The following is a 72089-nucleotide window of genomic DNA, read 5'->3' as shown; positions in this document are numbered from 1 at the left end:
GCAGTGTGCATCAAGAAGGTATTTTTCCTAAAAAGAAACCACCAGAAACTCATCCCACTCTGTAATTCATTACCCACATTTGTATTTCTCTCACATTTCCCCTTGATGGGAAAGAAAGATTCTGGGATTGAAGCCACTCAAGTATGTTCAACAGATACCTAAGCTATTTGGTATTTGGGAAATTCCCATACACAATTCATAGAGAGAAAATGAATCAGAGAGCCAGGAGCCCTATGGGGCTGGACAAGTTTTGCAGAGACAATGAAGCCAGATCAGAGGCAGTGGCAAAAACAAACCAGGCATGCAGATACTTGAATGCAATCTCAGTTACACACATAGAAACTTTTTCTTTAAAAAAGGGAAGAGGAAACATCATTCGAACGTTCACGTATGACTAATGAGAAATTAAATTGGTCTATGCTGTAGTTTTATTTTCCTTTGTTATGATAGAATACATAACAAAAACAACTTTAAGAGAAAAAAAGACATTTTATTCAGCCTACAGCAATTCAAAGTTACAGGCCATTAGTGTAGGGAAATCAAGGCAGCAGCTGGTCACACGTATAGAAAAGAGAAAATAAATGAATGTATGCTACCACTCAGCTCTCCTTCTACACCCTCAGATAGTCGAGAATCCCCTGCCTATCTAAAAAACAGTGGCAGCCACCATGGACAGGTCTCCTACCTTAATTAATGTAAACAATAATAGTCCCGCTAATGACACAGCTGCAGCCAATTTGATCCAGACATTGTCCTATTGAGACTCTCTTCCCAGGTGATTCTAGATAGTATAAAGTTGGCATGAAAGAATATAGTGCAGATTTACCTCATGAAGGACACATGGTAGACACCACAGATATAGTTACAAACACAGGATTTCTGCTGTCATGACATCTATAATTTACATAGGAGGACAAAAGAAAAATTTACACTACATTTAGTACTTGGATGGGCCAGTTTATGCCTACGTGAAACAAACTAGAATCATTTGGGAAGAAGGAGATCCTATTGAAACATTATCTATAAAATTGATCAATCGGCAATCTGTCAGGCATTTTCTTGACTAATGATGGATGGGAGAGGGCCTAGCCCACTGTGCATGGTGCAAACCTTGGAAGATGATCTTGCAGTATATAAGAAAACAAACTGAGAAAATCAAGAGTGCAAGGACATAAGCAGCATTCCCACTGTTCCCACTGTCAAGTTCCTGAGAAAGATGAACTATAAACAAGCTGTAAGAGGAAATAAACCCTTTCCTCTTGGAATTGCCTTTGCTCATGATTTCTATAAAAGTAATAGAAAAGTATCTAAGACAGTACTGATAATTACTACAGGTAGCTACAAAAGAGAGCTAGAGAGACAAAAGAGAGAGAGGAGAGACATGGAGAAAGGAAAGAAGAGAGAGGACTACTAAGTTGAGGGGCTAGGGAATAAAAAGACATGAAAAAAGTACTCTGGGAAATTAGGGTGAGTTTACTTTTTTTTACTTTTGTATTTTATTTTATTATTATTTTTTAATTTTTTATTATTAATTTATTCTTGTTACATCTCAATGGTTATCCCATCCCTTGTATCCTCCCATTCCTCCCCCCCCCATTTTCCCATTATTCCCCTCCCCTATGACTGTTCCTGAGGGGGATTACCTCCCCCTGTATATTCTCATAGGGTATCAAGTCTCTTCTTGGTAACCTGCTGTCCTTCCTCTGAGTGCCACCAGGTCTCCCCCTCCAGGGGACATGGTCAAATGTGAGGCACCAGAGTACGTGAGAAAGTCATATCCCACTCTCCACTCAGCTGTGGAGAATGTTCTGACCAGGGTGAGTTTAAATGAGATAATTTTAAGTAGAGGAAATAACTGGAAAGAAAATGGTGCTTCCTGGGAGACAGGCATGACTGGAAAAGAGTAAAGGAATTGAGAGTAGTAGAAAGGGTATCAGAGTCATATCAGAATTGAAGGGTTATGGCCATACTACCCTTGCAAATGATAACAAGCTTTTAAGCAGGCTACCAAGATGAGACTTGATAGCCTATAACCATATAGTTGGGGAGGACTATAGAAGAAGAGGTAGGTAAAGGATTTAAACAAGGGTTTTAAAAGAAGTAGCTGCCTGCCCATGGCTGATGGCCACCCTTAGCCTATTATGAACGTGTAGCTGTTATTTAATAACTGAGCTAATTATTTCTCAAAATTATACTGGGGATTACTGAGTTTCATAAAATATACCTATTATGTGGAATCTGTTGACAATATAGTTGACAAAAGAAGAAGAACAGGATCTCAGAAGATGACAATTATTCCAACAATTGGTTTTTATTTTTGCTATTTAAATTGTGACACTATGAACAGATCATTTGTTCATTGCCTTTGTTGTTCAAGTTGTACTTTAAAATTTAGACAGTACCAACAGTTATATTCTCAGAAGACTACATTAATCTTCAGAGTCAGAAATGCTGCAAATTTTAAGCAGAAAATAATATTTTATTGCTTTTATGCTTAACTGGGTATCTGTGTAATGCATTGCCTCTTTATATTTTAATATGTTTTTTCATGTTACCATAAAACCACATGCTAAAACACTATCTCATTTTAAAAACATTTTATTACATTTATTTACTTAGTGTACATACATGTGTCTACATGTGGGCAGAACAGTATCAGAGTATGTATGTCTGGAGGTCAAATAACTTGTGGAAGTCAGTTTCTCTCATTGAGTCATATAGGTTCTGGGAGAAAATTCAAGTTATCGAGACTAGTATCAGGTGTGTTTAGCTGCATGGACATCTCAATGCTCTGGAATTATATCTTTCCTTGAGATCATGATAAAGAAATTTTAATCTGTCTTCTAGGATACCTAGCTAAATAATTTTGTCCTTGGGAATTTACAAAGATTTCTTTGTAAATTTAATCACAAAACATTTTAAATTCCAGAATAATATATTAACAGCCAGCATGGGCTTCACTGTGGTTGATTTTTTCCCCACTCAGTTCAATTTACAGCTTTCTTTTATTAATGTATTATTTCCTGTCACATTTAAATTTTGTCAGAAATTGTAATCTGTTCTTAATAATATAAAAAAAATTGATCTGAAATTCAGAGCTACCCAAGAGCATCCAAGATGCCTGTCTGAATCATCTCTCCCTTGCAGTGAGCTACACTAACAAATTGCTTTTCCTCTACATATTTTGAACTATTAACAAGCATGTAGGCATTTCATCACTATTTATACTGTTTCTTGCAGCTCTGTTTGTTGCATTGGTGTCAATTTTATACATCATGTGATCTTAAACTGCTAGATTTCGTCAAGACAAAATGTGTTGGGCATGTCAATACATGATCCATATGCATAAAACATGAGAAATCACAAAACAGATGTGCTCGGAGATGGATGCTGCAAGTCTCCTTCCTCCAAACAGTAATTCTAATAAGTCCCACTGTGCATGGTTCTCCTTAGGAAAAAAAAAAGAAGGTGCATGCATACTTGTATTTGATGCTTATAATAGTATATGCCTGATAAGAAAGGTCTTGAAGCAAACCAAGCCCATTTCTTGAAATTTTTTATATATGACAGCAGGAAGAATCTTCCACAGAACAGTTCTTCTTTTGTTTTGTGTGTGTGTGTGTGTGTGTGTGTGTGTGTGTGTGTGTGTGTGTGTGTGTGTTAAGCCTTAGGAAGAGGTTGATGTAGATACCTCATTTGGGATAAGACATTCCATAGTCACTTATTATCTGTACTCTAGCTAGCTGGGAGTCTCTTTATTGATTGCTATCCACTGCAAAAAAGACACCTCTCTGATGAGAGATGTAACATGCACTAGTCTATGTGTAAAAAGCTAAGTACTGAGAATGCAGATTGTCACAATGCCTATTTAACAAAATGGTACTACCAGGTTCACTCTTAGGGCATAATACTTCCGCAGTCGTGGGTTCTTGGCCATGTTTATAGTGCCAGACATGAGTTCTCTATTCAGAGCAGGCCTTAAGTTCATTCAGAAAATTCTTTGTTGCACCCAGATCATTCATGGCAGTATTGTACAAATGGGCACATCTATCCACATTAGTTTTTTTGTTGCTCATGGAGTGCATAACTTGGTAATATTGTTGATGACTTTTCTTCCAGAAGCCTTCATAGTATAATAAAGTACCATGATGGACATTGGGGAGAATGACATCAGTTTAGTACAATATTGATTTTGCTACGTCTGTGACCAAAGTATACGGTGTCTTCAGCAATCCTAGTGACTAGACAAGATCTGTGGCAATTAACCTGTACTGTTTTGTAGGTGTCTGGGACTACCCTGATCAACAGCTTTAAGGGAGGTATCTCAAATGTTGACATTTCTGTTGTTTTTTGTTTTGTCTTTTTTGTTATCTTATGGATTCTGGGAAGCATACTTTCCCTCTATGTAGTATATAGGGAGATTATTATAAGCTATCATGTTAATATATAACTTTTACACACATTAGGTTTTCTTTTTCCAAGACAGGGTTTCTTAGTATATCCTTGGCCTTCCTGGAATTGGCTCAGTACACCAGCCTGGCCTTGAATGTACAGAGTCTCACCTGCTCTGCCTCCAAAATGCTGGGATTAAAGGTACACACCACCACTGCCTGGCTCTACAAACATTCTTAATGTTAGCGATTCCTCTTCATACTTCTTCCTCTCACCTATGCCTTCATCTTTCTCACCACCTAATCCTCCCTCCTCCATTACTTCTCTCTTACCTTTCCTATCACCAATCCGGTCATCATGGCCTCTTTCTAGTTCCCTGGCTTCCAGAAGTACCCCAAGTTAAACTTTAAAGACTTGAGGTTTGGTTCTACAAAGAACAAATGCAGAGTCTGTCTTTCTTTGTCTAGGTTACCTCACTAGGCAATTTGTTCTAGTTTCCTGGACATTTCTTTAATTTATATGTCTAATGTTGACATTTTCCTCAAGCTGACATTTTGTGTATTTATGACTGCTTTAGAAAATATCTGTTGCAGCACCTGCCACACTGAATCTCAAACTTCTTGAAGACCCATACCACAACTTTCCTTAATCTCATCTCTTTCCATTCGTTTTTATTTTGTCTGTAAAAATACCTATAAGATAGATATATTTTCTATATTTTTCAAAAATAGATATAATATACTCAAGAAATTTTGCTACTATACGTTGTTATTAAGTCCATTCACATTGCCTAGTAAAATATTATATGTTATAGTGATGCTCAATAGAACCAATGGAATGAATTCATGCTAATTTGGGTGTTCTTTAAAAGTATAAATGACCAGCACGGTTGGCAGACCTAGACCCAGAGGGACTTGCACAAACTGCTGTGTCAACCAAGGTGAATGCATGCACTAAACCTGCATTCCCTGTTCAGATCTAGCCAATGGACAGCTCATTCTCCACAGTTGTGGGGAAAGTGGGCACTGCCTCTGACATGAAATCTGGTGCCCCAGATTTGATCACTTCCCCTTGGTGGAGAGGCCTGGTTACACTCAGAGAAAGGAAAGCAGGATATCCTGATGAGACCTGATAGGCTGTTGTCATATGGTGGGGGAGGGGGTCCTCTTCTGTCAGAGGTCTGGGGGAGGGGAATAGGGCAAAAGACGGAGGGAGGGGAGAATGGAAAGATACCAGTAAGGGCATAACAATTGGGATGTAATATGAATAAATTGTTTTAAAAAATAAATAAAATACTTCATCCAGAAAACAATAAAAATAAAAGTATAAATGAATAAATATAATTTTAACAGGCCTTAAAATTATGTTCATTTAGTGTCTATACTATCTTTTGTGGAAGAAATTTCATATAAACTATATCAATTTGCTTCTTCACAAGTAATTCAGGATTTTCTTGATAGAAATGTCTGTCTATTGATCCTATTCTGACGTTAAAGCTGTGCAGACATCTTTATGTATAGTTGGACTTTTGTCTTCATTGCAAACTCTAAGGGGGCTCAACCCCTGGATCTGGTGCAACATTTATGATTTTGTAATTAAATTTTGACTTCAAGTAAATTGAAAGAAAGTTGTTTTACTATGCATCAGATTATCTTTTCTGAATAAAAAGATTACTTCTCATGCTTACAAATGTTTTTCTATGGGATCCATAATAATGAAAAACAAAGGTACTACATGTTATTTATTTGTACCTTAGGAGTTGCTGTTATCTGTCAAAGCATCATGAGTTAAGAGTGCCCAGGTCAGAGAAGGGACTTTTGGGAATGTGTGCAGTTCTGTTGTGGTCTCTTGACCTACTCTATGTCTAGTTGCCAGCTTTCACTTATTCTTTGTAGCATCAGAAAAGCTTAGATGAAATCTCCTGTTACAAAACTTCACTAATTGCTTATAAACATAAAGATCTGTCACCATGCACATAATTTTAGTACTTATCATTTTCACTCAATTCACCACTTGGATGGAGCAGGATTTTATATTAAACACCTGGCCTGAAGCACTCAGTAGGAAGATCAAAGAAACAAATCCCCCTTTCTCTAAATATCTCTTTCCTTCAACTTTATCCCTTGAAGTAAAAATCTTGTAGTGGGTTCTGCCATATTATGAGATTCTAAACATGCTGAGAGTTGACTAGAATGGTGAGTGAGGGAAAGACAGGTCTCCAGGTACAGATTGAATGCATATTGCCTATGAAACATTTTTTTTTTTTTTATTGAGAGCAAGAGCTTTCAAGTTGGGCAAACTTTAATTCTAAATTTTTGTTGTGTAGCTATAATAAAGTAGTAGAGTACTTAGCAACTAAAGGAACCTCTTTGAGAATTAGTTTATTACCCAGAAAATCAGAATTAACACCTACTAGCATAGCTTGCAAATGTACTAAATTTAATAGAAAGTTTCAGTTAAATATTGTATATCCATTTTGAGGGAGGAACAACAGGCAGATGACATAATTATCTTATAAACTTAAATTAGTAAAACTATTGTTTAAAATGGTTATTGTTTAATTTTATAAAATTGTAGCCAACTGATGAAATTACTTCTGAATTGTCAGACAATTAATTAATCATGATATTGGGTGGCACCAAAACTGGTTATTTTTGAACTGCACTGCTATGACTTTCTGACCTTCTAGACTGAAAGTGACTGTTCCTGCTTCAGAGACTTGTTATGGGTATTTCTAGCTTCAGAGCTGTTGACATTTTAGTTCTACAGTATGAAAGGCAATTGTGTTTTGGGGAACATGTTGCTGTGTCTCTGACCTCCACTTTCCAGACTTCAATAACTATCTCATCCTTTCTTTCTCTGATTTTATTTCAATTTATTTCAACTTTAGTGGTGTCAGAGATCAAGCCCCAGGTGTCACTTACAACAAGCATGTGAAATTTTCCTCTGAGCTATATATACCTCCTGTCTTCACAACTGAAATGAATCCTGTGAATAGTAAAGTAACATTTCCCTTTGTTAAGAACCACTGACTTAATGAAAACATTCACTGTAACAACATGGCTGACATATAACCAGTATATAATATTAGATTTACATCATATAATGAACATTAAAAAATAATTTATACCATTTATATTCTTACATAATAAAGTTCAACAAAGAAATTTAAATACTAAATAATTTTCATCTCTAAAAATAATTATAAGTAATTAATAGTAATATAAGTAATTAATTATAAGTAATATTAGTAATTAAATGTAATTATAAATTTCTCTTTGAATTTGAGAAAATTAAAGCTAATCATTCTTTTGAGATAAGTATTATACTAAATTCAATTATCACGTTGAAGCCAAAATATTAGTACCTGATAAAGTAATTAGCACAGAAACAATATATTTAAAAATTATATGAAATATTTTAGTAGATATATCAGTTTTCTATTTCCTGCCAACCTTAGAAAGTCCATGTGACAATGTGTCACATGACCTTAAGTTTAATTATATAACAGATAGTTATTATAATGAGCTACCTGTACCACCATTCAGTTCAAAGACAAGATATTCCTGAGGATCAAGTGTGCACACGGCTTAACATGTGTACTTAACATCTGAGTACTTATTCACAGACCATACTTAGATAGTGGGGGTTCTGATCTCATGCTTTCTTAGGCCCTGGCCCAAGCCTTAATTCTTTTACCCAAATTAAAGATGCTCCTACAGGTGACCATGGTTTCAGAGCTTGTTAGAGGACGAGTGGATGAACAAATTCTTTTGGGGTAATTTCATCAACGTTCAGTTTCTCTTTCTCTCATTCCTTTGTAATGTGCTTCTGAGAATTCCTTTAAAAAGGAAAGGAAAAAAAGTAAAGCCGACACATCTGTCCCAGAATTGTATTCCTGGAAACTCAATCTACTTTGTGTTAGTAACTGAAAAGATGACTCAGAACTTGTATTTTGAAGACGGAAGAGGACTTGGAAGTGAACTACCCAACAGATAGCATCTAGGGTGCTGACAGCTCCTAGCATGCTTTGAGCGTGAGATTATTAAGACTTTTACTCATAACAATCTTGGAACAGGAGCAGAAAAGATCATCCTCTGCGCTCCCACAAAACTCCTCAAGGGGAAAAAAGTCTGTGGCTCACCTGAAGTCTCCTTACTAGAGCTGCACTGCTAGATGGGGGAAGAAAGAGTGAAAGAGCTCAGTGAAGTATAGCTGGTAGAAGGTTTTTATGCAATAACCAGCTATGTGTTGTGGAAGTAATTGTAGAATACATCTTCCATTAATGCATTGAGAGGTATTAGTGAGAGGAATTCTTTCACTACTGAGTAACACTCCTGATAGCTGCAAATATGATGATTTGTATAGAGTTTGGAAGAAGAAGAAGAAGAAGAAGAAGAAGAAGAAGAAGAAGAAGAAGAAGAAGAAGAAGAAGAAGAAGAAAAGGAGGAGGAGGAGGAAGAAGAAGAAGAAAAAGAAGAAGAAGAAAAGAAGAAGAACAACAAGAAGAACAAGAAGAAGAACAAGAAGAAGAACAAGAAGAAGGACAAGAAGAAGGACAAGAGAAACAAGAACAAGAAGAAAAAGAAGAACAGCAACAAGAAGAGCAAGAAGAACAAGAACAAGAGAAACTTTTTCTCTGTAAATGTGAAAGAAGCCTCACCCAAAGAAACATTGTAAAACAGTACAGAACTGTATCTAGACACAAAATACATAAAAACATCTTACAAATGTGGAGCTTGATATATCAGTAACAAGTAATGTTTGGAGAAGCCTGGAGGAATTGCTTAACAGGTGAACTCTGGCCAAGCCAGACATCCTGAGTTCTGTTCTTGGGATCAAAATGGTGAAAGGAGATAAAGTTGTCCTCTGACCTTCACACGTGTGTTGGGGAACAGAGACTTTACTCACTCACACTAACAAATAAAATGCACACATTTCTTTTAAAATAGAGTTTGTGGGATGAGTTGGAAGGATGAACGGAGAAGTGGAAGTGATGTAAATATGTTTTACTTAAAATATATACATATACATCATACACATATGTGAATGCAATAACAATCAATGAAAAAGAACCCACAAATTTTAATTTTTGTAAGGAGGAATTATGGCAGGGTTTGAAGGGATAGAAGTTAAGGTGAAAATATAATATATTCTAATTTCAATATTAAAGGAAATTAAAAGAAAACATAATCCAAGTAAATGGGCAGAAAAAGATGGGCAATTATTCAAACAAAAAGTCCAAATCATTTACCAGCTTCTGAATTTGTGCATGGGGTCTTATGATGGAACCACTTATTAATGAATCTGTGTATAACTTTAAAAAATGCTTCTGAAAGTTGAGACCTAATGGATTCCTTCATAGAAAACTGTGTCACATGACCACAGGTGCACTTTACCTCTTCCCTGACACTGGTAATTCATTGAACATTTTCCTGTCTCCACTGCACAGCCGAGATAATCAACATGGTAAAGGCAGGCTTGTAGTTTTATTCCTATCTTACAGGAAACTGTCCACTCTTCACTAAGTCTGACGTTGCTTGTGGTATTTCCACAGATGGCATTTCTGCAGCTGATGAGGTTTTCCTCTATTCCTATTTTACCAATGATATAACAGCAAAACAAAGCATGAACAGATGATAAATACTCTACCTAGGAAAAAGAAAAGACCCATATGCTGTATGTTCAAAAATTGTATTCAAAATACATGATAGGCTTAATTATAAGCCTGAACTATGTCATTCTAGAAAGAAGGATTTGGGATCTGCTCAGCAATGTTCAATGAATCTTCTGTGCTAATTCTTTTTTTCCCCCTCTGGCACATTTTCAGCAGTTCATTTTTATATTTTATTGTAGATATACAAATAAACTATTTAAATGTCAAATAAATTTTGGTAAACAACAAAATTCCATTCAAAATACTAAATATAAACACTAATTCAATTTTATTCCATGCCAACATAAAAAATGTCTTTAGAAGCCAGGCAGTGGTGCTGCAGGCCTTTAATCCCAGCACACAGGAGACAGGTGCAGGTGGATCTCTTTTCCCCCATTTTTATTATGTTTTTTTTAAAGATATACATTTATATTAATGCACATGAATAAAATAAAATAAACTACATGCAGCAGGAAGAACCACAACACAATCAGGAGTTATATAAATGTTACATTCATAGTAACTTGGCTATTTGTATTTGGCAAACTTGAAGTAAACATCTTTCCTATCTTTTGGTTCTAAATTTCTGAATGAAAATCAATATCTATAATTAATATAAGTAAGCAAGTCTTCAATAGTTCCTGACTCACAAATATGTCTGTCAGATATATTGGGTTAAAAAACTGATGAGGCTCCAACATTATAGAAAGTGTTGGGTGACTGTTCAAGCAGTGAACTGTCTCTATCATATTTTCATTTTGGAAGCTGCTAACCGGCACTTCGGGTTCACTCAGGTATTTAAGTTTTATTCCTTCTCAAGTCTCTGATGGCGTTTAGGAGCAGATAGTTTAGTCTTACAATCAAGTTTAGTTGGTTAGGGGTTAAGATGTTTTTAGATCAAGATAGATTTTTTTTAAGTTAATACAGATATGATATATATTGATTTTCATTCAGAAATTTAAGTGCTAATTCTTTTTTTTTCCCTTTGGCTAATTCTTATTAGCTTAGTTAGCACTTAATACTTGCACTTATTTATTTAGGTATTAGACAGGTGATATCTAGCTAAGGAATTTTTTGCCTCTTTTTATGTGTTTGTGGCAATCAGTTTGTTTCTCTTTTGTTCATCTGCACTACTTCTCTAATATGAATCATAATTAAATAAATATTTGCCTGTGTAATTTTAAATTTTGTCTGTATTTAATTTGTATAATAAACCTTATATTATACCTCCAGTTTCTGGAGGACTTTTGATGCCAGAAAAATTAATCTTGAAAAACAATAAAGGAAAACAGTGTGTTGATTGTCTGTGGCATGCCTGACATAGAGTTGTGTGGTTTGCAGTTCATGTGAGTTATTGCTTTATTTCTCAATAAAGTAGCAAAGACTAAGGTTCCCGTTAGTTTATAGGTGAGGAGATCGGAGCTCACAAAGTGTAATAGTTTTATCAATTATGTACAGTCATAAAAAGTGAAATAGAAATTCAGGCCAGTTCTTTTTGACCTGAAGAGCATGTACCTTCGATTATTGCAGTATTCAGTAAGAAATAAGGAACGTCATAGACTTTTGAGTGCAAAAGAGATATGATGGAAATTGTATTGTTAGAAAAATCGATGTAACTGCTGCTGACACAAAGAAGAGAAATGAGATCCTGGAGGCTGTTGAAAGAGCTGAAGTGAAGCCAGTGAAAGTGATAGCTGGAAATTTAAGAAGAAACAGGGGACAGTGAACTGAAAAAGCAGTATAGCCGCCTGATTGCTGAGGAACGTGGGTAGACGGGTGAAAGATCATTAGGGACGTTCTGACAGTTCTGTACAGTCGGACACAGAGAGTAGTTCTCTGTAGCGAATGAAGTTTACCTGAGGAAGATTGTTAGCTGAGCTTTAGAGACTCTGAAGTGTCATATATAGAGGGAGTACCCTCTATGGCAATTTAACATGTCAGCATCCTGAGATGACGATAAAGGGCTCGGCACTGAGTAGAGATGAAGGATCATCTGTTGTAACTTAATAGAATCTATTTGCTTGCCAGGATGAAAGTTGTAAAAAAAAATATGAACAGATATTGAAAAACCATTTACATTTTGGTCATGAGACATAAAAATATGTAGGAATATAAAAGATTAGGAAAAATACAAAGGGAAGTTGAGCTTTTGTTAAACCAACATATTTTTTTATTTTTTATTATTTATTTATTTTTTTATTAATTTATTCTTGTTACATCTCAATGTTTATCCCATCCCTTGTATCCTCCCATTCCTCCCCCCCCCCCATTTTCCCATTGTTCCCCTCCCCTATGACTGTTCCTGAGGGGGATTACCTCCCCCTGTATATTCTCATAGGGTATCAAGTCTCTTCTTGGCAACCTGCTGTCCTTCCTCTGAGTGCCACCAGGTCTCCCCCTCCAGGGGACATGGTCAAATGTGAGGCACTAGAGTACAAGAGAAAGTCATATCACACTCTCCACTCAACTGTGGAGAATATTCTGACAATTGGCTAGATCTGGGAAGGGGTTTAAAGTTTACCTCCTGTATTGCCCTTGGCTGGTGCCTTAGTTTGAGCGGGACCCCGGGGCCCAAATCTGCCTATCATATTGTTCTACTTGTAGGTTTCTAGGACCCTCTGGATCCTTTTATTTTGCTATTCTCCCATGCGTCTTTCATTTAGAGTCCCAATAGGATGCCCTCCCCTCTGTCCCAGTTTCCTGGTAAGTGAAGGCTTTTGTGGGACATGCCCCTTGGGCTAGTATGCAGATATAAGTGAGTATATACCATTTGATTCTTTCTGCTTCTGGGTTAACTCACTCATTATGATCATTTCTAGCTCAATCCATTTATCCACAAATTTCGGGAATTCCTTGTTTTTAATAGCTGAGTAGTATTCCATAGTGTATATGTACCATAGTTTCTTTATCCACTCTTCTAACGAGGGACACTTAGGCTGTTTTCATGTTCTGGCTATTATGAATAAGGCTGCTATGAACATGGTTGAGCAAATTTTATTCAATCTTTTAAAGCAACAAGTGACATGAGTTGTCAGTGCTCTGTGCACATCTCCTCCCAGATTAGTTCATGGCTCCAAAATTCTAACATTCTACATCACTTGGCCTGAAAAATATTCCTCAATGATTCCTCAATGGTATCTTTCCTCAATGCTATCTTTGCTAGCTCACACCATAGGCTAGTTTTGTCAAAATTCCTTTTCAACTCAGCCCAACAATTAGCTGGTGCAAACTGGTATCTAAATATTTCAACTCACTTGTGCTTTGGACTGGATATGTCTCTTAGAGTGATGCCAGGTGCCTGTAATTTTTTGTTACTTTCAGGGGTGCTTAACTGAAAAAAAAGCTTTGATGCCTAACTCCTCCTCTTGCATTTCCTACTGTTGTTACCTTGGTGTAAACATGGGCTGTGACCATTAAAACTGCTTCAGAGTTTGTTATCAGAAAAAGTCAAATGAAAACAAAACTTACAGAATGGCAGACATTATTGGGACTAGAGAAACCACTATGAATTTTAAGGGTAGTCCATGGAAGTCAGGGGAAGATTAAGTTGGGATACAAATACTTAAAAGAAGAACGCTCAGAAAGACCAGGTAATGAGAGGTTATGGATAAAGAGAAAATTATTCTGATTGATTCTCGTGGTGAAGGAAGTAACTCCACTCCCTCAGAAAGTTGAGGAAGGAGAATTTAAGATTTGAATAGCATGTTAGACAGTGGAGGGAGCTCAGGGCCTACATGGGCAACTTTATGAGGTATTATCCTAAACTCAACAACAACAAAAAAAGATTGAAGACATTGTGCAATATTTACCTATAATGTGAGTCACTAGAATTAACCTCTATCAATCAATAAGACAAAGAAGGATGGATGCATGGAAGGAAGGAAGGAAAGAAAGGAAGGGAGGGTGGGAAGGGGGAAGGGAGGAAAGAATCTACCAACCATAAACTGAAGAGGATTTGGAGATATTGAGAAGAGCAAATGACGTTAGTGAAGGTATTGTGAAAATAATGATTAGTCAGCCAGGCTGAGAACAAATCTAGTACCTAAAAAATGAAACAAACAAAGAAAAAAAAAAAAAAGATGGGAGAGCGTTTTTCAGTTAGACAGAACTGTATAGAATTTATGATTTCATTCCATTAATTGTGTGACCAGGAGCATTGCTATTAATATCTCTGGCTTCATTTTGTTTCTACGGCTCAAACTAGGGATAGTAAGACCTATCAATCAAGGATCATAGATAAAGTGTATCTGCACATAGGACATATGATAAGTAGTAAATATGGGCTATTGCTCTCTGTGGGGACCCAATTGAAATGTGATCAGAGATACACAATGGGGACACTCCGTGTGGTATGGTGTGTAATGAACATGTCCGCATACTCTTCTACATTACAGAAACAGTGAGATAAGAAGCAGCTAATTGCGCTGAGTTTTTCTTTTCCCATGAACCCTAAAATACTTTCAGGTCATATTTTTGATAACTTAATACATTTGTCTGGGCATGTACTTTAAAAGTTCACACAAATAAAAGGTATTCACCTTCAGTTTTGAAGCTGTTTTACAGGGGTGTTATTTTTCAAACAAGAAATGATATCTGATTATTCTGGGGAAAATGAGACTCTGTTTCTTACTTAACAGATTAAAACAATGTTCCAAATAACAAGTCGAGATTTTCTTTTCAGCACTCTACACTGTTATACTTTCAAAATAAGTTATAACCTCAGGTGACCTTTCTTGCTCTTAGCACATAATCCAACTGATATTAACAGGGTTTTCTCCACATATTAGGCCATTTTAAATTAGTGTTTATTAAGAGCGGTGTTTCACATCAGGTTTTATAGGTTGTCAATGGTCATATAAACATCCATGCACATGTATCATGCACCCACACACATCACATACCATATATTTTCACACACACACACACACACACACACACACACACAAGAGGGAGGAGGGAAAGAGAGGCAGAGAGAGAAAGTTGGGGAGAGAGAGAGAAAGAGAGGGAGAGAGAAAGAGAGAGAGAGAGAGAGAGAGAGAGAGAGAGAGAGAGAGAGAGAGAGAGAGAGAGAGAGAGAGAGGAGAGGAGAGAGGGAGATTTATAAAAAAAGGACAGTGTTCAGAAAAAATTCTTCACTGTTCTTTCTATAGCTAACAACAAAGCAAACAACAACAATAAAAAAACTCATACTTTAAATAGTACAGAAGAGAAATGTTGATTATCAATTCATTCAAAGTTCATTGGAGCCAATTAGAAAAGAGTAAGGTTGAAAATATTGTTGATTCTAGTATTGAAAATGGTTACTTTAGTATTCTGGTCTCTTATGGCAAGTTTTCTGACTCTACAAATCCTTATTAAAGTAAATTCTAATGTAAAATAGAAGTAAAAGGTTATCAGAAAGCATTTCAACTACTTGAATTGCATGGGAAATTATAAGAAAAATTATTGCAGTGACGGCTCCTGTATTGGTAATCATAACAAAATCTGTGCATTCAGGCACTTATGTTCATTTTAAATAATTCATCACCAATTTTGAAACTTAATAATACACATTTTCTGTGTTAGGCCAAAAGACAGAAATTAATAACTCCTTATGCCTTCCCTCAGGGACCCTATCATTCAAGAAAACATTTAAAAGCTCTCTTCCCTGTTAGACATACCAATAATAAAAGTGGGTTTTCTCAGTAAGAAGTTTTTTAAGAATGTGGGGTTTCTTCTTTGATTTTCCCACATTCACACAATTACTCACAATGATGGCAGTTTTTCTTTATCTTCAACTTGTCATGGTTTATTCACTATGGAAAAACATCTAGGTATTTCTCTTTATTGTTTCCAGAAAGGTTTAACCAAAGAGGGAAACCCAGCATGATTTGGGTAGCACAGTTTCGTGCACTCAGATTCTGGTTTGAGTATATAGGACCAAGATAATTTAGCATCCTTCCGTTTGGTCCCAGGGCTTAGTATGGACACAATATGATTGGTTGCCTCACATCCTTGTTGCCACATCTTCACAGAGGTGTGCAATGAAATCCCAACTTGGTTGTTTTCAACTTCTGATGGTAAAGAATTTTGAATGTTTTCTACCATAAATGTACTAGCCATTGTACTTGTTCATTTGAAAAGTGTCTTCCCAGTGGTCCTATGAAATGGCTCAGACAGAAGGGGACCTTACTGCCAAGCCTGCTGACACAAGTTTGATATTTCCAATAGACAAGTTGTAAGAAGAGAACTGATTCCCAACATGTTGTCTTTTGACATCTATGAATGAGCTATGGCCCGCACATGTGCATGCACACACATAAACATTTTAAACACAAATATAATAACTAAATAGATGAAATATAAAGGAAAAAGTTTCTATTAACTTCCCTTGTCAACTTACTAACTGGAGTTTTCACTGTTTTTGTTTTCCCCCATTCTTTATATATTCTAGAATTTAATCCTCTGTCACATGAACATTTGGCAAAGAAAAATTTTTATTTTGTAGACTGTATGTCCACTCTGTTGATTGTTTATCATGGCGGGCTACTCTTTTAAATTTGGTACAATACAATTAGCCAATTCCTGGTCTTATTTTCTGAGATTTTGGGGTCCTTTTCAGAAAGTCTTTTCCTGGGAGTGATTTTTCTACTGTTTTTCTGTTTTTTTTTCTAAAGCTTCAATGTTCTCCTAGACCTTACATTAAGTTCTTAGACCCATTTTGAGTTAATATTTTTTTGTACGTTCCAGGCAGGCATCGAGTTACAGTCTATTTATTTCACTCTAAGGCACTATCTTGTTGCATGTCAATTTGAAAGAGTCTGCAATTTCTTACAGTACAAATCTAGTCATGAAAAAAGATTGTATTTGATAATGTGGGAATATATTTTAAAGATAATTTGACCAATATAAAATTCCTAGCTCATTACCTTTATCTTTCAACCCTTCATCTACTCATTCAAGTGCTGTCTCGATTCTTGTTTCTGATGAGAAGACAGGGTAAGCAAGTCCTCAATAGTTCCTGCTTTACAAATATGTCTGTCAGATATATTGGGCTACAAGGCTAAAGGTTGATGCTCCAACAATATAGACAGTGTTTGGGTGACTGTTCAGGCCGTTAACTGTCGTCGTCAATGTTTATTCTGAAAGCTGCTAACCCACACTCCAGGTGACTCAGGTATTTAAGTTTTATCCCTTCTCAAGTGTCTGATGGGTTTGAAGACCAGATAGTTTAGTCTTTTAATTAAGCTTAATAGGGTTAGGGTTAAGAGGTTTTAGATCAAGATAGATATTTTAAGTTAGTAGATATGAGATATGATAGATTCTACTCTCCATTCAGGAAATGTAGACTCAACAAGATAGCAGAGATTGTTTACTTCATGTTGCCAAATACCAATGGCCAAATCACTAGGAATGTAACATTTATATAATTTCTTATGGTCTCATGGTTCTTTCTGCTGTATGTAGTTTATTTTACTCATGGTAACAATATAAATGGGTATGTTAAAAATAAGCACATAAAAATTTTCAAGAAAAAAGATTGATTTGGAGAATCTTACTTAGGATGTCCCCTAATCATACTAGCTTTGGATCAGTGATAAAGAAATTATGTATAAATCCAGAGCTTTTCCCCTCTTCTTACTTTTAAATGAAAAAAACTATGCAATGGTTTGGTCAATTGTAAGTGATTACTACAAGAATCCAAGAAGCTTCAGACCCTTTCACTTGGAACATTTTATATGATATTCATGCAATAACAAAACGCAATGGAAATGAACTACGATAAATAACTAAGTAGGTGGTATTATGTGCAGCATTTTACTTGGGTAAAAACTATAAATATTGGTACTAAAAACATAAGCTGTAGAGAAAACAAATCTAGATTTAAGTCATGCTCTTCACACAAGAGTTCTGTGACATTAAATGATTTAGTCTTTTGAAAGCCCAATTTTCCCACTTACTTCAGCTGGCTGGTGGCGGTGCACACATGTAATCCCTGTACTCACGAGGCAGAGGATGGTAGATCTCTGTGAGTTCAAGGCCAGCCTGGTCTACAGAGCAAGTTCCAGGACAGCCAGGGCAACACAGAGGGACACTGCATCTAAAAACAAACAAACAAAAACAACAACAAAAAATTTTCCCCTTGCAAAACGGAGACAGTGTTGAAAAAAATGCTACATTTGTGTGCGAAGCTCCCAAGTCACTACCTACAGGTGCCACACAATAAGTGCTAACTACACAGTGTTATATTAGCATGGGTATCAGCACTGGTTGCTATTAAATGCTTGTGTTTATACACACACAGGGGTTAGTTCGCCAAAGTCAGAGTTTAAAATCAGATAATTTCTGGGATAGAGAACCCCGGAAGAATCAACTGAGGAAAGCCAATATGAACGCATAGAGAACGAAGTAGCAAGCACAGGGCCTACAGAGGTCTACACCAGGTTCTCTGTGTATATATGACAGATTACATTTTGTGGGACTTTTCAGCTTAGTATATTTAATAGGGACTCCTGAGTATGGATGAACGGCTCTCTGATTTTCATGGAGATTTTTTTCTTCGTTTGTTTGTCCTGTCTAACTTCTATGTGGTAGTTTTTGTTTTATTCTGATTATGTTTTATTGTGTATCTTTGTTGCTATCTTTTAGAAGCCTGTTCTTTTGTAATGAGAGACAGAAAACAGGGGAGATCTAGATGGAAGGGAGGTGGGGAGGATGGGATGAGCAGAGGGAAAGAAACTGTAATCAGAGTATATTACATGAGAAATAATCTATTTTTAAAAAAAAGGGAAAATCAGACCATTTCAAATACAATCACACCCATGCAAGCGAGGAACCATATGAAATGTGTACAGTGCCTTACGTACATAACAGGTGTCTATGAGCTAACTAACTAGTGAGTATTACACAGAGCAGCTCTGTCACTGCTTCTTCCTTGCATTTTTGGAAAAGCAATGTAGACTTAGCATAAGAGACTGAATAACTTTCCTCATTATCTTCTTATTTTATTACTGTTACTTCATGCCATTTTATTAACTCCAAATTGTTTGTCTAATAGCAAATAAAAGCGTGTTTGATTTTGCTGGCTCTTGGATCATATTTAACACTATGAAAGAGTCTTGCCTTCATTCAACATTGTTTTCCTCAAGGCTGCCAAATACGAATAGCCAAAATGCTATGAATATAACATTTATATAATTCTTGATTTTTAGTTTTACAATGTTGCCTTTATTTATTGTTGGGATTAATGCATGCACTATCAAATGAAGATGTGAGTCACATGAGCTAAATAAATGGGGTCTCTAACAAGATATAACCACTTGTATGATAGTGGCACAAACATGAAGGGGGTGCCAATTATTTTCTGATTAGATTGGAATCTTGATCCAAGAATATGAAATCCATAGCTATTACCATTTTCGGGCCACAAATCTATGGACATACATATCATAGACCTTAGGAGAGAGCATACTACAATTATTTTGTTTTATGGGCATAGTATTAAATTAACCCCTCATGATCCATTATCATGCTCGGAAATCAAAGCATTTCCTACCTCACATCTGAGAAGTTTTTATTTATAATAGACAATAATTAATATAGAGACTCATGACTGGCAAAGGTGTAGCGAATAAGGCACTGCAGAATATTTAGCCTTAAATGGAACATGTGCATTGCACCCTGTTCTCAAGGCTCAGAGATAACTGTGTAGAAAGAGGCAAAACTGTAAGGACATGTAAATGACTACAGTGAAACTGTTTTGGGGACACAGTGGCCAGGCGTGGTGGCACCCGCTTTTAATCCTTTAATCCCAGCACTCAAGAGGTAGAGACAGGTGTATCTCTGTGAGTTCGAGGTCAGCCTGGTCTACAAAGTGAGTCCTGGACATCTAAGGTTAATACAGAGAGACCCTGTCTCAAAAAATCAAAATTAAGGAAAGAAAGAAAGAAAGAAAGAAAGAAAGAGAACTAAAATCACAGTAATTGTGATAACATACAGAAAGCTGTGCAAGGCAAATAAGATAAATGTCTAACAGAAAGGTGGGTAGGGCATGAAATCTCACCCCTAATATAGAGCTATTGGCAATTGTTAGCTGCTGTGGGAAGAAGAAGAGCTTTCTCTAAGAGTGTAGGCCCTGGTAAGCTAAATTTACTCAAGTAGAAGGTTATATATTAGGACTATTTGTGTGGCACAAATTGGATTTGATAGGTTAAAAAAGACACAATTTGGGATTAGCAAGGAAGGGAAGATAACCTGAAAAGAGTTAGGGTGAAAAGGATCAAAGCAAGTTATACAGAACTCTCAGAAAACTAATTTTAAAAATTACAAATAGATTTACACTAGATAAATTACTTCCTGCCCATAATCCCAGAATTAATGATCCCAGATTATGAATTTGAGGGCAGTTTGTCCTACACTGTGTTTTACCAACAACATAAGAAATAGTGACGACACTATAGCTATAAAAAGATAAGATTGAAAATGTGATCTGCACATTTCAACCAAGTTAAAGGTTAATAATCAAAACAACTTGGTCGGAAGTAATTAACATATTTACTTGTATTTGGAATCAAGTCTGGCTACAAATATCGATTCACTTTTGAGTAAGCTAGCCTTGAAGACTAACTAGAAATCTCAACCTAAGTACTTAACATGTAGCTAGGTCTACATAAGAGGCACATTTAACAGACTTAATCCATGATTAGTTAATTGGCAGCTGTCTGTGCATGCATGCATTTTATAGTCACGTGCACACATATATGCTTATAAGTGTATTTATAGAAGTGTATGCTTCAATATTTTCTATAAAATCAGGCTTTTAACAAGTAGAGTTATTAATATATAATCTTTTCTAAGACAGTACTATGGATTTTTAAAATTTGGAAAACATAAGTAACAGTGGAAAAAAGTGTCATCTATCATGTGATTGCTAATTGTAAAATGACAATGTATTCTTAGCACATATTACTAGAGTAATAGTTATGGTTCACAGACCATGACTTTGTGACAGCTGTATAATTTTAGTGAAATTATAAAGAAGAACAAAGCATTGTGATGTTAAAAATGCTTCAAAATTAGTCTTTGCACTTAAAGACCTTATGTAATAACACAGCTACAGGAAAACATTTTTGAGTTTCACTTCAGAAATAGAAGAAGGTAACATGCATTTTCTTTTATATTAACTTCCAAATTTTTATGCTAACAGAAGTAATCAAACTGTGTTTCCAAATTTTTCTTGTAATAATTCACTTAAATTTTATTTACTTATTTATTTATTCATTTGTGTTTACATTATATAATTATGTACACATGCAGATGACAACCTTGGGTGTAATTACACAACTCCATTCACTCTTCCTCTTGAGATCATGTCGTTTTTTTTCTTTTTTTTTTCTTTTTTTTTTTTTTTTTTTTTGAGATCATGTCTCTTATTGTCCTCAATTCACCAAGGAAGCTAACTTGGTTAACCAGTAAGCACCAGGGATCTACCTGTCCTGACTTCTCGACACTGGAACTACACACCACCCCACTCTGCTTTTTTGGCATGAAATCTTGGGATCAAATTCAGGTCTTGGGACTTGGAAAATGAACACTTGACTTAGTGATCCATTTCCTATTCTTTCTCTCTCTCTCTCTGTCTCTCTGTCTCTCTCTCTCTCTCTCTCTCTCTCTCTCTCTCTCTCTCTCTCTCTCTCTCTCTCTCTCTCTCTCTGTCTCTCTCTCTGTATTTCTCTGTCTCTGTCTCTGTTTCTGTCTCTGTCTGTCTGTCTGTCTGTCTGTCTGTCTGTCTCTCTCTCTCTGTGTGTGTGTGTGTGTGTGCATGTTTGTGTGTGTTTGTGTATACATGTGTGAAGGGGTTAAATGAAATTATAGATGCTGTTACATGATACAAAACCAATCTTTTTCACCAATTCAACAATTGCTTATAAAAGTTTTAAATTATTGCTTTCATTTAATGAATTTGAACAATAACAATGATATATCGGTCATCCTAAGGATGCTGAATTGGCTTATAGCAAGAAACACATGATATAGTTTTAAATCACTTTAAGTGTAAGACAATTTGGAAATTTCAATATATATTGAATATACATTCCATTAGTTAATGTACGCTTATATAGTATTAATTAACGCTATGAAATATAATATATAATAAAATTGTTGTGGTTATAAGATAGCTAGAAAGACAATAAGTGAATAACACTCAGAGAAACTTTTTAAATTTGAATTTTAAATCTGTGTTCCTGTGAGGTTATCTGGGAGATTTCATTCTTCCCTTGCTCCTTAATAAAATATAGACTAAAGAGACAAAGAGCAACTTATGTGGACTTTCAGCTATGGATGTCAAAAGGCTGCAATCAAATTGTCAACAGAAATGGCTTCTATTATGGTTAGAAGGTTGAAGAATCTACTGAAACTATATTCTGCTGAATTGAAGTCTGTAGAATTCATTTTCTTGCAGCGGGATGGCTGAGGGATCTTGGTTTTGACTGCCTTTGAGCTGGACATGGCCCTTATGTCCCATAAGCCACCCAGAGCTCCTCCGGGCATCTCCTTGATTCTTTGTTGGCTCTTTCTCCCATGTGGTTTCATGTAAAAATGGGCACTTCTGGTCTGCTAAGATGCAACAGCATCATAAGCTTGGCACTATACCAAGTTTTGTTGTTCTATAGACTTCATCATAGGAGGATTATTTTTCGCTTTTTCTGTACTCTGCTGGTGATTAATGATGTTTAGCTTAATAGACTTAATAATGTGAAGAGAAACAAATTAAGGATAAATGGATAAAACTGGAAAAAAAAACACTAAATAAGATTACATTTGTACAGAGGTATAGACACTAAATATCACTTAGTGGAATTTAGCTTTGACTTCTTAGTCTGTGAAATTAAGTTTAAAAAACCCTCTGTAACTCATGTAATGAGAAAATGGGTCAGAGGTGATGATGGGGAGGACCAAGTAGAGTGGGATAACAGAACGTGTAAAAAGAAAGTTGAGAGGAAGAATACCCAGGGGAGGAGAGTGTTAAATAGAAATAGGGTTAGGGGAATCAAGAAAATTATGGGGTGGGGAAACCCCAGAGAAGCCCAAAACATTGTAGGCTCTTGCTGTATCACTTGCCTACGAAACAGTATTATATGATAAGATTCTATTGCTCATCATAACATATTTTCAAGGCAGAGAGAAATCAGGTTAGAATTAAGTTTAAAATTTCCTTCCTGAGGGCTAGCCTTGAAACTTCTGGAAGGTGCTAGATAGAGAGACTACTAGAGAAAGAAGACATCAACATGTTTAGCCATCAGTGACCACTATGAACAACACTACCATTTGACTAGGTAACAAATGCCACATGTTCAATAGTGGCATGATACTTTTGGTATAACTAATTTCTCTCTGGTTATATCTGAGGTGTGCACTATAAAAGGAAACCTATGCTTCATGCTATGGCTGGTCACACATCCAGGCCTAAGAAGGCCAACGATTGAATGAGAGAAATTACTACTCATGTTTAGCTTAATACACATAATGCTGGATTGTCTTCTGAGTTTCTATGTCTATGCTCTTAGACAATGGATAATCTCAAGTCCAATCAAAGACAGTTCTCTTTGCATTGAATGCTGGTATGCGGCGGAATTAGTTGCTGTCCCAAATGCTGACAGTGAAAGCTAGGTGCTTAGACTTCTGCAAATCTATTCGAGACCTATATACCACCCTCTCTAAAGAGCAGAGAATCTTACAGAAGAGGTGGAAATAATGTAAGAGTTGGAGTATAGTGAGAAGAACAACACAATTTCACTCTCTATGCTTGACACAGGTAATGTAATCATGAAGTCATTATGAGCATGACTACTTGTGCTGGTCCTTCATAAGACAGACTTTTTCAACATTCAGCAACTCATAGCAATGAGACACATGAATCGTCCTCTTATAGAAAAAAATATTGGTTATCGATAAACTCACAGGTGAATTAATCAGATTCCAATTGTTGGTTCCAATCACCTGACTGCACAGACAAACCTTGTCAAGACCAGAGAAACAGAAACAAAAAGAAATGGTACCAATATAAGAAAGAAATTAGCAGGGAAAAAGGAGATGAATGGGGAAAAAGTGATAAGAATGTGCAGAGAAAGGTGAAATGAGAATGTGCTACATGCATATATGTAAAATAAAACAAAATTAATAAGAAAAAATTTACAATTAAAAAGTAGTCAGTTTTATACATTACTAATATATTTGCTAAAAGGCCTGAGTAAGTTGAGTTATACATTCTTTCTGAATAGGAAGACAATATTAAAACCTGACATCAACTCTACACAACTCACACTTTTAGCTAAAGATGATGAGAATCTCATAAAAATGTTTCTACATTTTGCCTGGAAGAAGCAAGTGGCAGAATAAAGGGAATTGTTTACAGTGAAAGGAAAATAAAATGTTAAAGATGTGTTCCCCATAAACATTAAAATACACAATAAACTGTAGTATAAAATATTAATGGATATAGAATGTAAGAAAACTGATCAACTGTCACAATATTCTAGCATTACTGAGTTTCTTTAGTAGGATATGGCTGTGATGAAACACCATAGCCAAAGCAACTTGGTGGAAGTTTACTAGGATTGGTCTTCTACAGAATTGTTCATTGTTGAAGGAAGTCAGGATAGGGCAGTAAATCAAACAGGGCAGGAACCTGGAATCAGGAGCTTTTGCAGAGCCCATGGAGGAGGTGGGACGTACTGGCTTGCTCCCCATGACTTCTTCTGCTTTCTTTTTTAAAACCCAGAACCATAATTGCAGAGGGAGCCCCACTCACAGTGGAATGCGCTCTCCTACATCAATCTCTAATTAAGAACCTGCCCTACATACAGCGTGATCTTACAGAGGTATTTTCTCACCTGAGGTTCTCTCCTCTCTGATAACTCTACCCTGTGTCAAGTTGACATAAACCTAGTCAGTACACCTAGTCAACCTGTTCTGATTTTCTTTCTTTGTAATCTGGTCACTATTGTTACCAAAAGATCAAGTTCAGAAGATTGACATGATTCAATGTCATTTTACTATGCCCCTGATGAACTGTTTTTAGGACTGATATTCAGTCATCCTCCGTAGATAGCCCCACATCTCACTGCCACCTTTATGCCTTCATCTCATCTAAGAATAAAAAGTCATATGAAGCGGCTTACATTAGCACCCTGTTAGTATTTAGTCATATGTTTAAACACAGCAGAAAGGATGCCTCCGAAACACTATTTAGCTAAGTAGCAATTGGTATAAGCAAAAAGTGATTTATTACAAAAAGATAATTTTTCTGTATTTTTTTACTGAAGGTTGCCCTTTAGACATTTAACTATTATATGTATCTACTTTTTTTTTCTTTCTTAAGTCAATTTTGTTTCATTCACAGGATTCTGCACATGGTCAGTTTTTCCCTTGCTTTGGAGCCTATGGTTAAATAATGCATGATGGTGGAAAGGTGGAGAACACAGAATGTGTCAAAGGTGTTCAGTTCATGACAGCCTGGGTGTGAAAGTGAGAGAGCGAGGCTAGAATCCCAATATTCCCAGTCTTTCCCTTAGCCACTCCTCCTAAAGGGTCAGTCATCTTACCCACTATACAGGAGCCGACAGCCAAGCCTTCAAAATATAGAATGAGAATGTTTATATTAGCTCTAAACACTGATGGAATTATAAGGGAAGACATATATAGCCAATGCATAGCTGAGGAAGATTTTTAAATAATTTTAGAAAACCCTTATAATCTTGCATGAAAGCCTTAAAATTTCACATTAGTGCTTATATTACAATATCTTCACTAATATATTGTAAGTTACATTCTATAGTTTTGTGCAATATGATTAATTAGTAACTCAAGTGTATGTAAAGGTTTAAATAATGAAACACATACTGATGGAGTATAAAGTAGAGTTGCTATCAAGCTTAAAGCCGCTTTCTTTCTAAAATGTTTTATTTATTATAATTTATTCACATTACATCCTGATTGTTATCCTCTCCCTCTTATCTTCCCGTTCTCACCTTTCCTACCTCTTCTGCCCTATGGACATGTTCATGTGATGATGACGTGGAAGTTTTAGTTAGGTTTCTACCGATGTGAGAAGATGCAAATGGCCAGGCCACCAACTTATGAGACAGAAAGAGAGAGAGAGAGAGAGAGAGAGAGAGAGAGAGAGAGAGAGAGAGAGAGAGAGAGAGAGAGATTATTTGCATTCACAGTTCCAGAAAGTTGGCATTTAAAAGAATGGCATGGATTCATGATGATAAGGCTGTGGGAATAGTAGTTGAGTGTTCATATCTTCAACCACAAGCAAGAGGTAGAGACAGCATACAAGGAATGGCTTGGTCTTTTGAAACTACAAGGGTGACCCCAGTGACACACCTTCCTTAACAAGGGAAAAAAATCTCCTAATCCTTCCCAAACAATTTCACTACTTGGAAGGTAGTTGTTAAATATTTGAACCTACCCACATTGTTATCATTCAAAACACCTCAGCAGGGGAAAATAACAGGATGAAAATTATGTAAAATTAGTTCCTTGTTATTACTGTAACTGAACTCCTCTCTCTCTCTCTCTCTCTCTCTCTCTCTGTCTGTCTCTCTCTCTCTCTCTCTCACACACACACACACACCCACACACACATTTAAATATTAATTACAAAGTCATTGGAGTGCCTTAGGTTCATTGCCAGAAAGCATATGGCCTCCACAAATGATTTTCAATGATTTTAAGAGTTTCTCAAAGGAACAGCCATGAGTACAGATCTCCCACTCTCTTCCAGCCATGATTGATGCTCTGTTGCTGACACTATTAAAAATTATATTTACTAGGTCATCTCTCTGTGAGACACACACAACTTTATTTGGCAATGTCACTGTTAATGCCACCATGACCTTGAAAGGGACACTAATAGCCTTTTTCTTTTATTTTCTAATGAAAATGGGCTTTAAAAAACCTCAAAGATGTAAACAACTACTGTTCACTAAATCAAGGTTATGCATCCTTAACAGAAATATTTCACATTGATAAACCTCAGGGTCCAGAATTAACTTTCAGCTTTCGTTAAAGAGAGAACAGTAGACTTTTAAAATTAATTTCAACATAATATCTATAAGTTAATGTTAATTGAATTAAATATTCTCAGCAAGAAATCTGCAAGAGATCCTGAAGGATTGAAAAGTAAAATTAGACTCATTTAAGAAATTAATAGGATGGCATTGATTTACAATTGCGTTTAGAGAAAGAGCACACAGTACACTCTTACTTTAAAATTACATATTAGGGAAGATAATATCTAAGCATCCTACTGTTTACATTTAAGTCCCTTTCCATTGATGTAAAGATATTTTACATCATTTTGTGTTAAGGGAAAGATAACTTTGTAATGATGCTTTAGATAGCACTTTTGTTTCAGATGCTGTATTTTTATAGGAAAAATGTTTATGAGAATACAGTTGATAATTGGCATCTTTTGCTATCCAGTGTGCAGAATCCATAGTGAATTTGGACTTGTGTTAATGCAATGCTATTATGTCCAATAATAGGGCTACTACCTTGTAAGATGAGAATTACTCACACATTTTACAAATGTTGGAAAATGAGCTCTGTGTATTGAAATAGTTGTGATAATGTCATTAGTGACACACAAAGCTGATGCCAGTGCAGAGTGCTTGGTAAATGTTGGGAAATAGAAAGCTGGGCTCAGTGTGGGAAGATGAGGTAAAAGTTTGATGTCAAACTTTTGAGTGTTCTTTTGGAGGTAGATTAAGGATATCAGGAGTAAATTTCAATATGATAAAGCAAAAGTAAATGATTATTACTAATTTTTAAGAACTTAAAATAAATAATAAGGGGAAACTAGGTTTAAAAACTATGGTAGATTATCTTGGGATATCATTATGAGGGATTTCATTTCATCCTGTGTCACCTCCACCTGTGTCACTTCTACCTCTCTTTCCATCGACTGAAAGTAAAAATGACAATATTTTTATATGTTTTTAGGTATCATTGAATTACAAGTTGTCTCTAGGTACTGAATCTGTTTTGCCCAATTATTAGCTTTCTCACTATTATAAATAACATTCCTGTCAACACAGGAGTATTCCATAAAGGAAAAAAAGATTACTGGAAAACAAATCTTGAAAATTAAGAATATAGTCACAGAAAACAATTTAAAAATAGGCAATATGTATTAATGTTTATACCATTAAAAATTTCTAGAGAAAAATCCAAATTTTCAGACCAAAGTACTTACTAATAGCCAACTTATTCTAAAGCTATAAAATGAATCAAGAAACTTGAAGAAAAGAGAGAATATAATGTTCCTGTATGAAGGCATTTAGAAATGGTTTCTGATTTTCTGAAAATCAATGAAATAAAGCAAAAAAAAAATGACTTAAAGACTTTCCATTCTAGTCAAAAAGTATAACAAAACATTCCCAAGCATTAAATATGACAAATGAGTTAAAATATGACTTTTATGAATACCTATATCATTTATACTTCTAATGTAAAACTGACTTCCTGAGAAATTTTGAGTTTATATTTGTATAATAACAAACTCTTATTCATACAATGTGCTAAACTGTTACCTAATCAGAGGAATTTAAGGTATTGTTTGACATCATGCTTTCTTCAAGACAGGAAACAGCTATATCATTTAGCATGCTCTGAAAAGGATATGATTCTATGTGTTTGTCTTTTTCATCCTGAGGAGTGAACTCAAGACTTCTAAAGCAGTTAGCAAGTACTTATCACTATGATATATGGCCAACTAGGAAAAGACAATTTGAAAGTTTAATTTTGTTAATGAAAATTGAGAAAACACACTTCCTTGGCTCAGAAAACTACTAAAGGCTTTATGTACCAATGTCCAACGAATGCATGAAAAAACATTTCAATATATTTTGTCCATTTCCAAGTTTGTGATTTTTTTTCCTCCCTTTACCTAAGAGAAGATTCAACGTTTAAAATTTCTAAACTCTTGGGAAGCTATTAAACGTTGATTATGTACAACACAAATGAACTCAACAGGAGGAGTGCTAAAGTTTCAGATGACAAAGGGATTAGTTCAGATCCGTTTTTCCAGCTTTTGAGTGAAGAATCACAATGACACTTGTATGTCAACCATATTACACAAATGTTTAATTACATGTCTTCATGCGGTGGCAAAATACCTGGGGAGCAGACACATTTAAACAAAGAGGAAGGTATAGTTTGGCTTACAGTTCAAGATTACTCTCTAACATAGCAGAAATGTCATGGCAGCATGCATTTAAAGCATCTGGTCACATTGCGTCTACAACCAGTAAGTGGAGAGCAATGAATAAAGCTGAACACATTCCTTCTTAGTCAGCCCAGAAAATAAGCCTATTGGGTGGTGTCGTCCTTATTAAGGATGGGTATTCCCCACGTCAGTCAGCCTAATCTAGGAATGCCCTCATGTGGCGCTGCAATAACATGAAAATATATCTTGATGTTTTGAAAAATGAATATCTGCCATAAATATTTAATACAATAGTTGTATATTGCCTGATAAGCACTGATGTTTGTAACACTATTCAGTACCCAGGTCAATTGGAGTCTGTTGGGTCAGGGACTTGATCCCTAGTACAACTCTGCTAACGGTTCTGGAAAAAGTTCTTTATTCCTTTCCCATGAGACGTTTTTTGTACTACTCAATAAGGAGAGAGGAAACCACATTGTTAGTGGCAGATACACACAGACAGTTGGCAACTGAAGGAGATGAAGACACATATAGTTACCTGACAGATAGACAGAGAGATAACTATCACAAGACAGCCTTAACATAGGCACGGATTCAGACTCCTACAATGGACAGACAGTGGATCAAAGGCATGGGGGATCATGAAGCAGAAAATTTAAATCTGGACTTGGCTTTGGTTAAATGATACCAAGGGAAGTCTTTTGACTTCTTCTTTAATGCAACACTGAGACATTATTGGTGACTTGGGATTTGTTATTAATGCTTTCAAACTGACTGCATGCCTGAGAGCTTTATTCCTATGGAGATAATAAATCTCATTATGCTGACAATCAGTACTGACAAATACAATAATCATTCACAAGTACTATATACATATTTAAAGAACAATTTACACATAAGAATTTGAATTCGGGTGTATGAAAATCATGTATATATTTTGACATTTTGTTTTCTCTAGAAAGAAATAAACAATGTATATATTATTGTATATTACTGATATCAGGAAACTACATTTTTGTATGCATACAACAGTAAATATAGTACATTTCTTAAACTAAAAAATATATCAAATAAATTAAGTGATATTTATTAATTTAATATATGCTTTAATATCACTAGATAAGGTTAATAGATAATGGAAGGAAATTCTTGAAATAAGATGACCACACTTTCCAATATGACAAGAAATTGATGGATAATATATAAACTAGGTTAGGAAGTAAAACATTAAGGTTTTTTTTTTATTGATTAAATAGAAAATAAGTGAAACATGTAAAATTATTGTCTCTTGGGAAAAGTCTATTGTAAGTAATAATTGAAGAGTATGTTTTTAATGTTTATTTAAGTCAACTTTTGATTAGGAACTGTTACATTCATAGTAGTGATAAAAAACAAAAACAATTCTAAGCAAACTGAGAAAAATGTAAATACATAACTACATATGGTTACTATATGTAGACAAGGTGGGGGAATTGGTTCCAGTTAGATGACATTTCCTTTTATGTCTAAAATGAAACTCATATTTTCCTTGATTGAAAAAGAGACATTGGGTCAGTGAGATGGCTTAAGAGGGAAAGATTCTTTCTGTCAAGCCTTGGCGACCCAAGTTTGATCCCTAAAACTGCATTAAGTAGAAAGAGAGGGATAACTGGCAAAAGTTATCCTCCAACCTTTAAGTGTATGAACAACTCGCTACATGACACACACACACACACACACACACACACACACACACACACACACACACACACAGCATATAACTAATAACTAAATAAAAATTAAGTAAACATTTTTTGGTAAACATTTTATAAGTTGATTCCTTCTAATCAAATAAGGAGTGGGGATAATTGAGTTGTCTGTAGAATTTTCTAGCTGAAGATCACTGACATTTCCAGACTACTTACATAAAATGTGAGTGTGCATGTGATGGAATGTATAAGGATTTCATAAATTCAATTCCTTACATCTTGCCTCATGCTGTGGAACACGGATTTAGATGTCTGCTTTTCTCATGTTCTCTGTAATTTAACTTTCAAACCTCAGAAAAGACTAAAAGGAGATGAAGGATGAGCCTTATGTGGAGTGACATAAAGAACTCAGACTCTTGCATGGAAGGCAAGTCTTTAATATATGGCAGGCATGTATTTTCTTACCAGCAGATGCTGACATTACAAAATAACAAGCAATTGAGCACAGATGGTCTGCTTGGCACAGGGAATGGCTACAGGAAAGTCAGCTTTCAGCATAGCGCTGCTTTCTTAGGGTTCTTTGGGATTTAAATATCCTAGACTTCTTTCTCACTTAATGCCCATACTGGGAAAGGAGTATTCTGAGTTAATATAAATATAGCAATTTATCAATATTAATAAGATGAAGAGCAATTTCTTTATCCCAAACCATCCTTAAATGAAATTGTGCTTCAATGTTTAAATGTAATGGTAATGTTAGTATTCTTCATGAATTGCATTTATAACTTCTTCCATAAACTTTGCATTTACTTTAACTTTATTTTGAACATGATTATTACATCAATTTCTTTTAGTAACTGAGTAAATTAAACTTAGCCTTGATTCAGTGATATCTTAGTATTTTTGATAATTGCAGTGAGTCAGACTTGCAACAGGATAAAATCCATGTCTACTTTCTCTTATTCATATTTCTCTCTGAAAATGTGTCTGGGTACTTAACGAAATTATTCGTGATGACAATTGAGAGTGGAAATGAAAAAAAGAAAGTAAATGCTTAAATCTAGCTATGAAATAGATAATTGTTTCAAATTACCATTTATATAGCAAATAATGTCACATTTATTTTTAAATATAATACCAAGAGAGTTTCAGTACAATAACAGCATTGAATAGACATGCTAAAATATATATTTAAAGTGTTTTTTCATTATACAAGAAGAAAAGGGACAACTACCTAAATTCTTAAAGTGCCCAAATTGTTTTACATTCACTTGAAAAAGGACTTCAATTATTTTATACCCCCAAAGGCATCTTCCACACAAAGGTTTTCCCATTGACTTCAAAGTGAGAACCACAGGGGTGCACACATTAACATTGAAATGAATGAAAAACAGATTAAAATTTTTGAATGAGCATAGCCAATTGAGAAGCAGCTCATAGAAGTGATCAGAGCTTTCACTTGTGGTAGCTGACCATTTTAATCTTTATTATATTAAATTCAACCAGAAGGTTCTACAATTTTTTTTTTTGTTGGGAATACAAAAAAACTCCAAAATGAAAGTCACAGACAGCCAAAAGGAAAATTCCAGCTCTTTGGATGCAATAAACCATTATTTTGGCATAATGAAGGAGTCAATCATTAGTGCTTGCTTATCAAACTTTTCATCATGTGCTAATTTACAAGATACATATTTCTAAGAGAATCTCATCATATGGTAGGTGAGATTTAACTGAGAGGATCTTTCCTTAAAGATCTTGAAATGTACTTTCCCGGAAAGGACTTTTTCTCAGAATGCATTTTAAACTAGACGTGGGGAGTAGACATCAGTAGGTTGCTATGTTATCATCTACGAAACAAAACCTTGTTGTTTCATAGTTACTTATTTCTTAACAATGAGTTTCTCAGTCTTTTTCAGTTCTTAATCATTCCTAGAGTGGTATATTGGGGTGGGGTTATTAGTCAGGGTTCTCTAGAAGACCATAATGTCTAGGATGAATATATCTTGCTGAGCAGGTTTATTAAATTGGCTTGGTCATCTAATAATGTCTGTATTCACAATGGAGAAGCTGAGAACCCAACAGATGCTCAATCCACAAAGGCTGGCAACTCAGCTGTTCCAGTCTGGCACTGAAGGCCTGAACGACACCTGGAGAGCCACTGGTCTTCAGTTCATGTCGGAAGGTTGAAGAAGATTAGTTTTGATGTCAGTAAGGGATGATAGCATCAGGGCAAGCAGCAGAAACAGGATAAATGAGCATTACAGCAAGATGCTAGCACAATAGACGAACTATCTTGAGTAACGTTTTCACAGATGAATAAAAAGCAGGTTTCAGATTTCCCAGATGTGTGCTGCCTACATTAATGGTTGTTGTCTACCCACTTCAAATAATCTGATTAGGAAATTCTCTTACCAGTGTGCCTAGTGGCCTTATTTTTTAGTTGAATCTATATCTAGTTAAATTGACAACCAATATCAAAGGAGATAATTTTAAGTAAAACCCATAGAGGAGATACATGACTCTAGTGTTAACCTCCTTTGTATTGATTAAGTTTTAAAAGGGTATACTTAACATAAACAGAATGAAGGATTTATTTGGGAAATGTTTGGTAAAAATTTTTTCTATACATTTTTTTCTGTTTTACTCTGATATAAAGAATTATGGATTGAGCATTTTACTAAAAATAGCCAACTAGTTCTTGAAGGCCTGATAGAATATTTTCATTCCATAATGTCTAAGGTCATCATAATAACAAAGAGTACAAATAGGGGTATGAGAAGACAAACATTTTGAAACTACCATCTGATAAAATTGAAAAATAAATATGCATGGAGAAGAATCTGTGGCTGAAGATGTAGAGAGAGTAAGGAAGACTCAACCAGGGAGGTTCACATAATTTTTATATTAAAATTAGTCAATTTTAACATTAATAAACTTAATATTTCTGGTGTTATGGGAAAATAAAAACACCCAGACTAAAGCAATATAATGGAGGAAGGCTTTACTTTGGCTCATAGGCTGAGAATGTAGACCATATAGTCAGAGTCAGATCATAAGTTGATCGGATTGCATTTATAGTCAAGAAGTGGAGAGTGATGAAAGCTTGTTTTCAGCTCACTTACACTTTATATAGAAGATTCCAATCCAGGAAATTGTGGTACTCACAGTGGATGGGTCGTCCAATTTTAAACCAATCAAGATAACTACCAAAAAAACAAAATAAAACAAAACAAAACAAAACAAACAAACAAACAAACAAAAAAACCTAGAGTCCCATCCCTAAGTATTCTAGATCTCATGAAGTTGACTATTGGGACAAATCTTTACATGGATTTTTCCAATGGTCCTTATTGTTATTCATCTCTTCCCATATCCCTAAACATTCTTTTTCCCATGCCCACACCAATTAAACTCTCTTCATTCCATTAATTTATTTTTTCATTTCATTAAGCCTTTGTATTACTGCTTTCTCTATATATCTGCCCTAGATATCCAATCACTCCAACGGCCCTTACTAATTTCCTGATATCTGTGGTTATTAAAAACATGATGTAAGTATCTGAACATTCAAAGCTAGTTCCTGCAAAATGAGAAAACATATGATATTTATCTTTCTGGTTTGAGTTACCTTACTCAGAATATTTTGTTTCAGTTATATGTATCAAAATACATGTTGTATGAACACATGAACCCCATAATTGAATTGTTCATAAGATTTGGATAATATAACATATTTTCATTTTCTAATCATCTGTTTTATGAACATTTATGTGGTTTATACTTCCTGCCTATTATGAATAGAGTGTCCATGTATATGGAGGAACAAGTACTCTATAGTAGACTATTGAATCTCTTGAATATATACCCAAGAGTAGATTAACAGGATCTTGTAGTAGATCTTTTCTAGCTTTTTGAAAATTTCTACACCAATATTTGTAGTGGATGCAGCAGTTTTCACTCCCACCAACAGTGAACTAAATGACTGCATTTACCTGCATCCATGGCAGCATTTGCTTTTTGGATCTAAGTCATTTTGACTGGGGTAAAATAGATATTTTGACCATATTCACCATTCTTCATTCTTCCCAGATCTATCTCCTCACCTTTCCTACCCACCTAGCTTTAGTCCAACTTTTCTTTTCTCCCATTATGTTCATTTGTGTTGCCTGTATATTCTTGAATGTGTGGCTTTCTGTTAAGGCATGATTGACTGACCAGAGGGAATACTCCTGAAGAAACCTCACTCCTCCTCTCTGGGAAATTATCAGTTGCCCAATCGCTCTTCAGTTAAGGATAGGACTTTCTGTCTACCTTAACCTCTCTGCTGGGATTTGGTCTGACTTGAGCCTTCATGGGTTATGTGTATACTATTAGAACTGCTTTGAGTATCCTATGGGCAGCCTGCCCTATTGTGTTGGGAAGACAACTTCCTCCAACTCTTACAGTGTTTCCTAATGGCCCTTGAACAATAGTGGGAAGGGTCATGAAATAGAGACAATTGTACAAAATTTTTAAAGAGATAACAAAAAAAAAAAAAATCTAAAAGAAAGAAACACTAAACGGTTACCCTCTACAGGCTGCAAGCCAGTGTCAGCAAATATCAAATGGTTTCCTCTATTAATTACTTGTCCCACTGCTTTAACAAAAGGCCTGATAATAGCAAGTTACTGGAGGGCAGAGTTCATCATGCTGGGAAAGGCAAAAAAAATAAAGCTTGAGGCAACTGGCCACACTGCATCTTTTGACAGGAAGCAGAGAGCAATGCATGCTTATCCCTCATCTCACTTCTTTTTCTTTTTTCCTTTTTTTTATTAATTTATTCATATACATCTCGATTGTTAGCCCTTCCCCTGTTTCCTCCCATTCTTCCCTCCCACCCCATTTCTCCCATTCTCCCCTCCCCTATGTCTGATTGAGGGAGACCTCCTCCCCCTATATATGCTCTTAGCAATAATCGGGTCTCTTCTTGGTAACTTGCTATCCTTCCTCTGAGTGCACCAGGTCTCCCCCACTCCAGGGGACATGGTCAGAAAAGGGGCACCAGAGTTGTGTGAGAGTCAGATCACACTCTCCACTCAACGGTGGAGAATATCATGTTCGTCGGCTAGGTCTTGGTAGGGGCTCGAAGCTTACTGCCTATATTCTCCTTGGCTGGTCGCCTTAGTTTGAGGAGGACCCAGGATCCAGATCTGCCTGTCATAAAGTTCTTCTTGTAGGTTTCCAGGACCCTGTGGGTCCTACTATTCCTATTTCTTCCCTGCTACTCTTGCCTAAAGCTCTCAATTGGATATCCTCTCCTCTGACCCCACTTTCTTGGTAAGTAAATATTTTCATGGTACATATCCCTTGGACTAGTGTTTTGATATAAGTGAGTATACACCGTTTTGTCTCTTTTTGCTTCTGGGTGAACTCACTTCATTACGATAATTTCTAGATCACCATTTGTCCACAAATTTCGGGCATTCCTCATTTTTAATAGCTGAGTAGTATTCCATCGTGTAAATATACCACAGTTTCTTAGTCCATTCTTCTACTGAGGGACACGTAGGCTGTTTCCATGTTCTGTATATTATGTATAAAGCAGCTATGAACATGATTGAGCATATGTCCCTGTTATGTGGTAGGGCATTTTCTGGGTATATTCCAAGGAGTGGGATGGCTGGGTCTTGAGGAAAGCCCTATTCCCATTTTTCTGAGAAAGCGCCAGATAGCTTTCCAAAGTGGTTGTACTAGTTTGCATTCCCACCAGCAATGAAGGAGTGTTCCTCTCTCTCCACATCCTCGCCAACATGTGGTGTCATTTGAGTTTTTGATCTTAGCCATTCTGATGGGTGTAAGATGGAATCTCAGTGTCGTTTTGATTTGCATTTCTCTGATGACTAACGAGGACGAGCATTTCTTTAAGTGTTTCTCAAAATACCTACAAAATACTTTGAAGATATTGAAAGATCAATCTTTGTCTCACTTCTAAGAATGTTATACTCGTTTAAGACTCTAACCCATGGAATGGTATCAAACTCATTCTTTGTGGGTCTTTCTGCGCCTTACGTACTATAATTATAATCTCTCATGGCCTTTTCTATTATTGAAACATGCTATTTAAAGTATACTTTAAACTATAAAAGAACACACTATTTGTAATGACAACCAATTCAGAGAAACATTTAAGTCCTAAGCTTTTAAGATTGCATTTTATTGTTTTGTTATGTTTTTCAATTCGGGGTTTCTCTGTGAAGCCTTGACTGTTCTAGACTCCCTTTGTACACCAGGCAGGCCTCAAAAGCACAGAGATCTACCTGCCTCTGCCTCCCCGAGTACTGGTATTAATAGGCATGTGCTACTGTGCCCAGCTTGATTGCATTTCTTAAATGCAGTACATATTTGACATTAAAACACAGCTTGGGCTTTGTTGTGGTGTCATGTTTTCTTCAATTACTATTATAGAGTTCTCTACTTACTTTTAAAATACCTTTCCACATCAGATTTAAGGGTTGCGCTTTCATTTGTCTTTTAAAATATATTAGGGCAGGAAAAGTTATAAGATTTTTTTCACATTATGCTTTAATGATTGCATCTCAACTGCAAAAAAAAAAAAAAAAAAAAAACAAAAAAAAAAACAAAACAAACAAATGAACTAATTTTCTCTGGTGAATTATTGTGTAAACCACTATCTGATATGTGTTTATAAAAGGCTGTCATATGTAACATGTTGTCTGAACACATATAGGAGTATTTGTAGCATAGTACACATCACACTGCTGTGAATATGCCTGAATTATATTTTTGGTTTGTAAGCTATGTTCTGCATTTAAAGAGAATTTCTTATATAGTGACTATTCTTAAGAAAAAAACAGTTTTAAAAATTACATGGAAGTTACATGGTTTGCAATTAAATTAATCAAGGGCCATCAGTATGGTACAGTGAGTTCTTCAGAAAGAGACCTTTAGAAACTTGAACTTGATTAATCCTGATTTATAATGCATAACTATCAAACCGAGTATCTTAAAAATTAACGGTCGTGACTAAAACACATGGAGGGAGACACTTAGTGTAATACAGCTAAGGGTCCATTGACAATACAAAGTGTTCTCATTTTTATTTGCACAATCATATTAGAATGTGTCTTGTTATGCTTGAGTGCGTGGTACTTGCACTCAGAATGTACTATTCCTTCTGTGCGCTTTAGTGCCTAAATAGCAGGGTGTGCAGAGATTAATTTCAAAATAATATTGTAATATAATTCTCCAATGTTAGAAATTGTTCCTGTGTAGTACACACACATATGTGTATGTGTGCGTGTGTGTGTGTGTGTGTGTGTGTGTGAATGTGTGTGTGTGTGTGTGTGTGTTTGTGTGTGTGTGTATACTTCCCAAAAGTCATTTGGAGAATATAACTAACATAACCTGAAAAAAAGATAAATGTATAAATTAGTTATATTAGTTATACATATACATATAGGTATACATGTGCATATATACACACACACGTATGTATGTATGTATGTATGTATGTATGTATGTATGAATGTCAGGATGGGTTTACTTGGCTCCTCCATTATAGTGCTGTAGTGTTTCTTCATTAATCAGGGAAATCTGTGTTTATGGTTTTCAAATTGGTATTTCTGTTCGGTAAGTTGGAGAAGACTGTGGGACGTAATCAGGGCCATGTTTCCTGTAAGTTAAATATGCTGTTCACGGTGGTAGTCCCGCCACATTGCCCTTTTTTTATTTCACACATTGTTTGGATGCACTGTGACCTATCTTTTTCTTTCTTTCTTTCTTTCTTTCTTTTCTTTTCTTTCTTTTTTTTTTTTTTTTTTTTTTTTTTTTTTTTTTTTTTGTAAACTGCAGCTTGTTTTCACTTACAAATTTTTGTTCAGTCATATCTATATTACCTTCATTCCTAGGGCTAGACCATTGCTTCAATTCTCCTTTATGTTTTATTTTTCTAGTTCCTGACTGTATCCTCCAGAGGTTTTCGCTTCCTGCCCGTGACATATCCTGTGTGTGAAGAGTTGCCCAGTCAGCAGATGGTCACAAGTGACCTCAGTACCATCACTGAAAACTGCACAAACACCTCCCCAAGCTGCTTCCTGCCATCCTTTCTTTAAACGCAACTAGCAAAGCTCTTTTCAAACCTGCAGCCTTCCCCCGGAGAGATAAATCTTTTGAAATTTCATTTTTGTGTGTGGACTACATTTCTACATGCAATCACGTTTTGAATATAGAGGCTACACTTTTCTCGCAGTTCTTGTCTCCTAACTTACCAAAAAAAGATATTAATACTCCTTACTTTGATAAGGAGTTGTACTTAATTCTTAAAACGCATTAAGTGTATTTTTAAAACTCCTGGTACCCAGGGTTTGATGAGACAAATGAATGAACTAATTCATTCTGATGACTTCTTTTTAAAACCTTGACTACTATGTGTTTACCAAAGTTTTTAATTTTAATTTTATAAATGGAGATATGAGGACTGAGCAGTTTTGGATTCTTTTTTTCATTAATTAAAACTGATATAAAGTGATATGTACCTACCTACCAAATCTAAAAAATTCTAGTGTTTATTGGTGACCTGTGTTGGTTAATTACAGGCCAAAGTCATCTAAACATGACGTAATGATGTGCTCTAAATGATGCACTTATCCTGATTGGAGAGTACACACATAGACAATTCTTAAAAAAAATAAATTCAACCAACAATCTATTAAAACTTATAAAAAGTTTATTAAAATATTTAAACTGTAGTCGCTTTACTTTATCAATAATATAGAATGGACTTAACACATATATCATACAGTTATACAAAAGAATTAAGTAGAGAAGTGGGTTTAAGCTACTTTAAGTGCATATAGTATGAGAGATTAATACTATTGCTAGAAATTAGACCATCGAAACTAAAATTAGCTATAAAATGGCATGCAAACATTAAAACAATAGCAACAAAAAATCAAAAAATTTTAACTAATGTCAAGAATGATGCATGCTAACTAAATTGAAAATCTGTGGTAGAAAAGTAAAATAGAGGCCAGCAAACAAAAGAAATGAAAAATAAAAACCACAAATGCGTTTTAGGTGAAAGGATAAACCAAGCTACTAACTGTGCTAACTGTAATATTCTAGGAAAATTGCACATTTGTATTTGTGTGTATAGAGATATATGGTTTGGAGAGAAATCATAAGAAGAGTTTAGCCTAGGGTGGGACAAATACCACTGTGATCGTGAATCTTCTCCATAACATACTAAAGTCTGTAACCTAAAAAACTTTGTTAGAAAAGGGGAAAATTAGTATAATAGATATTGAATAATACAAAAACTAATAGTAAAGAGCACAGGAGATTTGTTACTGTATACAAAGTCACCTTAGTCCCACTGTCCTCTGGTTTTTCACTTTTTACTAGTATGTTATTCTTATCCTGTCACTTTCCCACACTGATAGATGTGAATTTTGGACTCACTTAAGTTAACAGCATATTCCTTATGTAGGTCTTTCATTTTGTCTATATCACAAACAGTAGGTTGTGGTTATACTTTTAGCACTCATTTTGGCAAAAAAAAAAAAAAAACAAGCTAGTAGCACAGTGTATAGAACATATCAATTAATATATTATATATGTGTATGTACACACACATATATATATATGGTATAATGTTTAGATTAAGAATGTTATAATACACTATTTCAACAAAAATGTTTTACAAAGTCTCTCATGCATTTTTAATCAAAATAATTTATACCATACCTGCTTTTTACTCAGAAGATTTTACTTTTAATTTATAGTGTACTGTTGTAAACTTCATTTTAATAATCTTGAAAAAATGTTGAAAAACAATCTTCAGGTCAAATAATTGATAATTTGAAAGCTATATCCATCAATAAATATCATTCTTTATATTGCTATATACACAAATATATCCTATTTCTAAAACAAGATATTGGTAGAATATATTTGAAATAAAATAATATAAAATAGTACTACAAATTTAAACTACAATATGGCATAAAATAAGCATTAAATTTGAATTCAAAAATAATAGCATTCAGTTTTATTTTTTTAAATGCTTATGTTGTTCTATACGTATCTATCATTAGCTCTAACTTACATAACTAGAGGCTTTAAGAACACTTTTGTTTTATTCATTGTATTACCATTGACTAAGGGTGACTTAATTTATCATACAAAACTCTTATTGCTGTATAATAATCAATAATATGGTTAATATGATTGAGCAGAAATTATTTCAAGAAGAGGCATTCAAATGTGTCATAATTACTTAAGGTTTTAGTGACTACTGTGAAATCAATGTCCCTGTCTCTAGGAACAGTACTTAAGAACTTTTGTCATGCATTGGCACTTATTGCTGTTCTGTTTAATTAATATTTTTTTCATTTTTTATTAATTTTTTCTTGTTACAATCTCAATGGTTATCCCATCCTTTGTATCCTCCCATTCTTCCCTCCTCCATTTTCCCCTTATTCCCTCCCCTATGACTGTTCTGAGGGGGATTACCTCCCCCTGTATATGCTCATAGGGGTATCAAGTCTCTTCTTGGTAACCTGCTGTCCTTCCTCTGAGTGCCACCAGGTCCTCCCCCTCCAGGGGACATGGTCAAATGTGAGGCACCAGAGTATGCGAGAAAGTCATATCCACTCTCCACTCAACTGTGGAGAATGTCCTGTCCATTGGCTAGATCTGGGAAGGGGTTTTAAACGTTACCGCCTGTATTGTCCTTGGCTGGTGCCTTAGTTTGAGCAGGGCACGTGGGCCAAATCTGCCTATCATAATGTTCTACTTGTAGGTTTCTAGGACCCTCTGGATCCTTCTACTTTGCTATTCTCCCATGCTTCTCTCATCTAGAGTCCCAGTAGGATGTCCTCATCTCTGTCCCAGTTTCCTGGTAAGTGAAGGCTTTCGTGGGACATGCCCTTTGGGCTAGTATGCAGATATAAGTGAGTATATACCATTTGATTCTTTCTGCTTCTGGGTTAATTCACTCATTATGATCATTTCTAGCTCAATCCATTTATCCACAAATTTCGGGAATTCCTTGTTTTTAATAGCTGAGTAGTATTCCATAGTGTATATTACCACAGTTTCTTTATCCACTCTTCTACTGAGGGACACTTAGGCTGTTTCCATGTTCTGGCTATTATGAATAAGGCTACTATGAACATGGTTGAGCAAATTTTCTTGTTGTGTGCTGGAGCATCTTCTGGGTATATTCCAAGGAGTGGAATAGCTGGATCTTGAGGAAGCCCTATTCCCAGTTTTCTGAGATAGCACCAGATAGATTTCCAAAGTGGCTGTACTAGTTTGCATTCCCACCAGCAATGAAAGAGTGTTCCTCTCTCCCCACATCCTCACCAGCATGTGGTGTCACTTGAATTTTTGATCTTAGCCATTCTGATGGGTGTAAGATGGAAGGAATCTCAGAGTTGTTTTGATTTGCATTTCCCTGATGACTAAGGAGGTTGAGCATTTCTTTAAGTGTTTCTCAGCCATTTGACATTCCTCTGTTGAGAATTCTCTGTTTAGTTCCAAGCCCCATTTCTCAATTGGGTTATTTGGTTTGGTGGTGTTTAATTTCTTGAGTTCTTTATATATTTCGGATATTAGACCTTTGTCAGATGTAGGGTTGGTGAAGATCTTTTCCCAGTCTGAAGGCTGTCACTTTGTTCTCTTGACAGTGTCTCCTGCCTTACAGAAGCTTCTCAGCCTCATGAGGTCCCATTTATTAATGGTTGACATTAAGGCCTGGGCCGTTGGTGTTCTGTTCAGGAAGTTGTCTCCTGTGCCAATATGTTCCAGGCTCTTCCCCATTTTTTCTTCTAGGTGACTTAGTGTCTCTGGTTTTATGTTGAGGTCTTTAATCCACTTGGACTTGAGTTTTGCAAGGTGACAAATATGGGTCCAGTTGCATTTTTTTACACATAGACCTCCAGTTAGACCAGCACCATTTGTTGAAGATGCTATCCTTTTTCCATTGAATGGATTTGGCTTCTTTGTCAAAAATCAAGTGACCATATGTGTGTGGATTCATATCTGGGTCTTCGATTCGATTCCACTGATCAACCAGCCTGTTGCTGTGCCAGTACCATGCTGTTTTAAGTACTATTGCTTTATAGTACAGTTTGAGGTCAGGTATGGAGATTCCTCCGGAGCACCTTTTATTGTACAAGATTGTTTTAGCTATTCTGGGTTTTTTGTTTTTCCATATGAAGTTTAGAATTGAGCTTTCAATGTCTTTAAAAATTGTGTAGGTATTTTGATAGCGATTGCATGGAATCTGTAGATTGCTTTTGGTAGGATGGCCATTTTTACTATGTTAATTCTCCCGATCATGAGCAAGGAAGATCATTCCATCTTCTCAGGTCATCTTCAATCTCTTTCTTCAGAGTTTTGAATATTTTTCAAACAAGTCCTTCACTTGCTTAGTTAGAGTAACTCCTAGATATTTTATATTGCTTGTGGCTAATGTGAAGGGTGTGGTTTTCCTAATTTCTTCCTCTGCAAGCTTGTCATTTGTGTATAGGAAGGCTACAGACTTTTTTGAGTTAATTTTGTATCCAGCTAATTTGCTGAAGGTGTTTATCAGCTCTAGGAGATCTTTGGTGGAATTTTGAGAGTCACTTATGTACACTATCATATCATCTGCAAATAGGGATAATATGACTTCCCTCCTTTCCCATTTGGATACCCTTGATCTCCTTTTGCTGTCTTATTGCTCTGGCTAGAACTTCGAGTACTATATTGAAGAGATATGGAGAGAGTGGGTAGCCTGGCCTTGTTCCCGATTTTAGAGGAATTTCCTTGAGTATCTCACCCTTTACTTTGATTTTGGCTATTGGGTTGCTGTATATAGCCTTTATTATGTTGAGGAAAGTGCCTTGTATCCCCGATCTCTCTAAAACTTTAAACATAAATGGGTGTTGGATTTTATCAAATGCTTTCTCTGCATCCAAAGAGATAATCATGTGGTTTTTTATTTTCAGTTTGTTTATATGGTGGATTACATTGATGGATTTCCATATATTAAACAATCCCTGCATGCCTGGAATGAAGCCTACTTGGTCATGATGAATGATATCTTTGATGTGTTCTTGTATTCGTTTTGCAAGTATTTTATTTAATATTTTTGCATCGATGTTCATAAGAGAAATTGGTCTGAAATTCTCTTCCTTTGTTGAGTCTTTGTGAGGTTTAGGTATCAATGAGACTATGGCCTCATAGAATGAATTTGGTAATTTTCCATCCATTTCTATCTTTTGGAGTAGCTTGAAGAGTATCGGTATTAGCTCGCCCTTGAAGGTCTGGTAGAATTCTGCACTGAAACCATCTGGCCCTGGGCTTCTTTTGGTTGGGAGACTATCAATGATTGCTTCTATTTCTGTAGGGGAAACAAGACTATTAAGCTTGTTTATCTGTTCTTCACTCAACTTTGGCAAGTGAAGTTGATCAAGAAAATCGTCCATTTCCCTTAGATTTTCAAATTTTGTGGCATACATGTCTTCAAAGTAGGATCTTATGATTCTTTGTATTTCTTCAGTGTCTGTTGTTATGTCTCCCTTTTCATTTCTTATTTTGTTGATTTCAAAACTGTCTCTCTGCCTTTTAGTTAGTTTGGCTAACGGTTTGTCTATCTTGTTGATTTTCTCAAAAAACCAGCTTTTGGTTTTGTTGATTCTTTGGACTGTTTTCTTAGTTTCTAATTTGTTAATTTCAGCCCTGAGTTTGATTATTTCCAGACATCTACTCCTCTTGGGTGTTTCTGCTTCTTTTTTTCCTAAGGCTTCCAGTTGTGTCGTTAAGATGCTTATGTGTGATGTTTCCAATTTCTTTTTAAAGGCACTTAGTGCTATGAATTTTCCTCTTAGCACTGCTTTCAATGTATCCCACGAATTTGGGTATGTTGTTCCTTCATTTTCATTGAATTTCAGAAACTCCTTGATTTCTTTCTTCATTTCTTCCCTGACCCAGGTGTCATTTAGCAGAAAGTTGTTTAGTTTCCACGTACGTATAGGCTTTTTGTTATTTCTATTGTTGTTGAATTGCAGCCTAAGAGCATGGTGATCTGATAGGATACAAGGTATTATTTCAATCCTTTTGTATCTATTGAGGCTTGCTTTGTGACCTACGATGTGATCAATTTTAGAGAAGGTTCCATGGGGTGCAGAGAAGAAGGTATATGCTTTCTTGTTTGGGTGAAAGGTTTTATAGATATCTGTTAGATCCATTTGACCCATGGCATTGGTTAATGGTGTTATTTCTCGGCTTAGTTTCTGTTTCAATGACTTATCCTTCAGTGAGAGTGGGGTGTTGAAGTCTCCCACTACTATTGTGTGGGGAACGATGTGTGGTTTAAGCTTTTTTAGCAGATCTTTTACAAATGTGGGTGCCCTTGTATTGGGAGCATTGATGTTCAGAATTGTGATGTCATCTTGGTTGACTTTACCTTTAATGAGTATGAAGTGTCCTTCCACATCCCTTTTGATTAATTTTGGTTGAAAGTCTATTTTGTTCGATATTAAAATGGCTACACCTGCTTGCTTCTTGTGACCATTTGCTTGGAATATTTTTTTCCAGCCTTTTACCCTGAGGTAATGCCTATCGTTATGGGTGAGATGTGTTTCTTGAATGCAGAAGAATGTTGGATCTTGTTTATATGCCCATTCAGTTAGTCTGTGTCTTTTTATTGGAGAATTGAGACCATTGATGTTGAGAGATATTAATGACCAGTGACTGTTAAGAGTCTTAATTTTGATGCTGTTTCCAGTCGAGGGTTGTGTAGTTGTGTTTTTGCCATGGGATAGTTATCTATTTCCTGAGTAGTTTTGGTTGTAGCTTGACCCTTTGGGATGGAGTTTTCCTTCTAGTACCTTTTGTAAAGCTGGATTTGTGGATAGGTACTGTTTGAATTTGTTTTTGTCATGGAATATTTTGTTTTCTCCATCAATGGTTATTGATAGTTTTGCTGGGTAAGTAGTCTGGCCTGACATCTGTGGTCTCTTAGGGTTTGAAGGATCTCTGTCCAGGCCCTTCTGGCTTTTATGGTCTCTGCTGAGAAGTCGGGTGTAATTCTGATAGGTTTACCATTAAATGTTATTTGGCCCTTTTCCCTTGCAGCTTTTAATAGTTTTTCTTTGTTCTATCTGTTTTGTGTTTTGATTATTATGTGATGGACAGTTTTTCTTTTCTGGTCAATTCTATTTGGTGTTCTGTAGGCCTCTTGTATGTTTATAGGCATCTCTTCTTTAGATTGGGGACATTTTCTTCTATGATTTTGTTGAGAATAGTTTCTGGGCTTTGGAGTTTGATATCTTCTCTCTCTTCAATGCCTATTATCCTCAGATTTCTTCTTTTCATGGTGTCCTTAATTTCTTGGATGTTTTGTGTCAGGAATTTTCCAGATTTGGCATTTTCTTTAATGGTTGCTTCAAGATCTGTGATTGTATCTTCTAGACCTGAGATTTGTTCTTCTATCTCTTGGATTCTGTTAGAAAAGCTCACCTCTGTTTTGCTCGCCTTCTTCTCTGAGGTCTCACGTTCTCATTTTTCTTCTGTCTGTGTGTTTATCATTGAATCCATTTTCATTTTCAGATCTTGAACTGATTTTTTTCATTTCTTTCATCTGATTTTTTGTGTATTCCTGAGTTTCTTCCATTGCCTCTTTATAGGTCTTCAGAGCTTGAACTGTTTTATTTGTTTCTTTCACCTGGTTGTATTTTCCTGAAATTTTTCCAGTTCCACTCTATGTGCTTCTTTTATGTCTCTCACCTGTTTGGCTGTATCTTCCTGCATTTGATTAGGAATTTTATTTGTTTCCTCCATTATCATCCTCATTACTAAGGATTTGAGGTAATTTTCTTGTATTTCCATTGTATTTGAGTTCTCTCGGTTGTTTTCTTTGGGATAGCTGGAAACTGGAGACGCCATGTTGTTTTGTTTTTTTGTTTTTTTTGTTTTTTTTTTTGCGTATGCTTTTACGCTGTCCTTTAGACATCTTGCCATCTTTGTTTTTGTTGGGTAGCTTCCAGAGTTGGAAGGAGGGAGTCTGATGATAGATTCACTTGTTTTCTCATGATTTCCCTAGGCTGGAAGCTCTGATGCTTCACTGGTGTGGATGGCAGAAGGTTAGCCCTGTCGTTTTGGAGTCTTACAACCAGTGACCCTCAGCTCCCCTGTGCAGTGGGTCCTGCAATTGTTCTGGGTCTCTGAATGAGCGTTGGCTCAGGCCAAGGTATCCACAGCCTTCTGGGTCCCCTGCCAAGTCCAACCAGGGACACTGGACCCAAACCACGGGCCTAGCTCAGCTAGAATCTCAAGGCCTGGACCATCTGCCAGGCTCAGCTAGGGCTTCTGGGCCCATAATGCACACAGGGTACAGCTAGCATTTTTGGGCTGAGACTGAGCACCAAGCTCAGCTAGGGGCTTTTGGCCCAAAGTGCACGCTGTGGTCAGTTATTGACTCACGGTCCGAACTGTCCGCCAAGCTCATCCAGCAATTCTGGATTCAAACTGCACACTGTGTCCAACCAGAGTCTTAGAGCTGGGACTGTGCCAAAATCTCAGCTAGAGTCTCTGTGCCCAATCTGTCTGTCAAGCACTGTTAGGGACTCTGGCCCCACACTGCACGCTGAGCTCCACCTGAGTCTCCAGGGTGGAATTGTGCACCGAGCTCAGCCAGGGACTCTGGGCCTAAACTGCGTGGATAGTCCAGCCAGAGTCTTAGGGCCGCCGAGCCTGTGCGCACAGCTCATCTAGAGCCTCTTGGCCCAATCTGCCGGACAAGTCCAGCTAGCACCTCTGGGCTGAATCTGCGTGCTGATCTCAACCTGCATCAGTGCCCCAGAACTACCTGCTGAGCTGAGCTATTGTCTTGGGCAGAACTGCTTGCTGAGCTGACCTAGCGCCTCTGGTGGAACTGAGCGCTCTGCCCAGCCTGCGTCACAGCAGGAAGCTGTGGCTGCAATGAGCTAGTGCCTTAGGCAGAATTGCTTGCTGAGTTGAGCAAGCATCTCCACGGCTCTGCGCACTGAGCTGAACCTGGGACTCTGGGGCTGAACTGTTTGCTGAGTCCAGTTTGGGTCTTAAGGCACCACGCGACCCAAATCCTGTCTAGAGTCCCCTCTCCCACAGCAACTCCCACCGGCCACCACACCAATCACCTCCACCGGAGGCTCTGACCTGCAAACCTCAGCCACTGCTGCTGCTGCTGCTGGTGCCACTGGTGCCGCTGGTGCCGCTGGTGCCGCTGGTGCCACTGGTGCTGCTGCCTCTGCCGCTGCTGCTCTGATCTGAGAAAATCCTCCTCCCGTGTGCAGGAGCATGCAGGGTGCAGGTCCTCCACACCCTGGTCCCTCCGAACCGTGGAGCACTCCTGCTGCCGTGGTGTGGGGACCTTGGTGTTCCTGACTCAGAAATCTGTGTAATTCCCTGAATTGTTCACTGGAGCTTCCAAACACGGTCCACACTGCTCGCCGCCATCTTGGATCCCTAATTACTGGTTTTATTGGCAAGTCTTATATTTTGTTACTTCCTTAGACACAAAGACCTGTAACTCTAAACAATTGGTTGAAAAAAATGTCTGGCCCTCTGAATGATGTTTTTCACTCAGATACTTGGGCAAAACAAAGAAGTAAAGAAGGCTATAGAAGTAGAAACCTTGTCACCATCTTCATTTCTGATCAGACATTGTTCAAGGTGAATTTGTGGCCATTGGATATTCCACATGGAAAAATCAAAGTCCAAATACTGATTTATCCCAAAGAAAAACAGAAAGGAGAAGTGGTTAATGAGTTCTTTGATTGGGACAGAAAATGCGAGAGATGCATAAAGCCTTTTGTAATGCTAGAAGTAGGAAAGGGCTCACAACAAAACAAGAATAATCTATGAGACATAAAAAAAGAGTTCCACTGAAAGTAGAACAACTCCAGTTTGTATTGCTCATATAATTGTAGATGTGGGTTATCTCCTGAAATCATCCTACAGAAGTCATCATGAAAAACACTGACTCATCTTTCAGGAAAAACAATCATCTGTCCATCCACCACTCCTCAGTTGGAGTTCATGAACTCCATGTTGGTGGGTGTGATCTTGCTCAGATCTTGTGCAGGTAACCCCAGCTGCTGTCCGTTCATGGCTTCAGTATCCTCTCCTGTTGAAGACAGTACTTCAGATCAACTTTCCTGACCTCTTGTTCTTTTTTTAAAAATATATTTTATTTTTATTAATTTAGTCATATTACATCTCAATTGTTATCCCATCTCTTGCATCCTCCAATCTTCCCTCCCTCTCATTTTCACCTACTCCCCTCCCCTATGACTGTGAAAGAGGGGAATCTCTTTCCCCTTTATTTGCTCATAGAGTATCAAGTCTCTTCTTGGTAGCCTCTTGTTCTTATAATCTCTTCTCCCTGTCTTCCATAATGGTCCCTGAGACTTATGAAGAGGATGTGATATAGATGGCTAAGGAATCTAGTGACTTTATTGGTACTATTATCTTTTGATAATATTTTAACTATTTTAATTAAGGACTATGTGACACTCCTTACAAGATCTGGGCTTATCAGATGAGGTGGAGTGGCAATCCCTTTTTGGAAAAGGGATTCAAATTCATAAATTGAGTGTAAAATGCCTATCCAGACTAGTCAGACTTCAGCCTTATCCAGCAGTCCCACAAGGAGCTTTGTAGATCTAACTTTTTCTTCCACTGTGTTGATTTCTTCATCATATAACCTACATCTGAGATTCTCTCTGCCATCTCTTGTATCCTGTTGGTGATGCTTGGGCCTGTAGTTTCTGTTCTCTTCCCTGAGTTTTCCATTTCCAGGATTGCTTTATATTATATTTTCTTTATCGCTTCTATTTACATTTTTAAATCTTGAATGGTGTTATTCATATCCTTCTCTCATTCGACTGTATTTTCCTGTATTTCTTTAAGAGGTTCATTTAGTTCTTTCATCTGTTTGATTATATTTCCTGTATTTCCTTGAGAGATTAGTTTTCCTCTTTTAGTGCCTCTATCATTTTTATAAACATCAGATTTAAGACCATTTTCTTCTGCTTCAGGTGTTAGGGTATTCAGGGCTTGCTGAAGTAAGATAGATGTGTTTGGAGGTACCATCTGGCCTTGCGTGTTTGCTGTTTTTGTTCTTACACTGACCTCTATCCATCTGGTTGACTCTGGTGTTAGTACTATGTTAATGCCTGATGGTTTTAGGGCTCTTGGATTGTAGGTAGAGCTGGTGGTCCTGGATGGTATCAGAATTCTGGTTTTCCTGCCTGGCAGATAGCATCTGGAGATACAGGAAGAACTGGTAGCTTCTGATGGCTGCTGACAACTTATATTGGAGATGAAGATGGGGTCCAGGAAGTTGGGCAAGAGGGAAACTGTTGGGTCCTTCTGATTGTCTGTCTCTGTTCCTTCCTGATGATTGATGCTGTTCTCTGATAGCTTTTGATCTCTGGGATTGTTGTTCTGCTTGATTGCCTGTCTCTGGCACTGCAGATGGAGATGTGACCCAGGAAATGAAGTGTGACCCAGAAGATGGAGAGCAGAGTACACTGCGAGTGGAGATCTGCTGGAGATGGCCCAGGGCAGATCATACCTCTGCTGGTAGGATATGTTGTCCCCTGATTGCTGCTGGTCTCTGGGATTATAGGTGGGCATGGGGTCCCAGGAGATGGAGCACACTCAAGTTGGATGGTGAAGTTAATTGCCAGGATGGAGCTCAGAGGACTTGAGTCAGACTGTGCCTCTGCAACTGGACTCTAGTAGGCCAGGAGTTGGGGGAGGGCTCTTACCTGTTGTTCCTCAATGGGTGCTTGCCTCAGGGACTGCCAAATGTCTGTATTTTAAATTTGTATACATATATTTATTTTGTAACACATATATGAAATAAACTATATACAGCTAGAAAATCCACAAAACAATTAGGAATTATATTAATGTTACATTTATAATGTTTTGGCTCTTTGTATTTGGCAACCTTCAAGAAAACATATACTTCCAACCCTGGTGACCCTAAAATTCTGAATGTAAATCAATATTTATCATATCTCATCTCTATCAATTTAAAACAACTATCTAGATCTAAAAACATCTTAACCCCTAAACAAATAGTCTTCATTGTAAAATTAAACTCTCTGATCTTCAACCTCATCAGTGACTTGAGAAAGAATAAAATTAATTTAATTAGCTGAGGAAACAGGAAGTACAGATTAGCTGCTTCCAAAGTCAAAAAAATGACATGGACTGCCTGAATAGTCACCCAAAACTCTCTATGAAGTTGAAGCATCATTTCAGCCTTCTTGCCCTGATCAAAAATGAGGTTGGACACAGGGATGTCTCTCTTCTCCTTTATCTTTCTTTCTTAGGTTTGGTTGAAAAGAAAAAAAGGGGGGTTGATAGGACAAAAAGTAGACTATTGAGTCAACTCTTCAACATAAAGGCTTAATTGTTGCTCACAAGGTTATTTTAAATTCATTGGTATAGAATTTTGTGTATTGATACAAAATAAATTTAATTTTGGTACAGTCATATAGAATTCAAATTGAAGATTATTCTTCACACCTATTATATATATTTTCTACTCAAATATGATGTATTGTACCCATACAACTCCAGTACAACATAACATTTACCTCCAGTACTCTGAAAGTGCTATTTCTTAATTTTAGCAGGAAATACCTATTTGGGGTTCATGTATAAACTATTATCTTGTCAATGCTTTGTGCACCTTTTTGTTTCTATACTACACAGCAACATTAGGACAAATTAATTTAAATATTTTAGATTTTTCAGTCAGCAAACTAAGTAATGGCCTAGCAAAATGCAAAGCTAAATTATTAATATTAGGGTAAATGAAGTTGTAAGGAAAACCCTAGATTTTCCTTGAGCTTTTATAGTTAGATGTACATGATCCAACAAAAATTATTACATACAAGAAATGTGGAATATATTTTCATTTTAATTAAAAGAATAAAATTGCATTGTGTTAGAACATAATACATGAATGAACCTGTGTAAGATTTCTTCGAGCTTATAGGAAAACTCCAAGTAAATCAGACAAGAGTAACCCCTGTTTTACAAGTAACCTTGTATGCTCTGTTCCTACATAACATGGGTTGTCTTACAGCTTGCTTTCCTGCCCATACCATGTGTAGTAAATAAGAGTGGGTTTTGCTTCAGGTTACCCATCATCTTCTTTTCTTACTCAAAAATGTCACCAAGCACAGGTTGTCCTTGTGCCTGTATACAGCCTTAACCCATGTGAACTTGGCTCCTTCGACCTTGTTTAACCCTAAAAGCCCTCAGAATATAAATTTTCTCATGCTCTGAATAAAATTGGCTACTGCATGAGACATTAGTGCTCCTCGTTTTAGGCTCCGAACTTTCAGGGTCATGATCCTCACTAGTGCAGTAACACATTACAATAAAAACAACAATGTTTTGTAAAATAATTTCTACTTGGAGAAGTTTTATATTCATAGAAATTATGAAACTGACAAAGAAGTTATCTGTGAGCTTTGATTCTCATTCTTTAAACAGAAAATGAGAACATATTTATTCATTAGATTTCTTTATTGAGGATTCGTAATGTTCTAATTTGGCAAAGACGATTGTAATATGAGCTCTTTTATTAGAGAATTGTACCCTCATCAAATTAATATACTACATTTATCTTGCGGTGAATGAAAATTAATTTTATCTGATTGTTTATTTTCAAGGGCACTTAGAATTTTAAATCACTAAATTACATAAAGTGCTTTCTTAATAAGAATGAATCACTTTCTCATCACCCGGATGATAAGAGATCTTGCTCCCATTGTTCCCTGCATTATGACAAGGGCCCTGCTGCTGCATGACTGACTCAAGTGGGCCCTTCATCCTTTTCAAAACTAAAATTGAAAACTTGCATATGCCATCTTGAAAAGTGCTAACTAAAAATCCCCACCATTACTAAGGTAGATCCACTTTTATGCTTAATAGTTTAAGTACATCATTAGCATTTTAAGAATAACATTTTTTTTATTCTTTGAGAATTTTATATGTATATATTTAATTATATATGATTTTTTCCACCCTCATCTTTCCACAAACTTTTCACATAACTACCTCCCAACATGATGTTCTCTTTTCCTTTTATTTACGTGCCACTCACTAAGTTCACTTAGTGCTGCTTATAAGTTCATGGATATGAGGCCATCCATCCATGAAGCATAACTAATATATCAATGCCCACACCCCCACAAAGAAAAACTAGTCTCCCTCCCCCAGCCAATAGCTCCTTAGCTATGGGTGGAGCCTCATAAGTTCCTTCTCTTTCTATGTCAGAAACCTTGTTTGCTTGATCACATGCAGGTAACCACAGCTGTGGTGAGTTCATGAGTACAGTCACCATTTCATTCTCTGTCATTTCTCTGGCTGTTACGGTTTTCCTACTTCCTCCTCTCTGATGTTTCCTGAACCTTTGGGAGTATGTAGCAAGTCATTTGTTCTTAGTGTTTTCATCAAGTTCTTACTCTCTGCATTGACAGTGACCACTATGAAAAGAAACTTCTATGATCATGGGAGAGACCAGCCTGGTTCTAAATAAATAAATAAATAAATAAATAAATAAATAAATAAATAAATATTTCTATAAGGTAGTTTGACAGCATAGCATTTAGAAAACTTAGAACTTAGAACACGTAAGAACTGTAGTACATACTAAATTATCACTATCTGTCAAGGGGTTGAACCAAGATAAATCTAAGAAACTCCAAAAATTAAACAGCAGGAACCAGACCAATTTTGAAAATGGTCACTAGAGGTAAAGACCATTCTAAAGAGAAGTTTCAATGGCCAAGAGGTAGTAGATGAGAAATTGTTCATTAGGTAAGGTCTAATCAAAACCATAATGCAAAAATCATGTCAACCCAGTAAGAATGGCCAGATTAGCAAATAGTTTAATTATCATATGGTGTAGCCATTGGGGACAAATGTTGCAGGAGTTCTTTTTTTAAAAAAAATTAAAAATGGAGCTACTGTGTCATCCAGAAACAGGCCTTGTTGCTCTTTGCTCCGTCATGCCCTTTATCTCTTCAGGCAACACCAACTTCTCATTTTACTGTTGCCTTGTAAGTGCATGTGGCCTAAGGACACTTGCAGCAGCAATCTTTGGGTTCTCTACTGCACACACCTCATCCCCAAAACATTAGCAGCATTTGGTATTGGTCACTTTGTGTGCTTTTCAAATCCTGTGAGAGACGATTAACAATGAATTATCAATCTATCTCACATCCGTACATTATAACTGTTTTTAGAATTTTAAAAAATGGCACGTGCCAACAGCTGATAGTAGAAAAAGAGAGCAAGTATTTAATTGATGGAATTTATACCATTTGAGTGAAACTGTGGAATCATGGGATAGAGTAGCAGAATGGTATAGGAAGAATAAAGGACTCAACTTGAGGAAAATACTGTACTTAGATATTATAAAGGAAGTAAAGTGTGTTCATTGTTAGAAACACAAAGCAGATAAATAATAGGTTAATGGTTGAAAAGAATGAGGGTGGTTGTGATTCCTAAATGTCAGGTGTGTTCCTCACGGCAGGTGGTAATGAGTAAGAGTTGCAGGAAGCCTAAGTGTAACATCAGGCGGGAGAGTGATGAAATATTTGGTAAGACCATTTGTTTGAAGCTAAGTGGAAGAAATTCACTGGGGGATGTGCAGAAAGAAGACACTGAAGTTAATTAGTTAAGGTTCTCTGGGAAACAGAATAAGTATATGTTACAAAAGGTATTTATTAGACTGGCATCCACAATAGGGGCTGGGTAGTACAGGCTCGCCACATGTTAGAGAGGTTAAGAACTTCAGAGTTGCTTATTCTACGAAGCTGGATGTTTCAGCGCTTCCAAGCTGACCCTGAAAGACCAGAAGATTCCTACATAGCTTTTGATCTGGAAACTGGATGGCTAAAAGGCTAACAGCCAACATCTCAGGGAGGGATGAGAGCAAGAGGGCCAGCAGTAGACTCACCAGGAAGGAGCTAATGCTGCCCCACAGAGCACTGCTTTTGCCTCAGGCATTATTTCTATATTTCGGCTACCTGATGATGATGGCTGGCTACTCTGGAAGGGTTTTTTTTTCCCTTCCTTTTCATTAATCCTTTCAGGAAGCAGCTTGCCCTAACTTCTGAGATGTGTTTGTTGGTTTATGCCAGGTTCAAGAAAACCATCACAAGGAGCAAATGAAGAAGAAACAAGAAGGGAGGAAAAGAATAGTTTTAGACTCTGACTCTGAAACTGATGCCACAGATTTATGATTTTATGATCAGTGAGTACATATTAGCTCAAAGGAAGGTACAGGACACAGAACTTTATCTAATTCCCTCATGTAAAGTAATATAGAAACATAATTTTCCAACAGGATTTCAAGCTCAGAGTTTCTGTTCAGTAGCACAGAGAAGTACTTCAGAATCAAAATGGCTCACTTTATCAGATTCTTCCAAGAACAAGTGCCTACACTCTAGCTCTGAGAAAATGTAAAATAAGGCTTCAAGGACTTCACTTAAGGAAGAGAGTTGTGGGAAAGATTGGAAAGTCAGTTTGTCAAAAAATAATCTCAGAAAATTGAGTATTCAAATTGATGTCATAGAAACTGAGATTCATGTACAAGGCTGAGAAACTAAGAAATGCAAAGCAGAAACTCCCTGGGGATGTTGTCTGTCGTCTTTGTGCTGTGCTGTGTGTGTGTGTGTGTGTGTGTGTGTGTGTGTGTGTGTGTGTGTGTGTGTATGTGTGTGTGTGTTCCTTTCTGCATAGAGAGGCATGCATGCTTTTCAGGCAGATGTGGACGTACTTAAGTCTGTAGTGGCCAGTTTAATGAAGGAGAAAAACTGCTTACCCACTTTCTCATGGAAAGTGAGAACTGCAGACACAACATTTAATAACAACAACAATAATAACTATAATAATATTAATATTAATAATAATGATGTAGGTTGACCACCCAAAGATGATCTGCATGGTCCTAGACACAACTTCCACAGATGTTTCAATCACATTAGTCACACTTCCTTCTGGGTACATGAGAACCTGACCATAAAGTCATCTCCTCTAACAGAAACAGGATCACATGCTCTTCTAATAGAGGGAATTTCTTCTAAAGATAATGAGATTTCGATCCTCTCTCTACCTATCCCTTTAAAAAATGCTTTCTGCCCTCTCATCATTTCCCCTCTAGTATAAAGTCTGAAGTTAACTGATATGTTTTTCTTATCTCTGGGAATTTCATATTCTTCCAAAAATTTAGAGTATATTTGAGATGTTTGTGATAACACCTGAAAAACATCTTCGCATGAGAAAAATGCTAAATCAACCCATTAACTTGTTAAAACTATTTTTGAAAGAGGCTCCAGTATATCATTTCTTTCATTTTTTATAAAGGTTTATTTATTTATTTATTTATTATTTGTACAGTAGTCTATCCACATGTGTGCCTGCACACCAGAAGAGGACACCAGATCTCATTATAGATGGTTGTAAGCCACCATGTGGTTTTTGGGAATTGAACTAAGGACCTTTGGAAGAAGAGACAGTGCTCTTACTCTCTGAGCCATCTTTCCATGTTACGGCTTACATCACTTCCACTTCACTGAATTTCTTCAGAAGTCTTCTCAGTTATACTAGAAAATTTTACAAACACATACACACACACACACACACACACACAAACACAAACACACACTTTTGTTAAAGGTAAAGGGGAAGGGAGTAAGGGGAAATGGGAGGGAGGGAAGAATGGGAGGATACAAGGGACGGGATAACAATTGAGATGTAATGTGAATAAATTAATAAAATATATTTTTTAAAGTTCGTAATTAAAAAACAAGTGAAGAGTATTTTGAAAAATAAACATAGTGGATTGCATCCCAGTGTTTGAGACCTAGCTATTTGTCAATTTATTTGTTTGAGGGTGTATATGCATAAGTGTTTGTGTGAGCATATGTGTGTGTGTGTGTGTGTGTGTGTGTCTGTGTGTGTGTGTTCATGTTTAGTCCAAAGGACAATTTTAGGTAAACTTCCATCATTTTACACATGTACAGATATGCATATAAAAGTATATATATATATATATGAATATATACATATATAAGTATACATACATACACATGTATGCATATATATGTGCATGCCTGCATGTATGTATTTACTTGAGATAGAGTTTTACTTACCTGGAATTCACCACTTACCATGTAGGCTAGTCTGGCTGTTCAGCATGGCCCAACCCACCTATCTCTGCTTCCTTTGGGCTCAGATTACAAGTATCCTCCATCATCTGGCTTTTTCACACAGTATCTCACGATCCTTGAGTGTATAACAGAAACATCTTACCAACTGAGGTACATCTTCAGCCCTGTACTATATATTTTTAGTTTTTACATGTAACAATATATCCAACTAACAAATTATATAAGTTCTCAATAATATAAGATATTTTTATCAAACACCAGGGAAACAGCCTTCTTTTGGCTATACTTAGTCTTTTCACATTTTATAAAATTGATACATCTCTTTACAATCTATAAAAAATAGCTTTTATCGAGTCTATTTCTCTCTTTAAGAAAGTTTTTTTCTCATAACTTTTAAAAATATAACTTGCCTTGTATGTTCTTTGATAACTTCATACATGTCAGCATCAATATATCAACACAAAAAGATACTTTAAAAATGTACTTTTATTGTAAGTTTTAAAAAATGTTCTTACTTCAATGAGAAAATTATCAGGCATTTATCATGTGAGCTTTACAAAAGAAAAATGCAAGTAAATGTTACAGGCTAATTTGTAAAGAATTAAGCAAAAAAGTAAAAATATATAAATTGGACTATGTAGAAACTTATGTTCTAGTTTCAAATGTAGAGATTAATTGTTATATATTTAGTGTTTGTCAAAGTCTTATTTCATGACATGCTCTGTATCAGTATTAAGGAATTTCTATATCTAACCCATCCAAACATTTATTTATTTACTTACTTACTTACTTGTTTTCGTTAACAAGAGTCAGTAAGTCAGTAAATGCATCTGTATGTTGCTTTTAGAAAAGTTCAGGTCCCTGACCACACTGTCTTCCTGCCCCTATACCATTCCATCCTACCAGGAATGGTAGTTTACCTTTCCAGTTGCTGTGGTTGAATTGTAACACAGCATGTGCTTTCAATTAGTTTTCATCTTAGCCACTTTGATGGATATGAGATGGAATCTCAGAGTCATTTTGATTTGCACTTCCTCCATGACTAAGGATTCTGAGTACTTAAGTGCTTCTCAGCCATTTGGGATTCCTCTGGTGAGAGTTGTCTCTTTTTTTTTTTTTTTTTTTTTTTAGATGTAGAATTGGTGAAGATCTTATCCCAATCTGTAGATGGCTCTTTCATTCTTTTGACAATGTCCTTTGCCTTATAGAAGATTTTCAGTATCAAGAGGTCTCATTTATTAATTGTTGATCTTATCGCCTAAGCTGTTGGTGTTCTGTTCTGGAAGTTGTCTCAAGGCTTTTCCCTACTTTTGCTTCTAATAGGTTTAGTGTACCTGGCTTTATGTTGAGGTTTCTGATCCACTTGGACTTTAGTTTTGGGCAGGCTGATCAACACGGATTTATTTATATTTGTATACATGTAAGCATCCAGTTAGACCAGAACCATTTGTTGAAGATGCTTTCTTTATTCCATTGCATTGTTTTGCCTCCTTGTCAAAAACCAATTATTTGTAGGTGTGTGGGTTTATTCTGGGTCATTAACTTGATTCCGTTTATCGACTAGGCTTTTTCTGCATGCCAGTACCATGCAGTTTTTATTATTATTATTCTTTAGTATAGCTTGTACTCATGGAGTTAGATACCTCCAGAAGTTCTTTTATGTATGGGATAGTTTTAGCTAGTCTTTTTTGTTGGTTTGTTTGTTTTGTTTTACCATATGAAGAACTTTTCTTTCATGGTCTCTAAAGAATGTGATGGTATTTTGATACAGATTGCACTGAATCTGTAGATTGCTTTTGGTAAGATGGCCAATTTTACAATGTTAATACTACTGATCCATGAGCATGAGACATCTTTCCATGTTCTAATATCTTCTTTAATTTCTTTCTTCAGAGACTTGAAATTTTTGTTATACAAGTCTTTGACTTACTTGATTAGAGTTACACCAAAATACTTTTTTATTATTTGTGCCTATTGTGAAGGGTGTGATTGCCCTAAATTTTTCTCAGCCCATTTGTCAAGTGACAAAGTGTCAAGTGGCAGCACATGCTGGCAAGGATGTAGAGAAAAGGGAAGACTCTTGCATTGCTGGTGGGAGTGCAAACTTGTACAACACCTTTAGAAATCAAACTGGTGCTTTCTCAAAAAAAAAATTGGAATAGTTCTACCTTATAACCAAGCTATAGCACTCCTGGCTATATACCCAAACTGTTACACCATATAACAATTACATTTGCTCAACTATGTTCATAGCAGCCTTACTCGTAAAAGCCAAAGTCTGAAAACAACCCAGAGGTCCCTCAATTGAAGAATGGATAAAGAAACTGTGGTTAATTTACACAATGGAATACTACTCAGCTATTAAAAACACGAAAACCATACATTTTCAGGCAAATGGGCGGAACTAGAAAAGATTATCCTGAGTGAGGTAACCCAGACTCAGAAAGACACACATGGTGTGTACTCACTTATAAGCAGATTTTAGCCATATAGTACAGGATAAACACGTTTCATTTCACAGACCCAAAGAAGATAAGAAACAAGGAGGACCCAACAGAGGATGATTAAATATCACTCAGAAGGGGAAATAGAATTTAAAAAATGGAAGTAGCAAGGAAAATAACTTTATGGTTTGGAATCACAAAACTAGAGGAACTGTGTTAAAGGGTTGCATCTTTAGGAATGCTGAGAACCATTGTATTAGAACATGGAAGCCCTCAGCACAATTATTTCAAGTTATGAATTTTAACCAAATAAAAGTAAAGCTCTTTTGTGAGAAAGTTATATTTCTACTATTAAGTTTCTTTCCTAAAGAAATTATTAAGATTCCAACACTTTGAAGTAATTCTTATGGTTTTTAGAATTCAGGAAACATATGGTTCACATACGAAATTAATCAAAGAGGCATGTTTCAGGTATTCAAATAAAAAATATCTTAGGAATATGGCTTCTTGTTTCTTATTATAAAACATTATATTGCTATAAAAGGTTAATTGAGGGACCATTTTTTGAGAAGTATCAATTCACTCTAAGAAAGTCCATTCAAGATATTTTCTAATATAGTGAGTGTAGCACAGAAGTAATTGATGTTTCAATTTATTTTCCTTTTTCCTCAACATTTTGTAAGCAGATACTTCAACTCTCTCTTAAAAATGTTCTCCTGTTTTCATATTTCTATTTTGTGGCATGAAACTCACTTATTATGAACTTTGACACTTTCATAAGTAATAATAATGAAGTATCTTTAATAGTTATGTTTATATTTTCATTGATTAAATGATATCAATTAAAGCTATTGTATTGTTTGAGAAAAACACTATGAGTCTATTATCCACATCAAAATGTAATTACTTCAAATTATATTTTTAAGTGGTAATATGTTGTGGTCTTTTCAAGTTTGGGAACATATAGATATCAAGTTATAGTTCCTAGTATAAGGAAATTCTTTTCTCCCTCTAATTTTGTCTCTTCGTATTGTTATAGATTATGTTAAATATTTTTTCTAATTTCCATTGACCACAGATGTGTGAGATGTGATCTGCCAGAAAAAATGTGTAGTTATAGAACACTGGGGAACTAAACAGCTGTAGAGACACAATATGAGTTCTTCCATTCCTGACCCATATCCAGACACTTCCGAGGCTTAGCTGGTTACTGCGAATTTACAGTGTCTGCACTACTTCCTTTGTTTATGTTTTTCTCATTCCAGGGAAAAATGATTGACAGAAGCAACATAAGAGACTAAATATATATTTTGAATCATGATTTTAATTTATCAGAGAGATAAAGGTATGGTAGAGTTCAAGGCAAACATAAGACGACCAAAGCTGATAAGGAGGCAGATGGCAGGGCCTAGGCATTTGTGTTCTCAGAAGCATCCCTAAAACACTCCACACCCTCCCAGCACACCACCAGCTGGGAAGATATTCAAACACATGTGCCTATGAGGTGGCATATATTATGTTGAAACCATAACACCATTTACAGCCAATTCAATGTTCAAAAGCATCAGACTGAGACTTATTAGTTGTTCATGATGAGTGAACTTAACATGGAACACACAAGAAAGTGCTACAAACCAGGCTTTTCGTTTTGTTTTTATTGTCACATCACTGTCTTTGATGGTCTTTATCATCCTGTTAGTTTTTAAGCAGACATCTGTGTAGCTTAACACTGCTGTTTCTCCATTTACATTTTAGAAACTTAAGTGTTGTTTTGTGAGGCTTAAGAAAGAATGCAACTCAGATAATTATAACTCCTGAGATGCACAATACCTAAAGATAAAATAAAGGACATGGTTGAATTTTTATTTTTAGTTTCACAAACTAGAAATTTATTCAATAGCAATGAAATCTTACAGAAGAAAAGTTGATAACATGTCTAATGCTTCAAAATGTCACTTGTAAATGTTTTACCTAATGATCCAGTATCAGAGTTCATATTTACTTAGGGTCCTAGTTTTGTCAAAAGTCAGATTAATAAAGATGTAGAAAAAGAGAAAGCAAAATTAAAAGAAAGAGAGGAATTAAAAGAGTTACAGAAAATTAAAAGAAAAAGAGAGGAGTCAAGTGAATCTTGGAAACAACTGACATACTTTATTTATTTATAGTTTATTTACAATTTTAAAGCAAAGAGAAAAGTATGTAAATTGAATTCTGAAGATCTGAATAAGAATGTTTCTTAAGAAAATGATTAAAAGTTTGTTTCAATGTGATAGCTAATTTCTAGTAAACAAAAATGTATTCAGTGTGTTAAATTTTTTACATATCCTCTAATTGATGTATCCGAATGTTTTTGAGGGACAGGATGCTCACAGAAGAGGAAGGTGTGGAAACATCCTAGAACAAATGAGTCACATAAATAGTGTACTGTGTTGTGCAGGCTATAGATAATGGGTTGTTGAGATCATCACGATGAGGAATATTGATTTGCTTACAAGAAAGTACAAAGTAAGAACTGAGTCAAGCCTCAAAAACACTACCAAATGATGCTCTATAAAATCCTGCAAAGACAAGCTTCATTGTTAGTCAGCCTCCACACAGCCTGATTTTGCAAGGTGTCCTTGGCTGATACAGCCTGTTATCCTTAAGTCAACATGGTGAGTTAATAGTGAATAAACCTGTTTGTAGCTTCTTTTGTTGGTGATAGTTCTTGAGAGTTCCAGGCAGAATGTAGACTCTGAAGTTGGATGACCCACTATTTTAGCACTCCAAAGGTAATAGTCACAATGATAAATCACATCGACTCTATTTAAAAGTATTGTAAAAACCAATATAAATAAATATAAAATAACATATAGAGGTTTTAAGAGGTTTTAACCAATGGCATTGTTTAGGGAAGGTAAACACATTAAACAGACATTGGGAAGAATGTTCTCAAAATGCCTTCCAAAGTACACTGACATTACTTATGACTATTTTATCAAAAAATTTTCAAGCGGATTGATTAAAAATTAACTGAAAAATAATAAAATAATAAAACTGAAAAAAATAAAATAATAAAAATACTAAAATAAACCTTTGCAAGTAGAAAAGGACAGTCTATAGATCCACTAGTAATGCATATATAAATATAGTAACTATGCTATTTATGTTGTGGTTTTGAGTAACTCTTTTTCAATATGTGTGGAGCCTTATTCAATCGGCCTATTCAAACACATAAGAAGACTTGTCAACACTTTCATTAGCATCATTAAATGTACTAGTACACACTGCATGACAGAAATGGAACATATATTTAAATCCACCTAACTTATTAGCACAATTGTAGAAGAAGAATAAAGACACAAACTTCTATCCCAGCAATGGTGGAGGGTGTACAGGACACAGGCACTAGACTGGCTCTAGTACTCCTTTACCACTCTTAGAACCGATTCTTACTTGGCATGTGTTTAGTCATATTCTCTGTTACTAAAACAATTTTCTCTCGTAGTAGAATAAAGTGGACAGTTAATAGCATTTAGTTAACTTTTTTTCATATACAGATCATCCAGAAACAAGAGAATATCTTTAAAAAGCCATACCTTTTATTTATTTATCTGATGTGTATATACTATGATGGTTTTGTGCCACTCTAATTCATATAGGAAAAGCTGATAAATACAACAAGCTTCCACTTGTGGCATATTTCTTTGTCACAAACATGATCATGCTTGCTGATGCACTCACTATAAGGAGACTTTGCTCACTCATGGTTGAAAGATCTTCATATTTCTGTTCATTTACTAGAAAGAACCTCAGAGTTCCAGCAGCCCAATGCTTCATTAGAAAGCAATGGGAACAAAATACCCATTAGACACATTTGTCTCACAAAGAAAGGAAAACTTTTTCAAAGCTTTAACATGAAAGAAACTTCAGTTAATGGTTTTTTTTTTTCAAAAGATTAAGAAAAAACAGTAGTTCTGGAAAGAGGAAGAAAGTATTTTGTGGATTAATAATTACTTAATGATCAAAAATGGAATTAAGTAGAGTTTAGTACTTAACTCCTGTAAGCCAAGTAGGATAAAATACCTAAGAAAATTAGCCATACAGAGACTGCAGCAGAAAATTCCAAATTTTAGTAACAAAAAAAATTATTATAGGGTGTGGAGTGTTGACTCATTTTCTCTTATTATTTGTAAAATTGCCTAGACTGCATATGAATGATGCCTTATTAATGTTATTGTCAATTTAAGTTTGATCACAAACTACCAACTTCAGAAAATGTTTACATGGCCTGTCGCTGAATTAGACTGAAAATAATACAGTAAACGTTTGCAGAAGTAGGATGTTTGCAATCAAATAGGTCATTACTTGTAAGAATAAATGTAAGTATGTCTTCTGTCATAGCTAAGGCCTTCACACTTCAGTAGAATTCTCTGGATATGTTAGTCTCCTTTCTTGATAGTCTTGAAAAAACTAGTAACATTAAACGTTTACATATCAAAAGCACAAATCCTAAAGGGTCACACATATCTGGATGTATGATACATATTCTAGAAATAACTATTTGGATCCAACCCTCAACTTTGTATGGCACACTATCTATAGGACTCTGACAAAATTATTGAAAAATACATTAAGTATTGAAAATACGGTCAACTTCCAAGTGACAGAAATAAAAACAAAATCCTACCATACAGCACCTCTGTAAAGGGTCCATGCTTGGTTCTGTGGAAACTAAAACAGTGGCTGATTTACACTGTAAACTATGCAAATGTGAGGATTCACTACTGTTGACCCTATTTTAGGTATCCAAGGCATATTCCAGAAGAGAATGTTCTTCAAAATGTGAAGGCATAAGGTCAGGGTAGAGAGAAATAATATGGATGGTACATGAATAATTTGAGGATGTCAGAGAAGAGCAATTGATATGTTGTAACACCCATCAAAACTCTGCTGTACAGAAGTTGGAAGCAGAAAACAAAGGCCAAACCCTTATTTTCTATCTCCTGTTCCTCTGGCACAAGCTGTGTTGCAGAATTCTGTGGGACAACTTTTGTCTCTATTCTCAGTTAATCCTCAAGGAAAATCTTAGAAAAATCTTTGAGTTACTAAAGATGATTTTCGTAGTTTTATAGATAAATAGCTCAGTTGAAAGTTGCTTACCTTCCTTAGACTGCCTAAGTAATTACTAATAGGTAATTTTAAACTAGCTCCAAAGCATATTCCTGTCTGCCATTACATGCATTAAGATACTTCAATTTGTCATTATAGCATCAAAGCAGTAAAAGACTTTTGTACTGTAAAATGATAAAAATTTTTTATGGTATAAAAAAAATTGAAAGATGCAACTACCATGACTTCTGTGCCATGCAGTCTAGGGAGAAGTCCCAAGGTCCAACTCATAAATTAAATACCTAAGAATATCTTTAGTGGTTCTCAACTTTCCTAAGGCAGCAGCTCTTTAATATGGCTCCTCATGCTGTTGTGAACCACAACCATAAAATTATTTGGTTGTTACTTTATACCTGTAATTTTGCCACTGTTATGAATAGTAATGCAAATATCTGATAAGCAGGGTATCTGATATTCAGCGCTCACAAAGGCATCATGGCCCACAGGTTGAGAACCATTAGCCCATGTGAAGCCATTTAAAAGGCTGCTTTTAGGGGTTTGGGGGGATACCAGAATGTGGTGGAGATGCGGCCTTACAGGTTCCACTCTGGTTCAATCTGAAATGCGGCAAGTGTGTTGTGGTTTCAATGTGATATAACGTGGCTTTTATGCCAATATGCGTTTTCTTCTCCTGATTTTGTTCACTGCTGACAGTGACATTTCTCTCAAAGGTAATGCCCATCTGAAAACACATCTTAGACTTTGCTTTCTCTCTTATCCCAAGCCTTTGGCCAAAGACCAACTTACAATTCAGACTCTCCCATTATCACGTCTCCAGCTCCTCCCCTTCATGGGTTGCCTTTCAGTTTGCACCTTCACCAGCTGTGTGAGCCACCAGTGCCTCTGGGCTTCCTTTCTCATTGATCTCCTACTAAAGTCAAGGAACTTCAAAACTGTAGCGCAAAGCATAAGGGTTCTATATAATGTGACTCAACACATGTTTGCATGCTTATTTCTTTACTATCTCCCACCTGTTGCCAACAGCCTACACAAAAATTCCTTCCCTGTAGTGTAAGATTGCTAACATGTTCCATAGCTATGGTTTTGTATATGTTCTTGCTTTAACCTAAAATGCCCTCGTCAAATGCTTCTTCATTTTTTTTTTTTTTTTTTTTTTTTTTTTGAGATTAGATTCAAATAATTCCCTTTCTCAATTCTCACATTCCAGCAGAGCTTCTGGGCTCATATTATCTTATTGTTATCGCTCTCAGCTTTCTCATTTCTCCCAAGAAGTGTGAGAACAAACAATTTGTCCTGGACCAGTCCCAGCATTCCTGCTTCTCTGGCAGTCATCGATAGTGTCAGACACAGGGTAAGCCCTAAGTTTTCCCTGTGTGCCACTTTTCTCACTGCAACAATAAGAGAATTCTCTTCCTTTCTTCACAGAAAGACAGGACCGATGCAAGCCTGAGTGGACGAGTAGATATGTTCCTTATCATGTAGAGAAGTCAGTTTGTGAGATAGAACACTGGCAAGCTTCCAGGAAGAGTAGGCAAAAGGACGGAGATTGAAGAGCTGACTGTTACGGGGGTTTCAGATACGCTAGAGTCACAGAAGCTTCTTCCATTATGAAAGTGTATTGGCTATCTTTTCAATACAGGTTTCTTTCCTCCCCCAACCTCTCTCTCTTCTCTCTCCATCTCTGTCTGTCTCTGTCTCTCTTCATCTCTGTCTGTCTCTCTGTCCTTCCTTCCTTACGTCTCTCTCGTCCTCCATACTTCCTTCCTCCCCCCCCCCCCACCTTTTCGTGTATAATCAAGTTAGCTGTGTTTCACTCACTTTCATGGAGTCCTGCCTAATGAAAATGCTTATCTCTTGGTAAGACGTTGTTTCTGAACACATCACACTTGAGTAACAGGACACATAGAAATCAATGTGGCACACCAACCAGAAAGCTTCCTCCTTCCTAGATAGCTTTCATGGTCCTGGATAGCTTTCCTTGTGCTGGGCAGATGCCTAAGGAAGTTATAAGACTGCTGTCTTATAATAATGACCAGCAGGGAAAAATATTCCCATATATGTGACAATGACTTGATTACTTGACATGAATTTTTATGTTTGTCTAACAGATAGTATTTCAGTAGTTAAACCAAAGTCTCTTTGTCTATAGAGTAAACTCTATTTTAAGTAATATCACTATGAATCTGTTCAGATGAAAGTTCTCCCTATCAAAATTAAGGATTCATGTTAAGTACTTAGTGGCTTTGGAAATCTGTTTTATTTAACTCGTAGTGAACCTCGAAAAATTTCAGGAAAAAACCAAATCACCCTGATATTGAAGTACATCTCAGATCTGTCACTTCTCGTGTCCTCTTTACTTAAGACTTAATAAGCAAGCACCTGAATGAGTCTGGGGAACAGCTCAATAGGGGCTTGACTAGTAACACCCTTGGATTTCCTCTTCTGGACAACCCTGTTCTGTTTCTGTTTCACACACCTTGTGCAGATGAGTCTCACTGGAGCTTGTGTTTTGTCTCTCATGATCATTAAATAACTTGTGTTTCCAAGCCACACTAACCCCAATTTCCCTACAATTCCAACAACAAATTTTCTATTCTTGATATGCTCTGTATTCTGCTGCTTCTATGTTTTGGTTATTTATTTCCTTCACGTATCTCCAAAATTGTTGCCTGTTTAGAGAGCATAAAGGATATATATATAAAAAAAATTAGTGACTGTCTTATAATGATATTTTAATATCTTGTAGAATATTGTCCTTCTTAACATATTAAACAGTTGTTTGCTTCCTATCTCCGATCACTATAATATAAACTATTTCAAAGCAATACATGAGGACAGGACATTGTTTTGCTCACTCCTGTCGTAGCTTCATTTCTGTTCCTGTGACAAAAATAGCCTGAGCCAAAGCAACTTAGAGGAGACAAGGTTTATTTTGTAAGACTGAGACCTCTAGAGAGATCTCTAGTCTATCCCCAGAGTCCCCACTAAGAGACAGAGTCCATTGTTGATGCAAATGCATAGGAACAGGAATTTATTGAGCCATCGCGATGGGGTCTGTCCAGATCTTTCAAGCTGCAGACCCCGAGAAACAGAGGCACAGGCCTTTTATAGGTTTTAGACAAAGAAGTGAGTTTTACAGTATGTGATTGGTTGGCATTTGGGCAGAAAAGCTGCAAGCAGGGAGTTACAAGTCTTGGCTTTGGTGGTTGGAAATGGGTGGAGGAGCAAGTTAACCTATGGAAAAGATTGGTTGAAGCAGTCACAGGGGGCGTTTAGGAACTTTTTTACTTGGGGAGGGGTAGTGGAAATTTTAAACACAGCTGGTTGTCCTTGAGTCCTGCTGGACCCTGAGCACAGACGGAGACCTTGAGTCAATTTGGACTCTTCAAGTTTTTTCCTGTCCCTGCCACACATATACGGTGATCTGATATCTGTCTGTCCTTGGTTCAAGCTGGACCCTCTAGAATTTTACATGCTTTGGCCTTAATGGGGGTCTTTAAGGGAGGACTGAGTAGGCTGACTTTTACATTTTTCCAGACTTTGGCCTTAATGGGGGTCCTTAAGGGGGCTGGTTCATTCAATTTCTTATACAAATTATGGCTCCAGTCCATCATTACAGGAAAGTTTAGGTGACAGGAATTTGAAAAAGCAAGTCCCACACCATCCCTTTTCACAAACAGAGGGGAACAAATGCATGTTTATTTGTGCTCAGTCTTTTCTCTACACATATGATGTCCAGGACTGTAAATGAAGTGACAACTACAGTGAAATTCCCACATCAACTAGCTTAATTAAGATAGTCTCCTACAGGACAAACTGACCTGTCACCCATCATTCACATTCTTTTCCCAAGTGGTTCTAGGTTGTGTTAAGCCGAAAAAAAAAAAAAAACCTAATCATAGCAATTTTCAAATCCCAGTAACATGTCAGATCAGAAATAATGACTAAACCAGTTGTTCTGTGACTCTTTGATTCAGTTCCTCATGTTGAGGAGACCCTCTAACTATAAAATTATTTCATTGCTACTTCACAATGGTAATTTTGGTATTGTTGTGAATTGTAATATAAATATCTGATATGCAGGATATTTGGTAGATGACCCTCCCAAAGGGGTCATAATCCACAGGTTAACAACTGCTGGAATAAATGAACAAGTCCAAAATAGAATAACATGATTTATAATTTTTGGTGGAGTAATCAAATTTTTATAAATGTTTCAACCTATTACAGCTTTAACAGTTTTACTTTCATTTCCAAGATCTTAAGTTTTAGTTAAAATGAATTTTGTATGCTCTATAACTGGAGATGTGTGTGTATGTGTGATGTAAAGGCAGTTAAGGTTTTCTTTTCTTGTAAGTTAGTTCAACTTGTTATAAAGTACTCCTCAAATCGAAATTTGAACTAGGACTGTCTTTTTAGTTTAGACCATAATTACCCTCTGAACATATCTTCTGATGAAAATCCAGGTGGACTGTTTCTAGGCTCCTGACCCACAGAAGCTGTAGAATCATAAGATTAGATTTAGACTTCCATACTTAATGGTAATTTGCTATATATCCACAGATAACTAATATGGCTTAGGTAATTTTATAAAAATTTATCCATGTATATAACTTGAGTGGTAAATTTTATGGTTCCCTAAAAACATTTATTTGCTATTTTACATTTTTAGTCACATAGACCTGTATCCTAAGCAAAACTATTCAAATAACCACTGAGACCAAAACAGATAAATCATTTTCTTTTGTCTAACACGAGGAGATATTGTTAGACAATTCCATGACATCATATTCTATGTAAAGGTCAAATGTGCTTTAATTTGTTTCTTGTGCTCCACTTCTTTCCAAATATACTCTTTCATTGTTTCTAAAAGCAGCTGTTTATCTGTGAGAAATTTCCATTTCCTCTTCGAGAGATTTTTAGATAGTTTATTCTGTTTGCTTTCAGTTGGAGACATATGTGAGAGTATCTTTTGCCTACACAATCTCTTACCTTATGTTATAACCTCTCTGTGAGTCACTATTGTTTACTGTGATGTGCTAAAAAATTTTCCCCACTGTGGCAGATTAACTTTTACCTCTCTCTCTCTCTCTCTCTCTCTCTCTCTCTCTCTCTCTCTCTCTCTCTCTCTCTCTCTCTCTCTCTCTTAATTTTAACTAAGTTTGTATTCCAAGAAACAGCACCAAACTTTACCAAGTCTTCAGGGGTTGTTTTTTATATTCAGAAAAATTAGCTTAACATGTTTGTGTTTAAAACAGTGAACTTTGTCACTTGTGGAGCAAGACACTCAGGAGTGTTTATTATATGACACAAGTTGGCTTCTGCTAAACCTAATTCAGTTTCAAAGTTAATCTACAAATTCTAACTCAAAATCTTTCTGAGATGAAAATTTCATTTTACCAGCCAACAGGAAGAGACTGATTAGATTACATAAAGCATGCTCAATATTTACAGTGAAGATTGAGCTCTGCATTCTTCTGTTTTAAGAGAGTGTCACGGAAGAAGAAAAGTGGTTACTTGGCTCTTTTTAGTTATTAAGGACTTGCGACAAACCTCTATGTAATTCAGAGTTTATGAAACTGAGTCCAAGCCTTTCATTTTGTTGGACTCTAGGAGAAAAACTGCTGTATGCTTCACCTCCCAACACTTAGGAATGCAAGTCTGCACCGATAAATGCAGCTCACAGCTAAATTACATGTCTTCAGTTCATTGCAGTTCAAGCTGTGGGTTAATTACCTGGGATTCCTCACCTTAGAACTAGAAAAGAAAAAAGATGACAGAAAAATTCATGGAATTCTGAACAAGGAAACATTTATTTTCTTCCTTCATGCTGTTTTCAAGTCAGGCATTAAGGTTTAATGAAGCAGATACACTTATTGCAATAGATGAGCATGCTGCTTTTAGTCAAGTTCAAGTGTTCGCCTGACTAAAATGAAGTTTCTACCGTTTAAATAAAAAATACTATTTAATTGATGTACTTTTAATGCTCAATTTAGAAGGATGCCTGACTCACACATTGTGTGAATATATGCATAATGCTGTATAGAAGGAAAAATATGTGTGTTTGAATTACCTATTCATATTCTCTTTTGCTGAATTCTTGCTACTGTTCTAGTCTTCAAAAAGTTGTATCTATATACATTCAAGATAGGTGCTATAGAAAGTGATTATGTCTGTTTTAAGTATTATTTTTGAAATCTTAGTTGATATTCATTGAATGGGAGGAAACAAATGTGATTCCACCCAAATAAAGTCACACATGTTGGCATAGAAACTTTTCCTATCAAATATAGAGTAAAATAGCAATTTGTTGCTTATTACTAAGATAAATTAGTTAAATATTCTACATTAGTTTCACCACTACTTAATTAATATGAAAAAATAATAATGGTTCTATAATTTCAACTTGAACTGATACATTTTATTTAAAGCTATTTTGGTAGATATTTTTAGGTATAACAGAAGAGAAAGGATCTGGTAAGTACAGAAGTTTTGGATAGTGTTACCGTAAGTGAGGTAAGTATTGCTGTTTTGATGTGTGTGTGTGTGTGTGTGTGTGTGTGTGACCTTTCAGTCACTGTAAAATACATATCTAAATAATAAACTTGGCTCTAGAGTTTCAATGCTTTAGTCTATATCCATTATTTTTCTTTTTATGCTTGTGGCAAGGGAATGCACTGTAGTAAGAGCAGAGACTACAGGAGGTTGTTCACACCATGGTAGCCAGAAAGGGTACAAGTGAGGAAAGGCTGTGACCCTAATATTCCTTTCAATGGCTTATCCATAACTTCTTTTTGAAAAATTCATTAATTAAATTATTTACTTTACATCCTGGTAGGAAGTCCCTCTCCCTCCTGTCCTCCAAGTCCCTCCTTCTCTCCTCCCTTTCCACTCCCCACTGACCCCTCTTTTTCTTCTCAGAGAAAGCTAGAGAGAGCGCCCATAGATATCAACCTGCCTTGACATATCAAGCAGGCAACAGAGTCAGAGACAATCTCTGTTCCTGCTTTTGGAGGTTACACATGAGGACTAAGCTGTACATCTATCACATATGGGGGTGGGGGTGGTAGCTAGAAACATCTCATGCATGCTTGCTAGCTTGTATTTGAGTCTCTCTGATCCTCTATGGGTGCAGGGTAGTTAAATTTGTACATTTTCTTTTGCTGTCCTTCACCTCTCTGGCTCTTTCAGACCTTCCTCTCCCTCTTCCATCAGATACTCTGAGCTTGGCCTAACATTTGTCTCTGGGTCTCTGTGTCTGTTTTTGTCAGCTCCTGTGTAAAGCCACTCAGATGACTGTTATGCTAGCCTCTTGTCTTCAAGAAGAGCAGAATTTTAGTA

This window comes from Acomys russatus, chromosome 31 (assembly GCF_903995435.1).
Source record: "Acomys russatus chromosome 31, mAcoRus1.1, whole genome shotgun sequence".
NCBI classification, from domain to species: domain Eukaryota; kingdom Metazoa; phylum Chordata; class Mammalia; order Rodentia; family Muridae; genus Acomys; species Acomys russatus.
The sequence above is the reverse complement of the archived record's forward strand: the minus strand, read 5'-3'. Positions refer to the sequence as shown.